Below are 72,089 nucleotides of genomic sequence, written 5' to 3'. Positions count from 1 at the left end.
TCATCATCATTCCCCAAAATGTCTGTTGCATAGGAAGAGCCTGTCCACTTCCTGACTTCTTGCATAATGTAATGCATTACCCCTAATGCTTTGTATGATAAGAGATGTTTAGTCAAAACTCATAACAGTCCTGCAAAAAAGTGGGTCAGTCTGTCCTGAGACTGGGCAGGAGGGAGATGACAGCTGAGGAGCTCATCTACACAATCAGGGGAGACTGACTGCATTGTACAGACACATTTATAAAACCAGTATGCATCCCTATAACCTAAATCAGAGCTAGTAAAATCCTACCTGCCAAAAGGGGAAATAAGGTAAGAATGTATTGAATAAAGATCCAAGTTAGGTGTAGCACTGATTAGCTAATTTAACTGGCACGTTGTCAAGCTTACTGCCCCATCCTTTTTTACAACTCAGAGATTTACTTTTTGGTTTTACCAAGCTGTAGCGTAGAGCCCTGCTGCCCAGATTAATCTGCTTCTAGAAGGTATCAGGCGATACATGAAAACTAAAAATAATTACTGCCCATCTGTGAAATTACAGGGGAAAAGTAAAAGAGAAAATATTCATTTTCACACTAGTGAAGTGCTGTATATTTTCCATTCATTGCTTATAGGAAAAAAGGCTAGCACGTTTTATTTTGCGAGGGGGAAGGGAAAAAAAACCATGAAGCCAAGTGAAAGGGTTACTGATGGGCAGAAATCATCATCCTCTTCATTTTTGAATGAGTAATAATTGTAAATGACATTGGATTAAACGTGAGGTCACTTTTATTCACTGAAAGCTTCAGAGAATCCTGAAGTTATAAACTCCCGTTAAATTAAATTGGCTCTCTATTGAAGCAGACTTTCTACATGACTTTAAGTGAAACTTAAAACAGTCATCCTGAACTTGAAATTTGACCTGGAATATTTCAGAATATTGCAAGTGATGAGTGTTTGCGTATGAAAAGTGGGCAGCCCCATCTCCAAATGCTCCTCGTGTCGCACAAGTTCACGAAGTGCAGGGTCCTGCATGGAAGTAGGATCAGTTGGCTGCAACTGTATGGAACAGGGATGAAAACTTATGAAGGATGCCATTATTTTAGACAGTTTCACTGAGATTTTCTGCTTGGATGAAAGTACAAGGAAACTCTCTTGCTTGGTGTTTTGCACAGCCAAGTGTTAAATCACTTCATATCAGAGCTGAACCTCAACCTCATCACTGTTAATCTTCTTGATTGGTTAAGTCTTTGCTTTCTGTCAGAAGAGCTAAAATCTGAGTGTCAGCGATCAGCACATGAAGATTTTTCTAGCAGAGAAGAATACCTCCCCTTTCCCACCCCCTTTCCTCTATTGCTGAGGGAAGGGAACATCCTCTTGACCCCTTCTTCCCAACAAATCTGTTGTTTGCACTCCGCTGTTTTCTGACTGTACAGTAAACCCAAGCTGAAGTTATATCCTTGTGATGTTTACCCCACCACTCAACAAGGCTTTTTACTCAGGTAACGCTTGTCATTAACCCAGAACAAGTAGGAGGAAAAAGGACTTTCTTGGGTGTGTGAAGGTATCAACCTTGAGATTTGGACATCTTTCTCAAATGAAAATGGTATAAAGAAAAAACATCTTTAATCCTAGAAGCCAAGGGCAATTTCTACTGTTACTTATGTATCACTGACTTAACTGGCTTTCTTTGCCAAAGGCTAAATCCTGACCCTTAGTGGGCAGGACCTTGCCTAGGTTCCTATGTGACTGGTCACCCCTGTGGGAGAGAGATCTCCTCTCTGGGCTGCAGAGCCATCACTACTGCTGTCTTAGGAGCTACTTCATGGGTCTGCAAGCTGAAAGGCCTCTCATTGCCTACCCTGCCATACTACTGTTTTTCCTATCCTTAAAGCAATTCAGATGGACTCCCAGAGGACAGAAGTACTGCAGACATTATTCATGTTGGTCTTGCTTTCCAACAACAGAGGAAGACATGATATTCAAGGAAGCACAAGGGTGTCTTCTTCTTAATTCTGACTTCTTGCCTTCTTGTCCATCAAATATTTTAGCCAGCCACTGCATACCAATCTGGTACCTTAATCACAAGGTATTATTTCTGTTTACTGATTGAATGATTGAAAGATTTATAAAATGAATGAGGCAAAACGAGAAAGGTATTGTGATGCATGAACAAGCTAATGAGTGTAGGCATGAGGATGATTAATAGATATGTCTGAAACACAGATATCAGCAAAACTTTGGTGGTGCAAACAGACCATTAGCAAATAAAGGCAAGGGTGCAAAGAAGGTTGAAGAGGACAGCTGCTCAAGAATCAAATGAATGTATGTGAGCAAGATTTTTGTGAACAGACTCCAGAAAAGAAACACCAACTCCAACATGCAGCAAGACTTTCTGGGGCCACTTTTGTGATGGGAGGCTCACTGGATGGAGAAGATCATCTCTGCCATTACCATGACTAATGATGATCCTGCTGTCAATCACAGCCACTACACTGGATGCCTAACTGAATAAAGCAGCCAAAAGCCTTGCTCACAATCTGTGGAGTACCATTTCTCGCTGTGTGAGCTTTCTTGTAGCTTACCCTCACAGATATGACAAAATCACAGCAGAGCTTTTGCAGAGCAGCTTCAGATGCATTTGGAAGGCATGCTTCTGGTTAGGGATGAGGTATTTCACACAGAGGATAATGTTTGCACTGAATGTCAATGCACATTTTGGTTTGGTCAGTATAATGCCTAGCCAGTGACCTTATACAGCCCCTATTAGCAGATAACTGCTGGGGAGTCCCATTCCTTATTGTTAGGAGTGAACAAGGCAATCATGGAAGGAAGGCAGTAATAATAACAACAGCTAATTAGACAGCAAGTGGTGCACAAGACAAAGAAAAGAGAGTTTCTATATGGTGTGGCTGCCAACTGAAGGTGAAGTAAAGACTTGGAGCTCAGGATGTAAGCATATGGCTCAAGTCAAGGTTCAATTCCTTCTGCCTCTGCAGTCCTCTCTTTGGGCTCACTGACACTTTGCAATACGGCATCTTTGCAGCAATGCTTGGATAGGCACAATCTTTGTGGTGCAGCATGGCATAAAGTAGAGGTGCCTGGACTGATCCTGACAAAATAGTGACCAGATGCCTGCAGCATCCTGCCCAACCCCACTGCTCCACTTCTGGAGAGGGCAGTGGTCCTCTTCTTCTGTCTGTGGCCTGCTGCTCTCCCACAAAGAAGCAGTAGCACCCTTTTCCTTGTGCACCGGTGACATGTGATAATCATTACAACAGGGAGAGCTTGATTTTGGGATGTAGTGGGAAAAATTATATGTTCTGGGAGAGCCCACTCCAACACCTTCAAAGGATGTGCAATCCACCTAGGGTTTTTGTGTTCTATTTCACATTAATATCAGCCTCACTGATAGTCCTCAGAACAGGAAAAGATCTCTTTCTGAAATACAATTTTGAGGGTTGGTTTTGTGGTTTTTTTTTTTTCTTTTCTTTTTTTATTTTTGTGTGTGTGTGTGTTAAATATATAGATCTGCAGAGAAAAGCATCAACTGGGGATCCTGAGGGAACTGTTGATACTTCCAAGATTAGTAGATGAAAGGAAATATTTTGGACTGATCCTACTGCCACAGTCAGATCTCAGACTTCCTTTATGGTTACTCCAATTCTAGTCTGTTGTATGTAACACAAGAGATAAATTTAGACTTACTCCAGCCTACTCATTCCTACAGGAATGCCCAGTTACAGTAGTATAATTCTGCTGGAACTGAGAGGTTACTGACATAATTCTTCTGCAACTCCTATACTTACTCTCTTTTTTTGTATGTCTGTAGGAAAGTCACTAGTGTGGCTTTTTTTTTTTTTTTTTCAAAATGTTTGCTGTGGGCTATATCACTAACCCTCATAAAATTCAGTAATTTCCATTAACGTTGATGGAGCTGACCTGGACTTGCACCTAGCCTGGATAATGGAATTTGACCTTAGGTATCTATAGGAAATGTAATCCTCTACGTAGTGCTTCAGATGAACCATATTTCCTGAACTGGACTGTGGCTGCAGTTGGAGGGGCTCCTGATTTTAACAGAGAACTCTGGGCATTACTGTGAGACAGATACAATTAGGTGTAACTCGTTAGGCAGAAAAGATAAAGTGGCACTTAAGGGACCCTCTGACAGATGCGAGTGTGTCTGCAACTCTGAGCGGGGAGAGGGTTGGGTGCTTGTCCCTTCTGCTGCTAAACCTCCTCACAGAGCCTACAGAATAAAAGCCTCATGGCATAATGGTGGTGGTGATGACAAGGGTAATAAGGCTCATGATAATAAGGACAAGCAGGGCTTCCATTTCCATTACCAGCGCAATCGATTGGGCTTTAACTTTTTTCTTTTTTTTTCTTTTTTTCTTCCATCTAAAGCAAGTTCTGCAAGGGTCACGAGATAAAACCCTGAAAAAAGGGCTTTAAAAAGGTCTTTGGAAGCAGTGTGGAATTTTAAAATCGAATCTGTAATTTAAAAAATGAAAAGTAATATAATTGGTACGCGGTCCATTTCCATTAGAAGTAGAATGCCACTCAGTCATTTCATCTCAGTGTAGGCTAGGTTAAGCATACAGGTGAACTGCTTTCTTTTTTGTAATTCCCCTCCCTAAGGAATATGCATTTGCAGAGTAGCAGATGCAGGTTTTGGCTTGTTATGTACACACACCCGGATATTTCACTTTCTGGGATGAAAGGTTGCTCATTTAGTGGGCGTAAGAAGTTGCTATGGTCTGAAAGTTACCTGCCTGTTGAGTGGTAGCACCTTGGTTCTCCCACTAGATGTGGGCTCCAGCCCAGGCTGGCACCCAACACAGCTGGTTGGCACACCAACCAAGGTAAAATGATGGCTTTCCTCTCCAGGAACTGGGAGCCAGTGCTGAAACTGGAGCGCTACGGGAATAATCCTTGCCCAGAGAAGCTGGCTCTATTTCAGGGTAGCAACTGTGAATCAAAAATGCTTTTGTGTCAAGACTTACTGTGGTCCATTTGTTTTAGCCTGTGGCTGGGAGGAGTGCTGTTCAGATGGGTAATGATATTTGGGAGCTTGAGGATGAACTTGGCTTCCAGAAAAGTGTTCTCTGTACTCTGCTGCCCATTGCATGTAGCAATGAGGTGTCTCAGGCAATGTTTGTGTTTGCCGTGATATCCACATTCATCAGACAGGTTTCCATGCGGATAGCATTGCATCTGCAGGAGAGAAATAACAACCACTCCTTCTTCCTCCCTCCATACTACTTGCTGACCAGATTGTGTTTGGAAGAGCAAAACTAAAGCAGATGAAACAAAGGACAGGGAGGGATTTATCTGCTGTGTGAGTGACACATTAAAATAAACATATTTCCTCACTGCTGTGGACAAAAGCCAACCTTTTTCAAGATCTAAAGTGTAAACAGGACAGAGCAGAATTAACAAAAAATTTAGTAGCATGGGATTTTTCCAAGGCTCATAGAACAATAGAGGGAGGAAAGCTGAAAGCCAAAGGGATATGGTGCGGATCATACATGGACAAACGGAGATGTTGTCCTGAAAAATGATCTTAAATGAAAAAATAAAATGGTTCTGGAAGAAGCTTGGACTCTGAAGCATTGGGTGTAAAACTCAAGGCACTTATACAGAAAGAAGGGCTTAGAAATGAGGGGTATGTTAGGGGAAGAGCTATGTGTCGTACTGTAGATACAAACTCCCTTTAAGCACACATTCAACCTCACAACCCCCCTTACACGTACAGAGAACCGCCCAGCTGCGTTCCAGTAGACTGGGAAGAAAATACACGGCAGCTTAAATGGGTAGGTTAGAAGCTGGGATTTTGGAAGAGTCTGGGAAAACAGGAAGTGGAACGCCCATGAAAATCTCAATCCAAGGCATTTTATTGAAACCCCTGCCACAAATCAATGACATTTTTGCAATGCTCGTTATGCTCATGCTTGTGCAACATGTTATTTTTCCCCCTCTCTGAAACTGTGACTTAATGCATAGTAATAGCATGTCAAAGGCAGCATTACAGCCCTGGTCCTGAATGCAGCGCTGAGTCTCCTGTCATGCGTGGAATGTAATTACCATTAAGGCTGAAAAATGAGGGAGATGAACAGTAGTGGCAGTTTTTCTCAAGTTTACATAAACACTGGCTGCAAGAAGAGGGCAGGAACATTAAAATCAAAGAGTTCCTGTCACATCAGCTCTTTAAATCTCTAAGCGGCTCCTTGAAAATCATCTGGCCTTGGTGAACACAAACAGCCGATAAAACCTTCAGCTAAGGTCTGCTCTTATCTGCTAATTTCAGGACAGTCCTGCCCTTTACTCACCGTACCTAGGAAAGCAGCGATTTTGGTGCTTTTCTGTTGTTTCACTAAGCTTCCTAGCTGGAAAAGAAGTGGGGATGAAGGTGTCTGGGGTCTTTGAACTGCTGATAGGGTACTATGGGGAAACACTCCCGAGGCTTTGCTTCAGCATCCTCATGGTTAAAGGCTGGGTGACAGGAAGCACCATGTCCTTCTGTGCCTCTTGGGCACAGTGTACCTAAGTCAGACCCCAAAACTCTCTGTAATGAGGGCAGCACCTCTCTACCCCCTACTCCCCACTGCAGGTTCATTGCCTGCTGAAAGCACTGGAATATAACCTTGCCTTGGGGAGGAAGAAGTGGCAGAGATGATGTTTTAAGCTGTTTTGTTAATTTTTTTTCCTGAGTCACTGGAGTGATGTTTCCCTATAGCTGTTCCTAGCTAACAGCCAACGTGTAAGCCCACAGGTTTCAGGTTTTGTTGTGAACGTGAAACTCTGAGCAGACTTGCCAGAGGATGTTTCAAAGGTAAATATTCTGCATGAAATAGAGCTGATTTATTATCTCTGTGGTTTTATGGAGAATTTTTGGCTTCTGTTCCCTCCTTTCTTTTTTCTTTTTTTTTTTCTTTTTTTTTTTTTTCCTTAAATGTGAAACCTGATGGCTTAAGCTGGGATTTGTTTTGTGGCTTTGATGAACTGAAGTCTGCTCCTCCTGCCACTTTTAATGGGCCAGTGTTGTAAAGCACTTTAGGTTCAAACCTCCCACAAAATCTGCTGTTGCTAGATGTCGATCACTTCTTCTAGGTCTTCCACATTGTTTTTCCTCTCCAAAGTTCTATAAGGGTTTCACAGAAAGACACAAAATGCTGATCTTCTCACTGACTGCCATTTCACACGCTTGTTTCAGTGCTCACTTGACCTTCTAGGTGAATGGTTTCCTTGGGTCAAAACGTGTTCTTCTCATTCAAACTGCTTAAGGTTAGTTTAATCTGTGTGGAGATTATATCCAGCTACTAATGGTTTAGCTGTCCAGTAACAGTTAAACAAGGAATGTAAAAGTTTTATTTAATTTCATGTGCAGGTCATAAAAGCATAATCTTCTGTTTTTATCCATGCCTTCTTTTTCATAAGACCATTGCCTTCTGTGGTGCAAGCATTTTTCATGACAAGAACTTTTACCCATTCAGCATTTGTTTCTGATAGAAATCTCTTTCTGGTAGAAATCTGTAAGGCTTAAATATTTTGTGGAGGAAAGATTTTCCATGTGAAGGTTCTAGATGAAGTAAAAATGAAGGCTTTTATAATGCAGTCTTTAAATAATATTTTAATTCTCTTTTTGTTTATTAGAATTTGGATCTCCAAATGGGCTGAAATGCAGAACTTTTCTTCACACTGATTCTCACTCTAAAAATGCATCTAGGCCCTTAATGGATAAACTTTCTGAGATCTGTCCCAAGAGCCTGAGCTGAGAGCCCAGGTTGCTAGAGTCCATGATGATGAGGCCTGTCCTCAGCTGAGTGAGGACTTCAGGTCTTGTGCTCAAGCACAGGGTTCATAAGACCAAGCACTGGATCAGGAAAGCAAAGGCACAGATGGAACTAAACTTGGCAAAGGATGTGAAAGATAACAAGAGATTCTATGGGTACATTGGTCAGAAAAAGCAGGCAAAGGAAAGTGTAGTCCTTCTGATAATCGAGAAAGGAGGATTGACGTCAACAGACATGGAGAAGACTATGCCCCTCACATCCCTGAACCTCTAGTTGAGGGTTGGGGAAGCAATATCCTTTACCCTGTAAGAGCAGAACAAGTCTGAGATCACCTCACAAGACTGCAGATGTACAAGTCTATGGGACCAGGTGATGTGCATCCCATGTTTTGAAGGAATTGGATGATGTGTTTGCATAGTCACATTCCATCATGTCTGAAAAGTCATGGCAGTTAGATGAAGTCTTTGATGACAGGAAAAAGGGAAACATCACTCCCATGTTTGAGAAAGAGAGAAAGGAAGACATGAGGAACTACAAGCCAGTGAGCTTCACCTCTGTGCCTAGGAAAACTATGGATCAAATTCTTATGGGTGATATGTTAAGGCACATTAGAGGAAGTAATCTGAGACAGCCAGCATGGCTTCACTGAAGACAGATTATACCTGACCAATCTGGTGGCCTTCTGTCATGAAGTGACAGAATCAGTACACAAAGGAAGGGCAATTGATGTCATCAACATGGACTTGTGGAAAGCCTTTGATATGGATTCACATCACATCCTTATCTCTAAATTGGAGAAATATGGATTTGAAGGGAGGACTAGTATGTGGATGAAGAATGATTCGGAGGGCTGCAGTCAGAGGGTCGTAGTGAACAGATTCATGTCCAGGTGAAGGCTGATCATGGGTAGAGTCCCCCAGGAGTCCATCTTGGGACTGATGCTCTTCAGCATATTTTTCAGTATCATAAACATTCAAATGAAGTGCACATACCCTCAACAAGTTTTCTGATGACACCAAGCTGAGTGGTACAGTTGATATGACAGAAGGAAAGGATAACATCTGAACTTGAAAAGTGGTCCCATGGGAACATAATGAGGTTGAACAAGACCAAGTGCAAGGTGTTGCATTTGGGTCAAATCAGTCCCAAATTTCTGTACAGACTGAAAGAAGAACTCACTGAGAGCAGCCCTGATGAGAAGAACATGGGGATTCTGATAGAAAAAAGCTGGACATGATCCAGCAGTGTGTGTTTGCACCCCTGAAGGCCAACTGTGTCCTGGGCTGCTTCAAAAGAGGAATGATCAGCAAGGAGGGGGAGGGGATTGTCTATTCTGTTCTTGTAAGGCCACTTCTGGAGTACTGTGTACAAGCTGGGCCCCCAGCACAAGAAAGATGCAGAGCTGTTGGAGCAGGTCTAGAGGAGGGCCACAAAAGGCTGGGGCACTTCTCCTATGAAGAAAAACTGGGGAGCTGAGCTTATTAACTTGGAGAAGAGAAGGTTCTGGGGAGACCCCTTACAGCCTTCCAGTACTTAAGGAGAGCTTGTAAGCAGGAGGGCGATCTGTTTATTATACAGTCTGATTGTGACAGGACAAGGAAGAATGGTTTTTAACTAAGAGGGGAGATTCAGGTTAGATGTTAGGTGGAAATTCTTTACTCAGAAGATGCTGAGGAACTGGAACCCACTGTCCAGAGAGCTTGTGGATTCTCCATCCCTGGAGATGCTTAAGGCCAGGTTGGATGGGGCTCTGGGCAACCTAATTTAGTAGATGGCTACCCTCCCCATAGCAGGAAGGTTGGAACTTGGCAGCTTTAAGGTTCCCTTCCAACCTAAGTCATTCTATATTTATATGATAAATATGAATATATCAGTAGTGTGGCTCAGGCAGAGACAAGGGGTGGGAGCTTGAGCCTCAGTGCAGCTCAGCAATGTAGGGGAAGTTTGTGTAGGCTTCTCAGGGCCAGACCACCAGTATGGGGCAGTACACCTAGGGCACCATCAAAGGTATATTCACTCTAAATCTACAGGAGGGTGTTTGCAATCCTAAACCCCAGAGATACTCTAAATACTGTAAATCATTCAGATATTTATGTTCTTTGAAGATAGTAATCAATATGAACAACTTTCATTACTTGGTACTCAGTCAGGACCTCATCTAACCTTAACCCCAGGTAGATGATGAAAAATGCCATCCATTAAATATTAACTTAAAGACATAGTTGGGATAAATGTATAAATGTAAAAATCACAGCACTCAAGTGGATTAAAAAACACCCTGGAGGACAAGTATTCTTCAGTACAAGTGAGACAAAAATTGGATACCTCAGAAATGGTGAGAATGTTTTTGAGTGTATTACCCTTTTTGCAGTGTCACACAACTAAGCTAGACTTTTATCAATCCACTCTGGTGATAAAAGCCTGGAATTGAGAAAATCAAATGGAAGAACTGAAAGTGGGAGGCGGGTGTTAATAAAGCCTAACGTGTTATGTATTTGTTTTTAAGCAAGTTCTATATGTGACTGCAGTAAAAAAAATATGACAAGCTTCTTCCATTAATACTTCATATTCTTATTAGAGGTATAATTTATTCATGCTGTGTTTTCTGAATAAAACAGCTGGGGGTGGGTGAGAGGAGGTGGGAAAAGCAGAGAGAAGAAAGTAAAGACCACTTTGGAAAACAAAATATTCCTCTGAGTATTCATCCTTTATTCTGTTTTTCATTCCATGTGTGAAAACCGAAAAACAACTGCAGTTCTCCTGTTCCCTAAAGTAACAGAGGACAAAATGGGGTTGACTCCTTTAAACATAATGTCTGGTTTTTATTCTTTCATCACATTTTTCACTTGTACCCGGGTTAATTTTTGCCTCTGTTTAGTTTTAGACCATTTGATCGTTCACATTTGATCATGAAATAAACCTTCGATTCTTGAGTCTGATTCAGTACACTTGGAAATGACATGGTTTAGCTGCTAGATGTTATTTTAATTAACAAATATAAATGTTAATTAAAAATGCACACAGATATATATACATGTTAATTAAAATAGCACCTATATAAAGTTCTGAACTTTGCTAGCATAAGCAGTGTCAGGATCTGGATCACTGCTTTGCCGTTAGCTCTGCTAGCTGGAGTGAAATGCAAACAGAAGGATGCATTTCAGGAGCTAGCTCAAGCAGAAAGGGATAAGCTCCAAACGAAGAGGAAATCGTGATGCTGGCAACAACTTTTGCAGTCTTAAGGGTAGCAGATGAGAAAAGTTCCTTGTAGTATTTCAAAAGTATAGGCTTTGCAGTTAACAACCAGGGAGAGAGCAAGCAAAAAAGAGAGGCTGTGAACTTTTGTGTCTTTCTTTGAGTGAGTTATCTCCTACCATGTTAATTCCTTTCTGGATAGCATCTTGCAAATGTTTGTGTGGTGGAGCTTTATTGGTATGTGTATTTAAAGAGGGCAATCTATGAATGACTTTGACATGATGAGAAGGAAAATCCCTTACATGTGAATTGTATGGATTGCTTGCATATTTGTTTTTTCAATAAGAGATAGTGCTGGGTGGCTTGTCTGAACAGATGAACCCAAAAGCTTGTTTCTTCCACTTTTTTGGGTCTTATAATGTATCATACCTCCTCTTATGAAGGCTGCCAGGTCAGTAGAGTTCAGACACTGAATGTTAAACAGTGGCTGTGGACTTTGTGTTAATCTTCTGGATATAAAGACAGCAACATAGAAGACTGTTAGATTTTCAAAAGAACATATATTATGAATGGAATTATAAATTGCAGGCAACATTAGGTTCTTTGTTCCTTGTTTGTTTCATTGGGATTTATTTCTCTGTTAATCTGTACGATGTTTTAAGGACAGAACATTGAAGAATATAGTGGTCTATAATACCACCTATAGATAAAAGCACAGAACAGCCCTTTTGCTGCTCTGTGACCTTCTTCACTGTTGCCTCACATGTTATATGCCATGCCATGTGCAGGAGATTGTTTGTGGCACAGGGCACTCAGATACAGCAATTTTTTTTTGCTTATACTATCCTGACACTGCACAGGTAAGGTAATTCATCACTCACAAGCAGCTGAAAGTTATTATTAAAAGGTTTTTACCCTCATATACACGATTTGTCACTTTATCAGAGGGTGAGTGAAACATAAATTACACAGAAACTTAGTGATGATTCCCTCTCTCCCTGAAAGTAATTTGCATGGACTTATGTCTCCTTAATTCCCTCGGCAGTCATCCCTATCTCACCGTTTGGAGAGGTGAAATAAGTGCAGATCCTTTAGAAGGAAGAAATAAAGCATGATTTTTCAGTTCCACAGACAAGTGTCCTCAATTAACACTGACAGCTGTTTAATTTCATTTAAAATAAGGTGGTTTAAAATATGATTCTTATCTCTCCTCCGCAGGATGGACTAAATCTTTCTTTTAGAGTCACCCAGCAGTGGATATTAGGGGAAGTTGGTTATATTTCTTTCTACGGAAACCTGAGCTCCATTAGCAAAATATAGATTTGAGCAGATATGAGCCCAGCATCTGGCCTTTTAGAAACAAGATAAAACTGTGAGGAGGGAATTAGAGAAGTTCCAAAGCTCACTTAAATCAATAGAGAGGCTTCATAACCTTCAGCAGGTTTTGGATCCTGCTCAACAGAATGGAAGAACTTGTTTACAATAAAGTAAAACATTGTCGGTTCATTAAGACTTTTGATTATTATTATTTTTTCTGGAAAAATCTCTTACTTCTCTCTACACCCGTAAATTGCCGTTTGAAAGAAAACAAACCACAAGTGATGCCACAGTTAAGTTAATATTCACAGAGAAGTGAATATTGTCCCCTATGAAAGAGACATGTCTGATAGTGTGAAGTACTGGATCCCACCCCCAAATGCTTCTAAACTTTTCAAATTCATGGATTCTTATATGCAGTCTCATGGTTAGCCCAATTCTGGGGTGCGGAGGGGGGGGGCAGTGTTAATTTCTCAAGCAAAACTGCTTATTTAAGTATCTTCAAAAATACACTGATGCTATTGGGAAGACTTCTCAGAAAAATCACAAAAAACATCTGCTGAAGCATAGAGTGGAAATACCTTTCACAGCCGTCTCTAGATAACTCTTTTAGAAGCTTTAATTTAATGAAGTGAGAACAGCTGGTGTTGAACTGGTTGCTAAGAAGGTGTCACATAGTGTATTGGCTTATATAAACTCTTTCTTTGTGGTGCTTACAAAATAGTTTATTTCTGTGGATGTGCAACTTCTGAAGTGTAAGTCCTTTCCAACCTTGTGATTCTATGATTTCTAAGTGTAAATCTTGAAGATGCAATTACTAAACTAACACCTAATGAAGACTCACAATCAGTTTTACTGAGCTGTACTCAGCTGAAAGAAGTACCCAGGTCCCAGGCCCTAATCATTGCACATTGATGGCTTCAAAACACAACTGTCAGGGAGCTATATAAGCTCACCTGAGCAGATTTTCTATAAAAGGCTGACCCAGGTGATCTTTTCAGATCATTTCTCAGTGGAGGTTGTTACATGATTAATGGCTGCCTGCTAAGAGACCGGAAAAGCTATGGGAAACAGCCTTCATTTCTACTGAGATGTAGACACCACTGGTGAGGCTTCCAGCTAGTAAGATGCACCAAGCAGTCAGCATCTTGATCAGTTTACCATTCACTAGGTGACAAACAGCTTTCTCCTTTGCCATTAGTGAAAATACTGAACACCTGCAGTGCTGCTGCAGCTCTTCTAGATAAGGGAATGTGGTAAAGACCTCTTTGTGTAGGAGAGTTCTCTGAGGGTGAGTAGCCTTCTTCTGGACCACAGGTACTCCTGGTTTACACCTGGTTTCCTTCTAGGGCAGGTGTTAGCTTCCCTAGAAATGACAGGGAATGCTATGTTTATTCTTCTTTTGTGCAACCTGTACATACAAATGTCTGTGACAATACAAATGTCTGTGCAAAGCATCTCCAGGGATGACAGTGAGCACATAACCAGTCTATAGTATGTGTTTTTTCTAGCTGGTGTTGTGTTGTCCTTTTATCATGCAGGGTGCCTGCAGGCAGTTAATTTTATAGCTATTATGGCCGGAGTTATCAGGCTATCCTGCACTCCTGAGAAATGTGGTAAAAACTGAGGTTGATGCTGTATGTTTTAACATAAGCTCCCATTAATTACAGTGAATTGAGCGTAGCAGTGAGGTTTAAGAAGAGTTTGCTGTTAACTGGAAGATTGTGTTTTTGGTTTTTTTTTTCTGGACCTTTTAGTCAGAACTTTAATATGATGATAAAATGTGTTCCTTTTGATGCACCTCTGCCTTGTAGTCAGGTTGTTGATGGCAGCAAGCCTTCTTCTTTTCCACATTCTTTGTTATGTATATTTTTAGATATGTTTTTCTAGCTGAAAGAAACACTACTGAAGATACTCTTAAAATATGTTATTCTTGGGTTTGGGTCTTGTTTATGGTTGTTGAGGCTTAAATTAAAACATATATGTTAATAATTAAATTCTAAAGCTACTAATAAGATTAAATTATTCTCAGACAGGATTACCAGAATAGACAATGACAAACAAAAACTCTAAAGGACAGTGGCTGAATTTATATGAAGGGGATAGATTTATACTGTGAACCTAGTTTTGAATGATGATGGCTTTCTTCACTATCAGTTTCATGTCTACTATTTGCATGTTCAATAACTGCAAATATTACAGCAAACACTATCAACAGGCCTTTACAACTTTATGTTTGAACAGCAAGGAGACAGTAAAGAAGAGGGGGAAAATATATTTATGAATAAGAGGTATGAAAAATATTTGGGGGCTCCCAAAAACATGAGATCTGCTATAGTGTATCAGACCGGAATGCAGATGTAGACTTGTATGCAGCAGCTACAACTAGTTGGACAAAGAGAGAGGAATCATTTTTAAGGTATCCTTTCCCAAATTATGAACATGAATGTTTTAACGGTCACCGCTTCTTTGACATGAGTAGGAAATGTCCTGTGTGGATTTTCCTAATTCTTTTCTGAACATGTTTTCTTACTCACAGCCTTCTGTGGCAACCGGTCTCAGAATTTATCTATCTGTATGGAAAGTGCTTCCTTGGGTAATTTACTTGGGTGTCTCAAGGACTGCTTTGTAAGTGACGCTATTTTTTTTTCTCGCTTGTTTTTGTTATATCAGCTGGTATTTTTAGGTTATTTTTGAATTCTATTTAAATTTCCTCTTTACAGAAGGGTGGGTTTTTTTTTTTTTTAGTACATCTCCAATATTATTAAAAATAAAGAGCAACATCTTAGTTTTATCTGTTATAGATACTTAAAGTCAAACGGCAACTAAATTTGCAATTGCATTCTGCTTCTTTTCTGCCTAACAATTTTGCTACTTCTTTTTTTAAACTTGGTTTTCTTCTGTTATTCTGCTCTTCATCTTTACCTCCGCTTTTGAAACTTGTTTTTTGTATGTCCTTTGTCTTGGGATGTCCTCTTATATCCATGAGAGGGCAGACTCAATGAGGTTGAAGATAAAATTATTGTAGATTACACATGGGTTGATCCAAATGTCTTAGGCCTTCTTTTTATTTCTGTGGAAACTACAACAGATACAAGGAGCGCAATAACACTGTTTGATAGAGCAGTTCCTTAACCAGAAAACACTATTTTTCAACATTGTCACTGCCATTAGCTGTGCATTTTCACCAGCAATGGACAAGGGCCTGCATGCTGCTTTCATAAGTATCTGCACCAGCAGAGGTGAACCACTGTTGCTGTCGTCGCTGCTGAAACGCACTGCCTCACTGTGCTCACATCCACTGTTTGGTCTCCATCAACATTTGGGAAGCACTAGTGACCGTCATTGGGTACCATTTTTTCTGCACTGAGGAATTCAATTCCGTACCTTTGCTTCATACACACCTCCAAGTCAGACACCGTTTTGTCAGACTGCCCTTCTGCTGCTATTCATCACGTGGCAACCACGTATAATGAAGTACTTACAGGAAGGTTCAATTCCTACTGCCATACAGCCAACATCCACCTCTGACATCATGGACCAACATAATAAAATAGGAGGCATTATTTTCAGCCGCACTTATACTAAAAAGTAATCTGGTTCCCAGCACTCTATCTTTGGAAGAAAGATTATTTAAAAGCTACTGAAATTTAGCTCTAGTGCTAATGAAAATGAAATATTTCACCTACCTGTATAAACAAATCTGCTTTTTTTTTCTTATGTGGGACCTGCCATAAATAATACTTAATTAATACTTTTTGTCAGTCTGTTCCTTCTGTGGGGCAGCAATGTATGTAAGGGATGTGTGGCAAGATGTACCTCAATTAAGTTTTGTTTTGTTTTTTTTAAGAGAGTTCATTTGGACTCTTTGATTCATTTGGTCTTTGTCATGCAGAAACTCACAAACTGTAATGCTGGGTCTGAGAGTGAACAAATCTTTACCTCTCTGAGACTCCTTCACTAGCTCAGTGTTTCAGCAGAGGCCACGACTGGGAAGCCTAATACTCTCTTCCTTCTTGTGTAGTCAACCCAAAAATAAGACACCGAGGAGATAAATCTTGTTCTCCTTTCCTGCAGGGGTGCCCCTCTACCACCACAATCTCCAGTCATTTGTAATCTACTTGAGTTGGCTGTGGAAAGGTTGAGGGAAGGAAACAAATAGCAAGCTGATTGAAAAAGTAGCCAAAAATATAAATCGGTTTAATATCATCCAGCACTGTTTTCAATTTAATTATTAATTATTCTTTGATACAGTATAGTCAAACTTTAAGAGCAAATTGTTAAAAGAAATATTAACCTTCAGGAAATGTTCTTTGTTAAGATTCTTACATGAGACCACCTACAGGCTTTTGCATCGTTTTGAAATAATGTAATTATAAAAATCCATTCACAGCCCAGATTTCAATTTGCAGTTACCATGATTGGGTGGGGGAAAGGTTAACCTCCTTAAATATGAGAGACTTTTCATCTTAAATCATCTCTAATTTTACATAGAAAATATTATGGTACTGCTGCTTGATTTTCCATACACAGCTTCCTTAACTGATTATCTCAAAAGTTAAATACATGCTTTCCAATGTTTTCTATGTAGTATATGTGAATTATTTTTCATCATGCTCTACTACAAAATTTAAAGTGAAATTATATTATCTTCTAATTATGATTACTTCAAATCCCTCTATGGCCTCTCCGAAAATTGTGCTCATTTATTAGCAGCAATTTTACTGCTGTGATCTGGCTTTGGATGCTTCCAAGAAACAGCATTTTACTGCTGCATCATGCTTGTATTTGGGACTGCCAAATAAGCCAAAATATCTGAGAAGTAGCTAAGACTAATTGGTGTGGAGGGGAGAATGCATAAATTGAGCCGGGTGGATTTGTGTCTTTCCTTAGATTTTTGCAAGCTGTTGTTTTGCTATGGCTGAAGCATGTGCATCATCTGAGTTAGTGTTAGAATTTTTTGGATAACAGGGAAAAAGAGACTAGAAAGGCCAGGATATTTCCAGCTTATTAGAGTGAGTGCCCTAACAGTCCAAAGCAAGAAAAAAATTGAACAATTCTGTGTGTCCTGGACTCCTAATGAGGGTCTGCTTATGTCTAGCTAAAGATAATCCCATCTCCTCCTGACTTAACATGAGAATCTGGATGATGGGAACTCATAATATTTCACTTCTTAACCCTCCTGTCCTAGAGTTCAAGGACTTCCCCAGTACTTCTGACTTCTGACACTTTTCCAACACATCACACCCATTCTTCAAGTTCCTTCCCCAAACAGTTCCTATTCAGAGCTTTCTGTTCCTTTGCTCTGAACTAAAATTTTTCGTCACCATCTACCCAAAGTACCCACAGTCCTCCCAGCTCGCTTTCTTGGCCTTGCTCTATACGTGTTGCAATAACCTTTCATTAATAGTTTCAGTAGCGGTCTGCTTGGCCAGCTCTCCTTGTCTCCTTCCCTCCCTCCCCAGCGATTACATCTGATGATTAGATTTTCAAGTATTCACTCCCAGCTGTCTACAATGGGAGCTGTTATATGTTGAAATGTTCCTATAAACCTCATCCAAATAGGACCGTGTTCTAATGAACAAAGGGAAATGACACAAATTCCTTCCAGCAGACAAGAGTTTGAGAGTTTGGGTGTGTATACTTGTGAACATCTGGTAAAAAGCAATCTGGTGATGAAAGTTTCCTTCACGTGGTCAAGTGTCAACAATATCACCTACTATGTAGTCTAAACTTCTATTTCACCAAGTGGTATGTTTTTCCTTTCAATGACCTTGTACCTCGGTCAGAAGCTATGCCACACACTGCTGTCTCCTCCCCGCATGGGCAGGCTGATAGTGAAAAATGAAGGTTGGAGACTTTACCTCCCTAATGTTTTGTTCCTGTTGCTGTGCTTAAATTTGTTGTTGTCACTTTGAGAAACCAACTGTTTGGACATGATGATCTCTGAAATACCAAGAACATATTTTCATGAGATCTCTTTAAATAGGTGTTTGCAAACGTCCTCTAATTGCAGCTGAGATGCTCTACTCTTTTTTGTTTTAGATGGTCTGCTTCTCATGTAACACATTAAAACATTTCTTCTGCAGTTATCTTCAAGAAACTGTGTTTGATGAATTCATTCTGATGCAGCCCTAATGATAGGCACTAAACAGTGCATCATAAATTTGCATCAGAATTGTATTTTATTTTCCCTTTGCCTGGTTTTGTTTTTGATGCCCGTGAACAAGGAAGAGGACAAAAAATAAAATACCGCACTATCTCTGTATAGAGAATTGTTATTACAGATATAGGAACGTTACACTAGAAAGACAGTAGCATCTGGCATTCTGTTTTTGTGTGTGTGTTTCTGAGTGCTTGATGCAACAGGAGCTTTTACAACCACACAACGGCAGCTGTACTGAAGTCAGCTTTACTTCTCAATACTCAGTGCTGCCGTCTGAACGTTTTCCAAACATATGGGAATGGGATGCAAATAACTATTATTTCACAGATGGGTAGAACTTTACCACCGACTCTTAAAACTGCTTCAGGAAACTGGGAAAAGAAAACAAACAGCAACAACAAAAATGCTTCCTTCTGTATTCAAACAGAAAAGGAGAGCCACCTAATTTAAGTCTGCATAAAGGCTCTCTGCAACAGACTTTAGAGTGAGCACTTTGACTCCAATGCAAACTTGTATTCTTTCACTATTTGTTAGTTCCAGACTAGGCAGCCATCTACAACAGAGCTAGTGATGTTAGATGAAGAAAGAATGGTCTATTAATTGGCAGCCCTTAATCTAAGTGCTTTTAGTAAGGCTGGATGAGCCTATAGTTCAAGAGAACCTGCAAAAGTTGGAAGACTGAGGAGATCTTATCTTGTAACATCAATAAATGTAATGTCATCTTTTTCCTCTCTTCTTCATGACGCTTTAAGTTTTACTAAAAGATGGACTGGAGTAGATAGTCATCTTCTTACCCACACTGGTAGATGCTTTTGAATTGTTCTGGAAAAGTATTAAGAAAACCTGTTTATATATTTTTTCAGTATATGTTAACCTCTACCTCTGTCATAATTCTAAAATCAGATTGGACCCATGACTGTATTTTGCTTGCCTGAACTCTCTCACTTTTCTCTGTTTTCACCTTTCTCTGATATCTCCTGACTATTTGTGGAGTGCATTCTTACTTGAAAGTCTCACTGAAGATGGGAGCATAACCTAAGTCTGAATATTTTTTAAATGACATATCTTGAAAGACAATCTGAAAATCACATGGAGTGCAGTGTAAAGCCCAAAACGCTTACAATTTAGTAGTGACTTTTATCAGAAAGCTGACATTGACCATGCCGTACTGATTAGTACATGTTCCCTGCATATCTGAAAGACATTTCAAAGGCTGGAATTTCACAGATCTTTGGTAATTGCCTAGCTCTTGTCCAATTCAGTGTCTGCAGATTTGGGTTTGTTTTTTTTTTTCAGAGTTTGAAATATTTAATCTATATCCCTCCTACTTTCTTCTATTTCGATGCACCGAAGTGGACAGAAATATTCTCTGTGCTGTCTTCAGAAATAAACTTTTCAGTTGTCCAAATTCTGTGCTGCAAAATAAGAACTGGGAGATATATGGTTGTATACATATGTGCTTGTGTAGAACATATTTAACCAGTGAACACTGGATAAAAAAGTGAGAGCTGGGCAGATCTTACTTAGTGTTTCCTTTGGAGTTCATTGCTTGGTTGTTAGGTTGTTGTTGATAACATCACAAATTTGGGTCTTGTTTACTCTTTCTTTACCTCCAAGATACACTGGATTGCTGAAGTCTGAGTGAGGACTGCATGCAGCATGGAGGGAAGCCTGTTTGCATTGCACAATGCCGACTTTTTCAAGTCATGTTCTGAGGATATTCTCATGCATACAGTAATTTCCAAGCTGTCTTCCACTGAAATCAGAAAGCTACGACCTTGCACTCCTGAACTCTTTTACTGCAATTAAAAGCATCAGAAAGACAGGATAAAAGCCCAAACATTGGTTCAAATCTTTTTCTCCCCTCTTTTGTGGAGTTGTCATGCCTCAGTTGTAAATTAAAATTTTAGGACTTTCGATGAGAATGGAGCATTTGGCTGCCTCATTTCATGCTAGATCAGGAACAGCACAGGAGAGTACTTACTTTGCATGGATCGGGATAGGGACTGCAGCCCAGAAATCTGCCAGTTCTCCCCTGCCTGTGCAGCCCAGCTCTTGGGCCCCTTTCATCTCAGCCTCTGCTGCATGGTAACACCTGCTCTGGAGCTGCACGGGGAGCAGAGCCGATAAAGGTAGTGTTTTGCAGACCTGTGTGCGCCGGAGTGCCTTAGCTTTTTGGATAGCCCTGCTTTCCCTGGCCCAGATCCAATACACCACTTAGACATCTGCTTAACTTTAAGCATGTGAGTATCTCCTTTGAAGTCCTATGTATATTGTTTTGGTGGACTGAGGTCAATGAGCTCAGTACCTTGCAGGATTGAGCTCCTGAATGTCAGATTTGATTAAATGCTCCCCCTCTACCCCCTCCTCTCCTACCATGAAAGCCTGATCAGAACTGAAACAGTCTCAGAAATAAAAAGGCAGCTGGTGGGAAGTGACTCTGGTTCAACTGTGGTAGCTTGATCTTAAATTGTTGCAGATCTAGCTAAAGAAAAAGCAGAGTAAAAAGTCAGAGCAGAGATCTGGTCAAAAATGAAACCATCTCCACTTCTACGAGGGGGCTGTGAGGTCTCAAACAGGAGCAGCTGCTCATCCATCATGCTGCCTCTTTCTCTTCAAATCCTTCTTTTTGTCGCATCAGGGTCCAGCCGCCACTTTATTTGAGTGGTGACTACTCCCTGCTAATTGTGCTCCTGTTTCCTCCTGTGACTTGGCTCCAAAATGTGCACTCTGTGAGTGGAATGAGCTGCATGCTCTCCCAGTCTGCTGCTTGTCAACTCGCATCAGTTTCAGGTCAGGAAAGCTAACCGGGAACAAGGCGCTGCAGCATTTGAACTCAACCTTGCTTTCCCGAGGAACAAACTGACAATTAGTACAGGGATCAGCATCAAAAAAGAGCAACCCAGCATGAAGCCTGTCTAATTAGTCATATGAACGGAGGGCTTCCCCTCCACTTCCTCAAGAACACATGCCTGTCAGATCTTATACCAAGAGACTTCTCTCCCTAACATAATACCGAAATTAGGTTGAGAACAGGTAGTTCATCTGAACAGCTTGTGTAAGCAATGGGAGCTCAGCTGCAGTCTTTAGTTTCGTGTGCGTGTCCATTCCTGCAGCATCTTCATAATCGCTTGCTTTGCAAGTGATTGTGGGGTGCTTCTTTCCTTGCAAAAACACACCAAAAAACAGCATTGATCTTGTTGCTAATCCTCTCGATTTAATAACACTTCTTGTTTAGATGGAAAAATGAGCAGAGGGAAAAATGAGAGATGAAAGCTGAGTGACAGTCTCCTAATCCCAGAGAATTGTGCTGTTTGAGAGACTCTGTGCATCTGACTTTTTCCTTTTTCTTTTTCTTTTTTAAGTTTGCTTTATGAACCAAAATGTCCGTGTGTCTCCAGCAGTCTGCAAGACAAAATATGTATCAAGAAAGCTTTGATTGCTTTTAGTTTTGCCATAATGTTTGAGTAATGGCTCAAACTTGAGATGAAGTTGAGACCATGGTAGATACAATCTGTGGATGGAAAAGCTTGTTAAAACTAGTGGCTTGTCTACACAGGGACAGATAGAAAAAGCAGCCGAACAAATGAAAACTGCCTGTTTTATTAACTAAGCCCCATTTCAGTTCTTGAGTCAAACTCCTCATTCAATTTGTCTTTTATTATGGTTCTGTTGAATTTACTTTGGAAATAAAGCAACTGAGATCGAATAAAAGCAACCTTGGTTTTAACGAGAGTTCACACGGAGATTGAATGTGGTTTAACTAGTCTGTGTGAAAATTTAATTCAGATCAATATTTCTGAGTATATCCTCAATCCCAATTTCTCAGAAAGATCTTTGGGACCAATACTGTGGTGGTTCTTGTCTATACGCCAAAGATATTTTAGTAGTGCAAACACAGTTTGGGTGCTGGAATGGATGCTTAGCTCTGTTTGTTTAAGCACTCAGCTATATCCTTGTTTGCTGGTAAACTTTAAACCTGCACTGGAAAGTGAGCTGTGAAATACTCTGCATAGGGTTTGTATTTGTGTAGTAAGTCTGAGCCTCGTGAGAGGTAAGCACACATCTTACCATGGTATCCTTCCTCTAGAAGGCAATACTGTAATCTAACCCATAGAATACTGGATCTAACCCATGTAGTTTTTTTCCAGACTATCACAGTAATTTTCCTTATTTCCTAAGCTAACAAGTTGTACCACTGGGAAGTAGTATGACAGGCCTTTTCATCATTATTTATTGTTATTACGGTTAGTGCAGAAGCATTCCTTCTGCAACTTAAGCTAAGGACGTGCTCTTGAGAAACACTATTGCACCCAGGCAGAGTGTCCAGGAACTGAGATTGCAATCAAGCTTTTTGTTTCTCACATACTAGAGAGAGAAGGGCAGTGATTTCTCCAATATTCAGAGTGATGTGGATGCAATGCCACATGCTTGCTCAGTCTCTCTAGTAATTAAATGAGCACTCTCTGCTTCATTCATGCAGATTCTCTATGCATTAATTAACTGAAACTGAATGTGAGGTACTTTCAGCAGCTGGTGTGTTAGCAGACACTTGGTGGCACACTTTCTCTGAAGAGGGCTGTGGGATAAAGTACATGCTTTGCTACAGTCCCTTTTCCCTATTTCACCTTGTCCCTATGGTGTGTGCTTGTAGGCGCTCAGCTTTGTACTCTGGCTCTTGCAGCTTACCTGCTGAGTATGGGGAGATGCTTTTAACAAACAAATAAAGCCCCTCCCCACAAATCTGTCCCAAGAAAGAGATTTGGCAGCTGCAGCATTCTGCAGATGTCAGCGGCCAGCTGTGTGGTCTGAGCTCAGCTGAATTTCACTGTGTTCTGCTGGTGCTAGAAATCCCCAGATCCTTCTCTCATGGACTCCTCAGAAATGCCTACCTACTCCTGTATGGCTGCTTTCATTATTTGTGTGCCCTCAACCAAGCTATGTTCAGCGTTTGCATCCTGAGGATATGTATTTTGGTTATGCTCAGACCTAGGGTAGAACCTTATTTAATAAGCAGTAGGAAGATGAGCTTTGTTACTCCTCAGGCTCATGAATGGTATTTACCCTGCTGCCCTTTTTACGTGAACACTTGCCTAATACCCTTGCTCAACCATAAAGCTTACATTTGCTTCCAGCAGAGTTCAGTGGAATGACCTGGCTAATACCAGCACCATCTCTCAGAATCTGTATTAATGAGTCATTAAAAGAAGAATTGTGTGAAAGTTGTACTATTGGCCCCATGCACTCTGATGCCTACTTGAGCTGACTGAAGATACTGGTTGATATGCAGTCAGAGTATGTGCAGTACTAAATGTCGAGTTGGTCTGCAGCTCTAATCACCTTTTCTACTCACTTTTCTCCTGGCTGGTGCTTTGTCAGTGCAGTGAAGTTGTCAGGGCTGGGCACAGGGCTACTTCTAACACAAATGAAATCTCTCTTCTAAAATCCACTGCCATGAAAGTACGGTGGTATAGAGATAGCCTCAGTGCCAGATCTTTTACATAGTTAGCCCTGGACAAGAGCGGAGGAATGGGGAAAGTGGGATAGTTGTATGTTACATGTCAAAGAAGTGTTTCATATGATGATGAACTCATACCTGGTTCCCTGGTGCTTTTCCTACAGTTCCCCTTGTCCTGCAAGTAGTACTTAAATTAACAGACCAGTAGTCCCAAGCCATCTTTACTTCTCTGCTCCCTCCTCCCATATTACAGCATTTGCTGCTCCACAAAACTCTGAGGACTTCTTTGAGGAGAAAAAGAGCAGATCTCATTCCCAAATAATCTAAATCTTTCTATGAAAACAGAGGGCAAATAAAGCCTTCCTGACATTCGCATGGGAAGGTTTCATATGCTATAATAGCTTATTTCCAGCCTTCGCAGCTTTGGTTCAGATCTGTTAGCCATTTCTTCAGTGTCCCTCTGAGGGAACACTGGTGCTGCTGCTGCTGACTCACAAAAGGCTCCACTTCCTTGACACATAGCAGCGACTGCAAAGAAAGCTTTTCTCCATGTGAGCCATGCTGCAGCTTGGCCTGGTTCTCATTATGTTCCTCTCCGTACCATTATACTTCTGCATAGATGCGGTACCCACCCAACCGGGGTCATGTTGGCTCCTAACAATCTGCTGACATATTAGATAAGTTATATGGGTTTCTTCACTGTTGCCAAGGGCAAAATATTCCCACATCCACAGTATTTCATTATCTTTTTTTTTTTTTTCCTTCTTCTTCTTTTTTCTTTTTTATTTAACCAGATGCTGGTCAAGCTGCAAAAAGCAGGACAAGCTCCTGGAGTATTACATTCTTACCTCATTAACACTGTCCTTTTTCCTTCCTAGAACTATAGGACATGAAACGACAGGGAAATGGCAGTCAGAATTTCTCCACTCAATCTGCCCAAGGGGCCTTTTGCTTTTTACTGTTTTCTGCATCCGTCAGACATGGACATTATGCAATTTGCTTTCAGTACCTCTTTTATTTGGGGAGGTCTATCCCAATGAGTCACCTGCGGGATCTTCATCTTCTATGCTGAGCATATGGGCTGTTAGGAAAACATCTTCATGCCTCTCCCGGGGTTTGTGACCCCAAAACCCGTATTTGTTTATATAACACAAAGCAGATATGCTTGGTGGCTGTGATATTACCACGCAGGAAATATGTTTTTTGCCTGTTTTTTTTTTTTTTTTGTTTGTTTTTTTAAAGCTGGCTTACTAAGGAAACAGGGCTGAAACTATTCTGCCTGTCTTCCCCTCTTCCAGAAATCTCTGAACTACATGTCTGTTTTCAAATAAATGTGAAGTAAGGGCAGGATGTTAATGATAGTAAATGATTGTGTGTTTTGTGAATACAGGAAGCCTAATACAGGAGGTAGAGATTCTTTATGGAAGAATTATTGATACAGAAAAGTTTATCGTGAGGCATAAATCCATGGGTGACTTGCTTTCACTGATCCTGCTGCTTAGGTGAGGTATTTCTTTTTTATGCCCCTTCAAGACATGCTCTGAAGAAGTTGTTCTGAAATTCACTCACTCTGCGTGCATCGTTGTGTCATGGGGCAGCAGCCCGCTCCTCAGTACAGCCGGTGCAGGATGCATGCATGTATCAGCAGGCTTGTTCCTTGAGCTCAGGAAGTGAAGCTAATCTCCCTACACAGAAAATTCTGTGAGATCTGGCATGTTCTTCTTTGCTTTGATTACAGGGGTTTATGCAATGATTTCATCTGTCATAAGCTGCAGTTTAAAAAAAAAAAAAAAAAAGAAAAAGAAGTGAGTCATATCAGAGAAGGAGAAATTGATAGTAGCTGCATTGCATGTGTTACTATCTATCTCATCTAACAGTAATAGTTTAAAGCTCTTTCAGACCCTGGCTGTTGGATGACCACAGCCCGCTAGGAGCTCCTCATCATCCTTTTGCACAGGACCACACCTAGCCATGTTCGAGGTGTTGTGGTGTCCTTGTGGCACACTGATAGTCTGCTCAACAGACCGTAAGTCTGGTTTCTGTCTTTCTTCTGAAGAAGGGAACCCAGCTTTTGTAAAATCTGGGTTCCATATGCAGAACCAACTATGAAGTCTTTCCTTTCACAGGAAAAGCCTGCATCAGTGTCCTCAAGCTTTGAGCTATGAATTCTGGTATGCCTCACATGTCCCCTCCTCCCCTAGGAGCAGTACCCACGCTTTGTCATGCTGCCTCCTCTTCACCAGGGACAGACAATAACATGAAACTTCCACAGACACTCTACCTGTTAACAGAGGGTCTCAGAGGCAGAAGCAATAGGAGCAGCTAATAACCACAGCTTCTGGTGTCAGCTGTATGGGTCTGTGAAAAAAAATGTGATGGAGTTATGGACAGCTTATTTGTGTAATTCACTTTCCATTTGGCTGCAAAAGCGTTGCAGTCCTTTCCACTTGATTTATAGCTCTGAAAGATGATCAACTATTAGTAAGATCTCTGGAGATGAGGCTGAAAGTGGGGATGTTTCAGCTTTGTCCCAGAGATTACATGCTCCAAGAGAGACCCGAAATGTCACAGAAGAGATAATTATTTCTCTTTTCAAAAATAAGGTAAATTTAAGTAGGAAAATGAGAAGCAAAAGTAAGCTATGGACATCAAGAACTGCAGGCTTCCAGTGATGGCTCTGAAGTAGCGCTCAGATGATCCAGTCATTTTAGATGATCTATGCAGTCATTTTAAGTCAATTGAAGACTATTTTGTTTAGAGAAAGACGAGAATGAGAAAGATGGCTTTCACAAGGGCTAACCCTTCCTTTCCACAGCTGCACGTATCACCTCTCGTCTCCATCCCTGTACCCATTTATGTCTCAGATACACTCCAAGGTTCTGTCTTTTTGTTCCCAATTTGCTGTCAAAGCTCTCCAATTCCCATGACAGTTGGTTCTCCAGCATTCAGTGTGGTGCAGGTTTTACAGCATGCATTCTTCCGAAATAAGAGGTGGGGGGGAAAAAGGGTAGGAGAGGGGTACAGAAGAGATCCTGCTCTGCACTGTCTGCTTCTTCAGCTCCCATCTTCACTATCAACACTGCTATCAATGGGGCATATGTGCACCACTATCATAATTCCACTATCATTGATATTTGAAAGCACCAGCCCATAACAGACACAAATTTTTAGATAAAGGAGTATATTTTAGAGATGAGAAATACCAAGGCTATGTGTTATCCAAAGCTGAATATATTCAGGTTCTAGCAGAGATGCTCAGTAAAGCGAAGGTGACCATTGTGTTGCATGTGAGCACAGGCTGTTCCCATTCGGTCTCCCGGTGCTGAGGTCACACATTAGAGAGGGATCAGTCAGTGTAGATTAGCACATGTCATCCATTTTCGTGACAGCAGAACTAAGTAATACTCCCTTTCCTGCAGCAGTCAGTGGCTTCTCTAAAGACATTTCCAAATTCAATTGCCATTCAGTTAATTTCTCTCCTCTTATATCATGCTGCAAACTGGACAGCTGCCTCAGCTGGTGTCTGAATCTTCAATGGAGAAGAGGTCAGAAAAACTATTTTTCAGCGTTTAGCAGAAATCCACTGAAACTGTCAATTTCAGAAAGCTGATGGCAAGCTGTTTGACAGATGCCACGTGGTAAGAGCCCAAATATACTATTGGGAATGTTTATTTGTGGGCATAATCTTCCCTGTCAAACTGAAGAAAAGGCTGCCACGCAGGTTGCAAATATTAAGTGACTGATTTCATATGGCATTTCTTTTGCTGAAAAGCTGAGTGCATGTTAAAAGTATAAATGCACTTCCCAGTCTTCAGAAACACATCAGTGCAGAAGGCTCAGTGCCTTGTGAAATGAACTCAGAAAGGGTTCAAGTTTTGGCTGCTTTGATAACAAAAATATTTTAAAAGCTCTCTTAAATCTGACCTGATTGAATACAAGAGTGTCATCGGCTTGTAGGGAGCACCCACACCAGGTTTAGGAAGAGACTCTATCTTCTTTGTGAAAGCTCAGACAGAGCCCACAGATCATTTGTCTTCTGAAGGTTCCAGTTAGTGAGCAGTGCTAATTCCAGCTCTCTGTATGGCACTTCCGATACAAAGCCCTCATTCATCAGGCTGGTGGCACTGCACACATTTTTGGCAATGAGCAGAAGCACAGGAGCAGTTACATTCCTGGTATTCAACCAAAGGCTAAATCCCACTCATGTTCTGGTCTCATCTTGCATGGATCAAAAGCAGGCACAGCACTGCCAATGAGGGGTGGAAACACAAAACCTCTGGGTTGGCCATAAAAGCTCACAGCATCAAGACACTGTTCTCCCAGCACCTGGTTCCAGCTCAGGGACCTAGCACCAAGCCTCCTCTCTCTTAATCACTGGTCTTAATTATTTTTCCATTGTGAAGTCCAAGTATATCTTACGCTCTTCTTCTCTTCTCTTCTCTTCTCTTCTCTTCTCTTCTCTTCTCTTCTCTTCTCTTCTCTTCTCTTCTCTTCTCTTCTCTTCTCTTCTCTTCTCTTCTCTTCTTCTCCTCTTTTCATTTTTATTTTTTCAGGATTAATCCTTTATTTCCCTTCTTGATATAACATACCTGTTCCAAAATGTGTAATGAATTCAGCTCCAGCTCTCCCCTACTGTTGCAGCCTAGTTTATGCTGTTATCTTTCTTCTAGTGCCAGTCTCAGTTTTGCTCTCTGCTCAGTAAATCCTCCTAATTTATTCTGGTATGTTAAAGGGAATTTTCCTTTCAAGTCTCATTTATTCTGAGCGTTTTTAGGCTATCCATGCTAATCATGGAGAACAGCTCCAGTATTTTGTGTACTACATAAATAGTGCTTTCCATAGACTCACTTATGTCCAAGTGTTTCAATCCTGGGAGAGCAGCTTTGCCTTTGTGCCTGCACTCGTGCTCCCATTTCCAAAAAGAAAGAGATGCCAAAGTAGTTTTTCTTGCATTATGCTTTGGCTGCTGCAGTGCACACTGATAAATGTAAAACAAAGTTCTGTGCTCCATACCTGCTCAAGGACTTCTTCAAAAGAAGGAGGAATGTGAGCATTTGTATATAAGAGAGGTTGTGCAATGGTTTTTTGAACAACACTTGGTCATGCCAGCTTGTGCTAGATCTTAGTTCTTGATCCCATCTTTATCTTGCTGAAAAGCAACAACATAAAATAAGTTTTAAACTGGAGATGTATTATATTATTTATATTTTAAACAATAATTTCCATTAAAGGAAAACAATGAAGGAGGTCTATGATGTGACAAATACTTTTCACCTTGATTTGCACATACAGGTGGCTTTGTACAGATTTTCATCAATCCCTCCATCATAGAAAGATTTCTTCAAGAGTAGAGAAAAGATAAAATAAAAGCATGAGAAAGTACCTGACCCTACATTTCAGGGGATACTGTGGTGTCAAAGCTGTGAGTCCCTGTGCCACATTTAGCACAGGTGTGAGCAGTGGGTGGTGGTAAAAGTACACTCTGTGCTCTCTTGACTGGCAGACAGAGAATGTAACTGACAGTGAGTGGAGGTCAGGGCTGCTCTTGCTGCTACTGACCACCAGCTCTGTGGTGCTGGGATTTGGGTGGTACAGGTGATTATGAGAGCACAGGAATGCTTGCAGTTTGCTTGGAGGTAGGGATATCAATGCAGGCTTGGTGACAGTCTTTGTCCCTGATATTGCCTTGCACGGGAGGAATTCCTTCTGCTCCACAGTTCTAAAAGAGAGTGCTGGGAAGATAATGCAGTGCCATCCCTGTGCTATAAGAGACTCAAAGTCAGTCCAGCAATGCTGATTTCTTTCATATCTCTGATTTGTGATAAACGATCTCTTTGTTTTGGTGGAAAAGAGCTATTTTCACATCTTTATGCTTCCTGTTGATTTGGTCCCTAAAATATCCAACCTACATACACTTCCATAAATTATGGTTGTATATATTGGTTATGTCCAATAAGCCATTGTTCTAACCACTGAGTTACTTTTGTTTCATTCATGTATTATGTAGATGCAACATCGGTCACGATTTGTCAAATGTGGCAAATCTCTCTGTCTCTCAGCAAAAACCAAGCCTCGACTTTGCTTTCCATGAGAAGACTTGAGGCCAGTGCTTCCACATTGATTAGACAGACTTCCAACTAACAAGTTCAGGCACCACAGGGCTATACATATCCCTCCTTAACAAAAACCGCATTCATATGTATACAAACCATTATAGTTGTTGTGTTAGTTTCAGTGTCACCCAGAAGTCTCATTTTCGTTCTTGCTAAGAGCTTTTGTGCAGACCACAAATATTGCGTTACCACCACCAAGTCTCAAAAACCCATTGGAGTAGTGGTTTGTGTTCCTCCTCTATCCACACTAAGCGAACTGTTAATGTGAGCAGGGCTGGATTTTCACCTCTGAACGCCAGCAGTGACCAGCGTGGCTTTTGGGAATGTGTTACGGCTGTGGTTCCAGGTGGCCTGGTTTCCGTGCTCTGATGGAAGCAATAGGAGCAGGCTGGGTTATGTTGTAGAGCCAACAGCCGGGGCAGGAAGCACACAGCTTGTACACTTGTCTTCACACCGCTGAAATGAAAACGGTGTGGGTGCCAAGCTGCCAGCAGAGCTTGTGCAGAGAGCTGCACGAACTTAGGAACTGCTTTCCCCCAGCGTTATTTATGACCAGCTTATTCCAAATAAGCCCTGTTTCACCCAACAAGCTCAGCCATTGCCAGGTAAATCAGCAGTATGTTATGGGTACTGAAATATGTTTTCCAAGCCCTAATCCCGAATACTTTTGAAACAGCAGGCCTTAGCACTGCACACTTTAAACAAAATCATTTTCATTCCAGAACACCCCATTGGAGCTCCCCATACTGTTAACAGAGCAGCAGTGCTGCCTCTCGTTACGCTGCAGGAATGCTCTCCTCATGTCCCCACGTGGAATCACGCCAGCTGTGCCTGGCCGTGTGCTCTGGCCGTGCCCTCTGCGCTGGGGCTGCAGTCACCACCGTGGTGCATCGGGCAGCAGATGGGGCTGCTCCCTGCATCTCTATGCTTTCTCACTCTGAACGTTTTGGAAACCAACAGACATTTTCTTTTGCCTCTCCCAGATGAGATCTGGGACACACAGTGAGCGTAGTGCATCACTGCGCTAAAACCAGAAAGTTTTCAAGAAACGGTCGATAGTCTTTTCTTAATTCTTTCTACTGCCAGCCCTCGAAGCAAAACCCGTTGTCTTTGGGTGTGCTCCTGCTGCTGTGCGTTTACAGAGGGAAAATGTGCAGGGGTCAGCAGTTTCAGAGGCAGGCTCTAATTTTAGGTTCTCGGCTTTAGATATTTTGGGACGGAACTTGGGACACAGCAAAAGAAGTGTTGAGGAGTCATAAATCTGGATGAAGTAAGCAACATCCAACACCTCGCGAGCTGAAGACCTAAAACCAGAGACGCTTCTATTTAGAAGGGGGGAGGAGGGGGGGGGGGAAGTCTTAGCATCGGCCAGATGCTGTTTTTCTTAGTTCTTGAGGTTTCTGTCCTTCCCCACACTTCCCGCTATTCCTATTTTCGTATCTCCGTCACTCTGAGCACTGACATTCACCGACTAATCCGTGGCCTGCAGAAGCCAGGGGAGAAAAACTGCCTCTTCTCTGAGTGTGTACGGGACCGTCGCAAGAGTGGTTCTGAGCGAAGGTTTTCTAAAGAAAACACGCTCCTTGAGATGGCACAATGCTTTTAAATGGCAACGTGTTGCCTTTTAATGGGTCTTCAATATGCAGTTTATTAAGCAAACAAACAAACAAACAAAACCCCAACAAAGTAAACAAAATTTGTATCTGTCCATCGTGTAATACAGTTTTAAAGTGTTGATTAAATAATTATTTAGTTTAAAATGAAATATGAAGATAGGAAGATACAAACACAGGAAGATATGAAGACATGAAGACACGAAGATATGAAAATACCGAAATGCGAAAATGTGGCATTATGAAAATACGAAATAGCCAAGGAAGCTTGAAAAGCATAATTCCGAAGTTTCCCATCAAATATATGTTGCTGTTAGCAGCAAACTTGAGCAAGCCCAAAGAACCGGTCGCTGCTGGGAGCACAGTTCAGGCAGCCCAGCTTCCCTCCACGGCGCTCAGCCCGGTGCCGGCTCGCCCCAGCTCCGCCTCAGGATCCAGACACTGCCGGGGCAGGGGGAGCTGCCCCATTTTTACGTCTTTAAGATGAGCTGTGAAATGCAGGAGTGCTGTTTGTTTTACGGGAAAACGATGGTGTGAAGGGGCGGTTTCAGTGTGCAGGGACACTCGGGCTGCGCTCCGCGGAACGTAACTAAAAGAGGGAGTATCGTCGGGCGAGTTCGGCTGTAGGGAGCAGCTATGTGCATATAGATGAACGGATGGATATATCCGTAGACGGACGGGTAGATGTATCTATAGTTATGTATATAGTTGGGGTGGTTTGTTTGTTTTTTTCCACGTTGAATACTATTCCCATCCTCTAAGTGAGCGAGCCCTGTTTGGTGATTTTGAAAGACATTTCTCAGTGCTTTTTTTGTGTGTCAATAAATGGAAAACGCTTTATTCTGTGCAAAGAAATCACTCGACCATCATCCTGGAAAACACCAAAGCCCGCTCCCTGTCCCCGAAGCAGCTGGGATCGCGCACATAAAATGTAGCACACCGAGTTCATTTGGAGCCCTTCGCCGGGTTCCGCCGGGGGGGCGGGAGCGATGCGGGGCCGGGGGAAATGCGGATCCCGCGGGCACAGCGTGGGTGCTGCCGAGTTCGGGCCGGGAAAAGGGGTTTGCAGCCGTTTCTCTCGGCTCACGCAACGCGAAGCTATCCCGGAGTGCCCGAATTGAATTAAACGAGGGTGCCAGTGCCCCCGCGCCGGCCGCTGCTCTTCCAGGTTACGACGACGGAGCACTGCGAGGGCAAAGCCGGGAGCGCGTCCGCTCGGTGCGCAGAGACTGCTTCACCCCGACCTGAAACCGACGGGAGCTGCGCACGGACGGAGGTTTAACTCTTAGATAAAGTGTTGTCTTTCTCGTTAGGAGCAAGCTCTGCGCGACCGCGGGCTGCACGGAGCGCTTCCACGCCTGGGGCTGCCCCTGGAGCGGGTCTGCTGCGTGGGTCGGGGTCGGGATGAGGGGCGTTTAGGAGACCTCGGGTGTGTGTGTGTCCCCGTGCTCGCTCCACGCGCACTAAAGCCGCTCCTGTCCGCCGCCTGCGATGTGAGGATAATTTTCGTCGGGGAGTCACACTGTGCGGGAAAGCTTTTAGCACATTATCCGCCGGCAATTGGGCTCTAATCTCATTGCCAGCCCTCGGGTATTAATAGAGCCTTTTTCTTTGCAGCATTGGATTTGCATCGGGGAGTTACCGAATTGGCCGCCTGTGTTGGTGGCGGCCGTGTTTTCCACGGCAAAAGGCAGCGAGGGGTGTTCGTGTAATGGAGGGGGGGAGGTAGAAGAGTTTTTAAAGCTCGGGAGGGAAGTATAATGAAATGGCTCTGCCGTGCCCGAGGGACGCCAGCGGCAGACCCCTGGGTGCGCCAGACAGAAAGAGCTGCGATGCGCGTTTCGTGCTCTTTGCAGCACTGACGGATTTCGTTCAAACGGGTTCGCAGGAGACGAAACGCTCCGTCCCGCTCGGGCGAAGCGGCGTTGCGAGAGGGGCAGCGGCAACGAGCGGTGACATCCCCGGGGCGCGGCGGGCAGCCCAACCCCGACACCCCCGGCCCCAGCCCCAGGGGTCCCGCTCCACGCGCGTCTCTGCCAGGCCCGGGTGGGGCGGCCGGAGCCGGACCCCTGTTCGTTGCCCCGGGGAGTGGGGAGTCAGACGGGCCTCGTTCCCTCATCCTCATCAAAACCGAGAAATTAAAGGTTCTCGCCGGACGGGGCGAAACTTTGCTCAGCTCGCAGAGCCGCTTCCTCTCTCTCAGGGACGGATCCCGTTTGAAACAAAACGAAGCCCCACTCTGCGCACGCCGCGCATTGTACTGGCGGGGTCCCGGCCCCGGCTCCGCAGGAAGGCGCGGGTCGGACCCGGTCAGCCCCACACCGGACAGCGCCGCACCTGCACGGCAGCCCCCGTCGGGCCGGGCGCGTTATTGCCCCGCCGCCCCGGACGGAACGGAGAGGACAGGCGGCAGTGACACTGCTGCCGTGCGGCGGGCGCTGGGCTCTCCGTTCGCCCCATTCGTGCGGGCGGCGGCCCAGATTGTAGTCGGATCTTCTTCGAAGCAAAGCGAGATCTCCTTTGTACATTTCTTTGGTACTGAATACGCATTAGTCACATAGCGCGTATGTATGCATTGGGGAAGTTCCGCTGATGCAAGGGCAGTTCCGCGGCTGCTCTTTAGTGATCCCAGCAGCTCGCTGCCGCCCCTGCAACACTCCCGGACCCCGTTTTGAATTTAGAAGGTGGCACTTAGCGACAAATTCGCGCCTGCCCTTGGGTCGTTTCAGGGAGCAAATCCGTTCGGTTTCTTTTATTCGAAGGACTTCAGTTACATTCCCACTTCTTTATTTACGGACAAGCGCTCACACGGTGGTGTGGTGCTGTGAGGAGCTGGGAGTTGGACTCCACGGTCCTTGTGGGCCCTTTTCCAACCCGGGATATTCTGTGTCTCTGTGACTGAGAGCTGAAGGGATCACAGGGCACCGTCCGTTCCCGTCGCTGCCCCGGAGCAGCCCTAAGCTGTGACTCTCCTGGATCTCCGCGCTCTGCGCGCTCCACCGGCAGCACTCGGTGCGACAAGGGCTGCGGCTGCGCTGGGACTCCGCGGGGCAGGCACGAAGCACGCGGTGTTCCGCTGCGGGAAAACCAACGCCGAGCGCGGGGCTGCCCGGGGGAGCTCAGCGCCCGCGGAAGGAGAGCGGGGGCGGCCGCCCCCTGCCCACCCCTCCTCCTTCTCCTCCTCCTTCTCCTCCCGCATCCTCCTTCGGCTCCATCCTCCTCCTCCCGCCTCCGCCCCCTCCTCCGCGGCCGCGCCGAGCCCGGGGCCCTTGACGTGTCCCGCCGCCGATTGGCCGCCGGCCGATAGCATCTCGGCGGCCGCGCGTTAAGGCGGGGGAGAGCACGGGCCCGGCCGCAGAAAGCCGCCGCGACGGGACGGAACGAGACGGGACGGGAAGGAAAGGAGCGGAGCAGAGCCGAGTCGAGCCGCCCCGGCGGGGCTCGCCATGGAGTACACACCGCCCCCGAAGCCGCAGCTCTCGTCGCGGGCCAACGCCTTCTCCATCGCCGCCCTCATGTCGAGCGGCAGCTCCAAGGACAAGGAGGCCGCCGAGAGCACCATCAAGCCTCTGGGTGAGCGCAGCTCGGCGGGCGCAGGTGGGCGGCGGGGGCGGTGGGGGGACGGGACCTGGCCCACGCTCTGGCCCAGCTCTGCCTCTGCCCGGCTCTGCCTCTCCCCGACTCCCCGCGCAGAATCGCTCCGCTAGAGCCGCTTCGGTCTTTTTTTCGTCGCTTTCGGCAGAGGCTGCCCAGAGCGCAACCCCTTTCGTCGGTCCCTCCGGGTTACATTCCGCTGTTTCTTTATCGGGCTTCTCAGTTCGTAGAATAATCTCACGCCCCGAGGTAGCCGCGTTTCTCTCTTCTGCTGCGACATAAAGAGCTTAAATATGCAAAGCGAATCACCCATAGCTCTCAAAGTCAAAGAAAAGAAGCCCCGGAGTACACAGGGGAGGACATAACTGCCCGCAGCCCCAAAGCCCCTCGCTCCCAGCGCTCGCTGCGGGTTCCGAGCGGCAGCGTCAGCCTGCGGCATCCGGCCCGGCGGCTGGGGGGCATTTCTGGCGATTCCGTGTGACTTTCGGGTGAGCGATTTGGCTTCTTTTCGATCGCTTACATTCCCGTTCCTGAAGGATATTAAAAAGACGCCTGCACCCCCCTCTCCAATCTGTGTGCCTTGCGTTCCTTGCATGTATTCAAGAGAGTGCTACAAGAAATCATCACCGAGCTCACAGGGCCACTGCCCGATGTGACCCTCGGCTGGGGGGGGGGAGGGGGGGCGGGAAGAGCCCATCTCCGCGCTTTCCCTCCAAGCCCCCTGTCCGGGTATTCCGGGGATCCATTGCGGACTTTATTTCTTTGCTGAGGCACGGTGCAGGCCGGCTGTGTCACAGTGAGCCTGTCGGGCACATTTACGCAGGCTAAGTTTGGCTATATCTCTCTTTTTCTTTGTGAATATTATTATTTTATTTTATTTATATTTAGAATCGCTGCTTAATCGATTTTCAAGTTTTTTAAACCCGTTTCCTCACGCCATTCACTTAGAAATCCAAGCGAAACGACTATCTGTACCCCGGCTTCTATTAGCTGGAGATTTGGGGGAAATCTCCTTTCCAGTCTCTCCCCGAAGCCGCCCACAGCCGCCGCGCCTCGCAGCCAGGGTCGGCTCCGGGCATCCCTCCCCTCTTTTGGGGGTGGATGAAGGGCTGGAGCCAAGCTCCCCATATTCTCGCTCATATCACCGGTCGGAGGAGCAGCGCGGCTCTGCGGGAGCGCTGGAAGGAAGGGGCCGATCGAGCGAGAAATGCCTCGTTTTTGGAAAGCGCTTTTTGCCGGCAGCCCGCCCCGGCTCAGCGTCCCCTCTCTGTCTCCTCTCCCCCGAACCCCGCAGAGCAATTCGTTGAGAAGTCCTCCTGCGCGCAGCCTCTGAGCGATCTGTCCGGCCTGGAACCTCACGGAGACTTCAGCGGCAGCCCCTCGGCCCTGTGCACCGAGCCCCTCATCCCCACCACCCCCATCATCCCCAGCGAGGAGATGGCCAAAATCTCCTGCAGTCTGGAGACCAAGGAACTGTGGGACAAGTTTCACGAGCTGGGCACCGAGATGATCATCACCAAGTCCGGCAGGTACGGCTGGAGGCGGCCCGAGAGCAGCGCCGGGGAAAGGGGAGGGTTCAAGAGGGGAAAACAAGAAAAAGAGAGAGATTTTAAAACTAAAAGGGGTGGGAGGAAATAGAGACGCAAAAAGTTCCAGCTCCCGGCTGTGACCCGGGAGCGCAGCGCGGACAGGGGTGGGAGCAGTCCGCGTACGGTGCGCGCTGCGCTGCGCGGGGCGTACGGGGGAGAGCCGTATGGTGGAGCTGTGCTTGTGCCCGGAGCTGCCCGCACGCAGCGGCTCCGGGCTGTGAGCGCGGAGCTGTGTCGGCACGGACACGGTGTGGAAAGCAGGGATTATTCCCGCTCTCGTTTGTAAATACCGCGCAGAAGGACTCCAGGCTTTGCTGTCGCTTTCAAAACGTTCCGTTTTTCCAGAGACGTTTTTGGTTTGGGGTCGGTAACGCGCAGCCCGAAGGAGCCGAGCGTCTGCTCGGGGTTTGTCCCGAAGTGTCTGGTTCGGAAAGCAGTTTGCTGACTGTTTCTCTTAAGGAACAGCTCTGCCAGTATCTGTTAAAAATTAACTCCAAAGGATGTATAAAATCTGGAGCTTGTAGCTCAATAATAACAATAACAATAATAACAAAGTGTTTAAAGCTAGTTCAGGTCTACTATATAAAGCTTACACTTCAGAACTGTGAACTTTGTCAAAATCTTAACGCCTCTTAGAAATATTATAGGAATGCATGTGAGATCGGTGAGCGTGTCTGCTGAATTAACTGCTGCATTGTTGCTCCAGCACGTGTCCCATTACAAATAGATTTATATCTGTTGCTTCGGCACCGCGATTTGCTGGAAACACCGCGTGCTGTTAAAAAAAAACGGGCATAAAAAAATCGTTTTCTCCTTTGCTTTTTCACTTTTGCCATTTCTCTTTTTGCTTCAAAGAAATCGTTTGAACTTCAAGCAGCACTTGTGTGTATATTGTAGAGGTGCACAGGGTGCAGGTTCTGTCGCATTGAAGCAGCGCTGGTAGATGCTTTTATTCTATTATTATTATTATTGTTGTTATTTTTCAGGAGGTTTGGATAGAAATTTCCTTTGTAGCAGCTTTTCTGAAGCTCTCCTTTCTGTCTCCCGTCCCCACGTTTATTTCCTGCTTTCCTCTGTTCCAGGAGGATGTTTCCCACCATTAGGGTTTCTTTCTCGGGAGTGGATCCTGAAGCCAAGTACATCGTGCTAATGGATATCGTTCCGGTGGACAATAAGAGATACAGATATGCCTACCACCGCTCCTCCTGGCTGGTGGCTGGGAAAGCCGACCCCCCACTCCCAGCAAGGTTTGTGGGCTTCTGCAGTTGTATTTCTTCCTTCTCTTTGCCTTTATTTATTTATTCCCCCCCTTTTCCTGAAATACCTGCTATCAATCTTTGATGCCGTTTGCAAACAGCGCTCTGAGAACTCGAGTCTGTGCCCGACCAACTCGATCTCAGAACTATGATTAATTTCTGCGGTGCTGAGTGGGGCCTCAGATCTCCCCGTGAGGGCTGATTTATGCAGAGTGTTCTAGGGCGAACGGGGTTTGGCCAAAGGCTCTTGTGTATGAGCGTGCGTTTCTAAAGGAAGCTGCTGGCTGAAGGCTCTTTTATGTCTGTATGTGTTTTTAAATGAAGTTTACCTCCATTCAGATCAGAAAAAAATTGTGAAAACCCGTTGCTTTGACCCTGGGTTTGTTCTGCCCTCCTCCCTACGTCTGACCTTATAATTTAACGCAATCCAAATCCGGCAGGAATGCCACAGTGCAGTGCTGCTTATACTTACCATTATAATTATTTCTTCAAAACACGTCCAGTGCTTACTGACCGATACTTTGATTCTTGCCTTTAGTTGTCCCTTAAGCAACGAGTGAAGTGGGGGGTCAGTTTTATAGCACAGAGGGTTTCTTGTTGAGGAACTGTAGCAGATCTTGAGACTTCTGGGGGAAAAGAAATAACACAAAAACCACCGAAAAGCAAAACTATTTCCTCTGCAGCATCACCTCTTCTGTACAGAAGCGAATTGCTGTAGGTAACGAACCTCTATGAGCATTCCCTTACGGCTGTTGATGAGCATGGCTCCTCCCGGCACGAGGAAGCCGCGGCCCCCGTACGGCATTGCAATGCGCTGCGCGCTGCTGTCCCCGAACCCGGGACCGCAACGCGGCCGGCTCTGCTCAGCCAGAGCTGCGGGTGTACGGGGTTAGCGCCGGCGGAGGGTTCCGCGCAGGCATCGCGGGCAGCGCCAGGTGCCTTAGCCCTGGGCTGAGATCTTGCTTATTAAGAGAGAGAGACGTTAGGAGTGAAGCAAGGAGTGGCAGCGCTTTGTTTTGATGGGTTTGTTTGGGGACCGAACGCTGAGAGATTTCCCCGTCGGAGTAGCTCCGTTGAAATCCTGCTGACTGTTCATCTCCGAAGGCGGCTCGGGGAAGTACGCAGGAGGCGTGCACACGGAGAAGCTGTTATTAAAGCAGCAACCCAGGAGTTATGGCAGCTTTGTTTTCGTGGCCAAAAGCTCCTTCCTGCAGCGTGGTTGGCGTCAGAGGGCTTCATTTGGGATACTGTAATGGGCAGCGATCAAACCCCACGGAAAATAGATGGGTGTCCTGCTCCAAAGGACTCAGCACCAAGAAAAAAAAAAAAAAAAAAAAAAAAAAAAAAGGGGAAGGACAGAAATAGTTTCAGGGCAGGCTTCTCCCTTTAGCATTCGTTTATGCGCCCTTTAGGGTACACTTAGGTAGGCTGCTGATCTGCACATCAACTAGCTCAATGGGAATATTCACAAGAATATAAGATAAGAGAGCGATCCTTTGAAATAATGAGCAGCTCCTCTCCTGCTAGCTGCTATAGGGCTGGGGTCAAACCTTGCTGGAATTTAGCATTAATTGTCACTGTCTGGTGGCAGCTCTGTAAGGTTCCTGTTGGATCAGTGCTCCTCTGTGCAAACGTGTACCTCTGCTGCACGTCTCATTTCCCTTTCGGGATGTTCAGCCAACAGACTGATGGCAGATACAGGTTACTTCTCCTTTGTATGCATGGTGCCATGTACATGCGCTTTCTTCTTTACTTACTCAGTAAGGGAAGCTTGGCAAGAGGTGGAGCGTGCTGCTGTTTGCATTACCGATGCTGTTGGCAGAGTCTTGGTACAACTTTTGAGGTAGGAGGCCTCCATCCTGCTCATGCAGAAAGCAGCACCATTCCCACCCTGAATGGATCTGCTACTGCTCTGGTGAGAGGAGCTCTTCCAGCAGCATTCTTTCACACCCCCTCCTCCCCAGGCACACAGCTGTATCTCTTCTCACTTGAGCAGGTCCTGAGGTGCTGCCTCCCCATGCACCTCTCTGCCCATATCCGTGTGGGTACCACTACAACCTGAGGATTGCTCAGGAGTCCCCTTATGCCTACATATAAGGCTTTGCAGAATCCAACCTGTGGGTTTCTCTGCTCCTTCTTATTGTAAAACTAACTTTCAGCACTAAGCCAATCTTCCTCAGAATTGAACAGAACGCTGTGATTCCCTCTGAAAGACGAGCCCTTCAGGGAACTTGCTGTGAGAAGCACTCATATCCCTTGTCTTCCTGCTGTCAGACAAGTTAGTGCTGCAACGAATGCTTGAGTAAGATTACTTTTCAGAGAGTCTTTTGTCAGTCTGCTAGGGTACTAACTGGAAATAGAATTCCTGTGTGATGCTTCATGTTTGCTCTTCCAAATTGCTGAGGCTGTGAGAAAGAATCATCAGTTTCATAAGTTTCAGCATGTGCGTTTGTTTGCCCCTCTTCTTTTTCGTCTCCTTTCTTCCACTCATAAAGTTCTTTTCTGCCCCCCTCGCCTCCGCGTACATGCACGCTCCCCTCCACATACACATTCTATTTGGCTGCAGTAAGCTGCCCATCATCATTTATTTAATGGAACTGTAGTGTTTGCACACTTGTGGAGGAAACTTTTTAAAGGAACTATACTTTGAAAATTATCTGTTTGGGGCACAAAGGTAATTAAAAGCAGCATGTGTAGAATTAAGGCTTGTAGGACCAGAACAGCTGCTAAACTAAACAGAAGCAGAGCACTGCAGCGCTCCCAACTATGCAAGAAGGAAATTGTACCCAAACCTGGGCTGTATCATAAAACACCGTAGAGCAAATTCACAACCAAATAAGGCTCCTGAAGCTGCAGTGAGCTCGGGAGAACGATCCCCGCATCCGGCCGTGGGCAGCAGAGCTCGTGCTGCTCTGGGGCTGTTTCGTGTGCAGTGCAGGAATGCGCGCGTTTATTTCTCTAATCCACTCACATCAGCTTTCCCTGCCTCAGAGGGCAATGCATTTAGCTCTGAGCCTTCTGCTGCATGGTCAGGCTGCAGGAGAAGCGTGCAAGGAGGTGCAGTCAGCCAGGTGGAGCCATGCGTGCGGCGGGGTTGGAGGCATGCGGTTCATCAGCATGGAAAAGCCAGGTTTATTTACACATGTGCCTAACCACTATTCGGGTGCCAATCCTTCTGTGTCTTCCCTGCTAACTCGTTCTCAGCATGAGTGCTGTGCCAGCCATTAACTACATATGGCACAAAACAATGGTGCTCGGCTTGTAGGCACACTAAGATCCTAACGTACTCCCCAAGTGCATATTTGAAATAGTTTGGCTTTTTGGTCCCAATTAGCCAAACCTTGCTGAGCCTGATGCTCTGTGATCACAGTAAACAGCATTAGCTATCCAGACATGAAAAATTAGGAGGCAGACTCCAAAAAAATCATGAGACTGGCTGCAAAGATGCAGGGCTGGAAGTGATATGGTCAGGGTTGTTTTTTCTTTGCCTTCTGTAATTTGAGGCTCCGAAAATTCACATTTTTACTGTTTTATACAGGAAAGCAAAGTGGATTTTCATAAAAGATCTCAGGTTTTCAGGCGCGCTGTTATTTCCTCACAAGCCTCGCTCTACAGCTGAGAGCAGGGAGGACCCTGTGTGCTGGTCTCACTGGCACAGCATCCCTCCCATGGGTGCAGCTGAACCAGCCAAGTGGTGCTGCAGATCAAGAGAAGAAAAACATCCTGCCCGCCTGGAGCAAGCCATGCCAGTAAAGCTTCAGTTTCACCAGCAGGACTGTGCCTTGTGGATTCCGCTGGCAAAACAGAGAGCCCACGATCACATCTCTTTCCTCTTGGAGAAGCAGAGTGGTGCCTCAGGGGGCTTTAGCTCAGCTATTCGTTGACTGGGGATCTGCGTGGTCCGGCAGGCAGTTACACCTCATAGTTTTGTGGGTTTTCCATTCTCCTTTTGCTTAACTAGAACCATGGCTCAATGGAGGAAAAAAAGCAAACAAATTCTCTCTCTCGGCCAGCATTTCAGCCCTGTGTGATAGAGGGAATCTCTTGGTGTGGCAAAAAACAGAGTCTGTAGAGAGCCAGGACCTCTGCAAGTGATAACGTGCACTGACAGCAACAAAACCAGCCTGGCTTGCACTGGCTGAAGCTCTAATTCAGACCTTAATTTGCTGCCTCAAAAGCACTTTCAAGTTAAATCATTTTTATCAATGTATTATTCATATAAAATCATTGTTTTTAAATAGCCCGGCACTTGAGCCGAGTCTAGTCATAATGTATATATCATTCTATCTGCATGTCTTCCTTACTTCCTTTTCTTCTGCTTAATTTCCTAGGTTGTGGGCTGTTAATTACAGAGTTGCAATTAATTTCTTTCATGTCAGACCACTGTCCTAGACTGCAGCCCTCAACCTCTTTATAAACACACATCACCACAGCCAACGTGTGATTGAATGCAGGTTAAAATCATTATCACGGCTTAATGTTACATATAAAGAAAAATGCATTTTTATCTGCATTCCCCCATTATCTCTCTAATGACACTGTGTTTTTTCTCTTGGAGCTGCAGTCATTGTTATTTTAAGTGCTTGTTAGTACAGCTGTGGGGAAAGACGATCAATTTTTCACTCGGGAAAAGAAGCAACAGTGACCGTTAGTTAATGTCTCCATTTCAGATAACCAGATAAAACAATAGCTATGGCCAGGGAGCAATCTAGCACTTGGTCACAGAATTCTTCATTATGTTCCCGTGAACTAAACAACTTCAGGCATCTGCCTTACTGGCTTTCATTAATGGCATTCATTCATTTGGGCAGATTGCGTGCTTCTTGCTCTACTAGCAGATCTGTATTGCCCAGAGCTTTCAGGAAACCTACTGCTGTGAAACCGTGCCACATCTTGAAAGCAAAATTTTGCTTTGCATTTTCCTATGGGGATGGTACCTATTTGAGTCAAGTTTTCATGCAGAGGCCTTTTCCCTGTGTCTTTTAGGCTGTACGTGCACCCCGACTCCCCGTTCACAGGTGAGCAGTTGCTGAAGCAGATGGTGTCGTTTGAGAAGGTGAAGCTGACGAACAATGAGCTGGATCAGCATGGCCACGTGAGTTGCCCTTCTTGGGGGAAAGCACCAGGAGAAACCACACTCTGCCACCACATCCATTGGGGAAGGAAACACTTGGGGTGGAGCTGAGCATTTCAGTGAGGGAGAGAAGGGAAGACTGAGCTTGCGCTGTGCTCCCGCCTTTGCCTTGCTGTGACTTGGCAGCAGGCTTAGCCACCCACACTGGCTTTCAGGCTTGCATGCTTGGCCCCTGTGTGCTTGGAAGATGCGCCACATTGCAAGCCATCTCTTAGGGTTGGTTTCTTCCACAAGAACTCTTTTACCTCCAGACGCAACACAAGTTGGGTGTGGAGTTAGCAGAAAAGACACCACAAGAAGAGATATGGGATTGTGAAATGTGTCTCAACAGCTCTTGAAATAACTATGGGATGACTGAAAGTCAGCATACCACGGCATTCATTTGGTGCTCTGGAGAAAACCGGCCCCAAAAGAAATTTGGGCTTGTTGATATCAGCCTGATGTCATAAGACCTATCTGGAACCCGGTGGATGGGCTTATTGGCTGAGAATGGGGGAGTTAAAAGGAAAGAGCCTAAATGCAGGGTCAGTAAATGAGGTGTCAGGATGAGGGGGCTCATTATGAGCTCTGACACGTGCCAGGGGGTAACTGACCGATAAAGCAGAGCAACAGTGGTGTCCGTGGTGTCAGCAAGGCCCCACAAAGTGCTGCTTGTTGCTTTTGCAGGCTGGCTGAGGTGGCAGCTGACTGCCTGAGCTGCACTTGGTGCTAATACTTCTCATTTGAGACAGGATTTGTGATCATTTCAAGACCTAAAAATTGAACCACTGTCATTTGCATTTAAAAATTTTCTTAGAAACAAACAATCAAAACATGGTTTCCTTAAAAAAAGGCTCAGCTAGATGCCTATGTGTTGTTCTTTGTTAAGCTCTGTGTGTTGATATGTTTTTCTTGAATCCAGTTCCCAGCACTGCTCCCTTCCTAGCAGAGGGACTAGCAGAGGCTGTCTTCTTTTTTTTCCCCCCTCTTATTTCATAGTCTGTAGAAGGGCAAAGCTGAAGATTTGTGGGCTCTTTCACCGAGTGATGATAGAGCAGTATACGTGCGCATTTAAAAAGAAGCATTTTTCATCATAACAGGGGCCATGTGTGCCTCTAATAAAGGGCTTGCAGCAGTATATCGCACACTAGTTAGGAGCAGTGCAGTTCCCAGAAGCCCAGATGAGTATAAAAAAGAAGTCGGGCTGCGAAGCTGTCGGGAATAGGGACACATAACAGAGCAAGATGTCAGTGTTTTGCAGGCAGGCAGCGGGGGAACATGGCCTGCAGCGGGTGAGGTGTGGCCGGTGGTTCACTTTCCAAGTGGTGGAGGTGGAACGCTTTCTTTACACGAAGGCTTTGGATGGCTGAAGTTGATGGAAAGTTTTGCACAGTTGGTTAAGAATAAGCCTGGAAGGCTTGATCCTGTGTTGAGATTTGTGTGACAGATATTATGCTATCGTGGAGAACTCCCTTCTTAGTGTTTTGCCATCTTCTGTGTTCCAAATGAGGGTGTCAGGTTTTATGTGCTGCCTTATGAAGCTGTGTAAATATCGTGTCCGGATGCTCTATAGAATGAAGAAGTGAATTCTTCCTCTGAAGCCTCTAAAGGATGTTTGCTGTGGCATGGCCAGTGCAGCTGATGAGGTCCAACAGAGGGGAGGAATGGAAATGCCTTTCAAAATTTCCCTTTCTGTTTGAAAGAGCTGTGCTTTGCTGATGAGATCTTTTTAATTGTTCTACTAAAATGTTAATTACGTTTGATAAAGCATGTTACTTCCTGAGGAAGCTTTAATGACCTAAAACCTGTCTTTTAATACTAGTTATGGGTACAGCAGTTAGAGCCAGTTTGTTCTAGTGGCTTGCTTTCTCCATCATCCAGAAGACAGTTTTGGTTATAAAGGTAATTATGGTGTTTTATTTGTAGAGTGGTTTGTTTCCTGAAAAGGAATCTGAAGAAAAGAAAGGCATTTGTTTGCCTTACCATTTGTTTGCTTTTTCTTATTCTGAGACTTCTGGAGTTGGCAAGCGTTGCTACTGTGTATCTTCAGCAGCGCACATAACCCCATAGCTATGAACATTTTCTCCCCAAGCATCAAGCAGAAGTCTTATCTCTGTGTGCATGACATACAGTTTGCACCATGGAAACCCTTGCAGATATCTTTACCAGAGAAAGGAAATGGCTCTTGCCTCTGGATTTCTGCAGCACAGCAAGTAATTCCTCTTTTATTTCTTTTCTTTTTTTCTTTTCCCCCTGTTTGAGATACACTGATGAGCACGTTATTTGTCAGATTTCTGGTGATGTTTTTCACATTGGCTGTCCTTCCCTGGGACTTTTGGTTGCACTCGGTTGTGGTGGCATTATTTTTGGCTTAGGGTGAGGTGAATCATGAGTGTATACATTATCATAATTGCTTTTCTGGCATTTATGATAGCAAAACTTAAACAGATGAACGTTTGCAAAAGCAAACATGGAGGTGTGAACACAGGCAACTGTGAAAGCTGGGATTTCAGAATAGCCACAGGCAGTTACGCCCAGGTGTTTCTTAAAGTTAACCTGGCAGAAGTTAGGAACCTACAGGCTTTTAAAAAGCAAACCTTGCCCAGCAACTCTCTTCCTGAGCTAATGCGGAAGCCAAATTCCCAGCACAGTTCCCAAATTCTAAGCCACCTTGGGGATTTTGCATCTGGCATCCAGATTGCCTGTGGTGACTGGCCTGCCATTGGTGGGAGCCAGTTGCCCACAGGGCCCATCTGGCCCCTGCTAATCCTGGAAGGACCTGTTCTGACCACCTCCCTGCTTGAGGTGTCAGCTGTGGGGCATATGGGATGGCTGGAGGCCTGTGGTCATTCTGAATGACTAGTAAGCACCTGATGTAGCCAGCTCTTCCAGGTTGTTTCCATAGATCTAATAGTGCATTAAGGGCTTGTGCAGTCCCCAGCGAGTGCAGCCTGGGTGGGGATGCAGGTGGAGCACCGCATGCAGAGACTCTAACAAGGGCTCTTCTCTTTGGACACAGGCGTCCTGTCACTTTCTGGCTGCATTCAGTTGTTTTGGGCCCAATTTGCTTCTGGGAGGAATGTGTGGTGTAGAAAAGGGCAGCAGAGGTTGTTACTTGTATGCTTTTGGATTTGGAAAGCTCTCATAAAGAATTGCATGGTGTTATTTGGGATACAGAGTTTCTTTGTCATGACTGATGGTCTCAGAGAAATGAGGGAACGGGGAATGTGTGGGGCTGCTGTGTCACAGCCTGCTCCTCCTCCTGCTCGGCTGATACTCAAATGCAGTGCTGGATATCACAGTCATGATAGATCATAGTCCATGGGCTGAGCCCTTGGTAAGCTCACACCATCTCCACAATGTCCTTTCAAATGTCTCTTCTGGCTGCCTAGAACAGTCTGAGACTAGGCTGGTATGACAAAATCTTACAGAGAGACAAAAATGTGCTGAGTATATTAGCAGCAAAGTCAATGGCCATTGTGTGTGCATGATAAAATGGTGAAGTGATCTGAAAAAGGGTCTTACTTGCTAGGGGCTGACGTGACAGACAATGGCTCCTGTAGTGACTTCTGCGATGTGCATCCCTCACCCCTGAAGTCACAGTACTTGTCATAGTAATATTTGTCCCCAGAGGAAAAACAAAGACATGCAACCTTTCCTATTTACTGAACTAACACAAAGTACTGCCTTGCTTCTGCTGTGTTTCAGCTGAAGTTAACGCTTCTCAAGGAATGCACATTAGCTATTCCAGATGTACAGAGCTGGCTGCAGTGTAGTTATGGCCCCTGTAAAATAGAACCACCCACTCCTTTGCCAATTTAGTCTTGTGACTGTGATTATATCCAAAACAAGGACTGGTGCAAGCCGAACTCTGTATTTAATTCTTATATTGTAATGCTGTGGTTAGAGGCAGCCAAAAAGGCCTCCATCCCATGGTAATTCAAGCAAATGGGAATCGCTGCTTGACGCCAGTGAACACTGGAATTGGTTAGATGGTACGTTAAGTTCAGAATTATTTTGGGGGCCCACAAACAAGAATTAATGAGACAAAATGGAAAAACTGGGTCATTTGGGGTTTCTGTACTAGTTTAACTTCTTTCATTTTTGGTAGTTTATGGCGAAGAGCATCTATCACGTAGGTTGCTTTAAAGGCTTGCTATGATAGAGATAAGATCTGGAAAGTTTTATTTTTTGGTCAGACAGTTTTTGCAGGCATTGTTTGTTTGTTTGGAGGGGGGTGATTCTTGGCTTTCTATATTTTGCACCTGCACGATTAAGTCTTGGTCATACACTTTCAAGAATAAAATACCCACATTTGCAGGTGAAACCTGCAAACTAGGTCACATACAAGCAATAATGTCATGTAGGCTACACACCATGTCTGTAGGAATAGGTACTTATGCTCCAAAAAATGGATGCTTACTGGTAACATAGGAGGCAGAGGAAACCAGCTTTTGAACTGACTCCTTCTATGGCTTCATTTTCTGAAGTCAGGATCTTCTCAAAAAATCTGAAGAGCTCATTGCCAGAATCAGCCCCTGACCAGTTTTATAGTCTTTCAGGGTCTTGCTAATCTTCTTCTCAGTACAGTGTCTTGTAACTCTTTCTTGCAGATCATTTTAAACTCCATGCACAAGTACCAGCCAAGAGTCCACATCATTAAGAAGAAAGATCACACAGCTTCCTTGTTAAATCTGAAATCTGAAGAGTTCAGGACATTTATCTTTCCAGAGACAGTTTTTACTGCTGTCACAGCCTACCAGAATCAATTGGTGAGTATGGCTGCTAATTTGCACAAATACAGTTAAATTCTACCCTGCCAAAAATTCATTTTCCCCCAGTCTTGCCTAGGAAAGTTTCTGATACAACCTACCTTTCCATTCTAATGTTTGTAGTGGCTTTGGCTGGCTTCATTCATATTCAGAAGTCATTCTTATGTATACAGATAGTTCAGCTAACTTCAAAGGACATAAGAATTATTCACAGGAATAAAGATGACATGAAAGTAGCTTTCATTTTTCTTCCCTTCTATCTATACAAGGCAGTTTGCATATTATCATTTTGTCCTTTTCTAATTATAGCTCATTAAGGAACCATTCTTATTTGAAGTGATCTTTAATGCCATGAGCAATTAGCTGTGCAATACTCTAGTTTGCACGTTATGATTTCATGGGTTTAAAAAGTTGACTGATTAAGCTGTAAGCCTCAAATGTGAGGGAAATCAGTCTGAGATAGGCTTTTCAGAGGTTGCCCAGATTACATCCAGATGTTTGAATGTCAATTTGCATGCCAGTGAATAATGTATACAAAATGGAGGAGATCAAAACAATGGATTGCTAATGAGTAATTTTAGGAAGTATATAAACAATTGGAAAGCAGAGGCTTTGCTTTACAGTGGGTAGAGCTTTAATATTTAAGTCAGTAGAAATATGTCGTTGGCTTCAGTGCTACTCAAAATGTATTTAAAAGGATTAATGTCTTCTGCATTTCAAAAAGACAACCCTTTCCATCTCTAATTCCCCCAAGTTATGAAAAATTTAAGAAGCACTGTCCAAACATGTGGGCAGGCAGCATCCTAGAGTCAAAGAACCTACTGTTTTCTTAAAAGAAAGCTGTGCTTTTTAATGTAAAGCAAAACAAACTCATTTCCAAATGCCATGGACAAAATGAAACTACAGCATGAGGGTTCAAACAAGCTGTGGATGCAGCAGCGGCAGTGTTAAGTTAGTCCTTGTGACAGATCCCACATCCAGCTTTAAGGCTCCAACGTCTAATGTCTTGACTGTAGACTCAGATTCAGCACATGACTATTTCAAAAAATATACAGTTTGAACATTTGGTTACATTTTTCCTTTTAAGTTTCAGTAGAAACCAGTAGAACACAGGAGGCACCAAACTAGCTAAACCTGGCATTTATCTCTATAGGACTGATTTATGTTTACCAATGATATTTATATCAGAGATGTTTCCAAACCAACCTTCCCAAAGCACATGCAACGAGTCCTGGAAAATTTCTCAATGGAACATCTCCGGAACCCCTAGAGGTTGATGCTGTCATTTTATTTATGACTAATGAAAATGGAGCCTTTTTTCATTTTTGCCATTTCTTTCAGAACTGTTTTAAGGAGGGGTTGATTACATTTCTGGAGGTTATTAGATAAAAGCTAAATACATTACACTTTCAACAAACTATCTCATAATTTAAGATTTAAAGGGCATGCATTTATTTAAACAGTCAAACCACTGCCACAGAGTTGAATTGTAGGTCAAATTTCATTTTAAAATGCTTTCTAGCAGATGTTCTCTGATTGTTTGTGAGACAGTCTCTCAGGAAAAATATGGCCATAAATGATTGTGAGTCTCATCTGGCTTTGGTGAATACAAAAAGTTTCTCTTGTGATGTCATACCAAATCTTTAATATTAGGAAAATGGAAGTTTGATTGGTGAAAATACACTCAAGAGATGAATAGAAACCCTCATGATTCTGCAGTACATTTGGCTCAGTGTGCTGGTGATCTAAGTCAATTGAACTAGTTAGAGCTTGTCTTTTTGCAAGGTAGCTTTCAAGTGCTGCCACAAAAATGTTCCCCATACGTGAGGCACCAACCTGCTGCTCTTCCCAGCATTGCTGCAAATCTGGCACATAGACTTCTCAGGAGGTGGAAGACATTGCATCTGGCTTTCTGAGCTGTTGCAAAGCTAGTGTTGAGGTTAGTTGTCACTGTGTGTATTTGCAGGGCAGGACAGCCCCAGAACCTCAGCCAATGACAGACCCCATGTTGTCCCCCTGTTCTAAGAAAAACTCTTAACTCCCCCTTGTTGTTTAGCGTAATTGGTAAATCCAAATATTGTTTTGATTGTCTCAGGTGTTACTTACCAAACTTTATTTAACTGGACAGCTAGAAACCTGCTAAGGGTGATGGTGTGTTTTCCTGTTCCCAGAAACACAGTGGAAGCCCCCATCCCTTCCAGGGAAGTTTCACTGCAAAGTTCAGCACACCCTTGGTGCCACAGGGTGTCCTGGTCTGTGGTTACTCTGGCAAAAAGTAAAGGCTTCCCTTCCCTTCCCTTCCCTTCCCTTCCCTTCCCTTCCCTTCCCTTCCCTTCCCTTCCCTTCCCTTCCCTTCCCTTCCCTTCCCTTCCCTTCCCTTCCCTTCCCTTCCCTTCCCTTCCCTTCCCTTCCCTTCCCTTCCCTTCCCTTCCCTTCCCTTCCCTTCCCTTCCATGGGAAAAGCAGCTAAACTTCCCCTGTGTGACAGGAGATAATTCTGTCTGAGAATATTTCCATGACAGTTAAAAAAAAATATATAGAAAAAAATTGGTCTGAAGTTTGCAGGCAGCCATCCACTGTTTGGATATAGCTGATGTACAGCTCCACTGGAGAGGCTCAGATGTTCACATGATGCAGTGCTTTCTCATGGAAGAAAACTACCTGATTTGTTTTGTCTGGAAGCAATAATGACTCATGCGGGTGGGTTACTCCTGGCTCTGGGTAATACAAAGTCTGGGCCCGCTGTACCCTTTTGTCTTTTTGCTCCCGTATAGATAGTATACATGGCTTTGCAGCACCTCAAGAATTGTGCACACACATAAAGAATGTGGATACAATTAGTGGTGAAGTCAGGAGAATGGATAGGCAAACACTTTGTACACTGCCATACTTTAACACTATTTTCATGTTGCATTGCTTTTTTCTATGTTTCCAGATAACCAAGTTGAAAATTGACAGCAACCCTTTTGCCAAAGGATTCCGTGACTCTTCCAGACTCACTGATATCGAGAGGTAATGGGGACTTTCTGTTTACTTTCCATGCAGATAAGATAAAGAGAAGGGAGAGTTTGTAGGAAAAGCATCCTTTCAACTCCTGAGAAGCTGTGCATTTTAAAGTTATCTTGTTGCATATAGTAAGCCTCCTGCACCTCCTTTAAAAATGCTTACAAACTTTACAAAGAAAGAGTTGTTTTGAGTTTTGACATCTGTTCCAATTGGGGCTGATATATTCATCTTCCTGATGGGGCTTCTTGAAGGGTGAGACAGTTGGTCTTAAAACTTTAGAATGAAAAGCTTTTTTCTTATCATGCCATTTAATCCTATTGAGGGCTGTGAATTGGGTCACTGGGAAACAAGGGCAGTGGTCCTGTGAAAAACATCTTTATAGCTCCTCACTCCTTCACTCAGTGGAAAAGAGAGAGGGGAGCTTCCCAAAATACACTTCAGCAGTCCCAGACACTGAAGTCAGCAATTATTGCCATCAGGACAAATCCCATAACTCCCACTCTTACGACAAAGATGCCATTTTTGTTTCACCAAAATTGTACTGCAGGCTTCATCATGGAAAAGCTTTATCTGCAAACTGTGGAGTTTTGTGTGTACAGCTCATTATAAGCAACTGCTGCCATAGGGACGGAAGCATTAACCCACAGCTGAGTAGGAAATAAACTTAGATCTCTTGGTAGCTCTCCAGTGCATCTCATTTTTATGATATTGTGTTGAATGGCTTGGCAAATGAAGTAAATTAAGCAGCCTGCGTCCTTTAGGCTGGAAGAGAACTTGATGGAGATGGATATAGCACATCCAGTTTTTCCTATAAGAATATGATCATGAAAGTAAACTGGAAGAGGCCAAAACCCTCCAGGCTTTTACATGGGGATATCCAGATGTATCTGTGATTCATTTTCCATGGGTGCATATAGGGGACAAAACGGAATATGACTTTATTGAGCATATAGCTAGAAAATCTCTTTACAGTACTGTGAAAACAAATGAATCCCAACAAATATATGGCTGGAAAGTGTTGATACAACTTATACCTTACTATTACTGGATCATCAGTGATCCGATAAGTAGCTGAGTGAAAGAACAGTAATTCTGAGGAAAAATAATAAGAAAAGCATAAACAATAATGCATGCTTGCAAAGCTGTTAAAAATTTCTTTCTAGATGAAGGTCTTAGATGAAAAAGGGGGAAAGCAACATAAGTGTAACAAAAATAGCATAGCTTGGTTTCTGGACAGAGCGCTAGAAAATAAACAACTTGCAAAGCTCAGGCAGGAATGCGGTAAATCATCAAGAAAGGACATGCAGGAAGAGAAGAGACCTTGTTCTTCACATTTCAGTTTTCTTGCTTTACAGACAGGCAACATCTAATGACACAGCTTTGCAAGGGCTGAGAGAGTCTGAATAGATAAGCGGGAAGAAAAACTGAGTTACCTCTGTGCTGATGAACTGACTATCGTGGTGCTGGGTATGAAGGGAATTTTTCCAGAGGACATCTTATTATAACAGCACATGGCACGAAGTCAGAAATGCTGAGCATAAACCACAGTGCCCTTTTGTTTATTGATAAGAATAGAGCCTGAGACAGGCAGCCTAGCCCAGGCATGAATGTTGCCATGAAAGATAAGGTATCCAAATGTGAAACCTACAATAAATACAAAAACAGTCAGTGGAAAAGTATTGAAATCCCATTAAAACTCTGCATTTGAGGACCTGGGTCTGGATACAATCTTATTTTCACTTAAATTGGAACATTTAGCTCTGATTAGGGCACAACGGTGTTTAAGAAAAAAGGTCTGCTGCACTGTTTATCAAGTAATAGGAGAGTGAGTGTGTGATAGACAAGGGGGCTAGCTAACAGGAGATTGAGAATTTCCTAAGTTATCAGATATAGTCCAGACATACCAAAGGTTTTATTCATTTCCAGCATTAAATAATCAGGCACATAAGAATGTCATTTTCAAAGTGCCCACTGTTCAACAGCTTTCATCTTAGCACCAGCAATATTACTTAAATAAATCTGATGTGAAGCAGGAGAGATAGCAATGCAAGGTATGACACAGGAAGGGTTTCCGGGCTTATGTCCAATGAGGTGAGCATTACAAGATGCAGGGGATACACAGGATAGAGCAGTGTGACTCTCACTTGGTCAAGATGGAAATGTAGTATGCTTGGTTAGACAACTGTCTGATAAAAATGCTTATATATACATACCGTACATATCTATGCCAGGGGAAAGACTGTGTAGTAGAGCTGCTCTTTTGCCCAGATCTTGAAAAATGAATACTCACCTAGAAGCTGTGCACATATCTTCTATATGATTCTTCCTAAGACAGCTTGTGTACAGCATGTGCATGCATAATCTGCAGTGTAGGGTGCTGATCTTAACGGTGTCCTGTAAAGCTGCCTGTGATGTTAGGGCCAAGAGAGCGCTAATTTATCACAAGTTCCAGCTTTTCAGAATGACCTAAGTAGTGTGAAAGTGTACAGAGCTTTGTATTTCATTTCCAGGTATTTAAGCCTGCTTTTTTCCTAAACAGCCTTTGGGGAGGGAAACAAATCAGATCAATTGATCTTTAGAGACCTAAAGAAATTAAATTAGTCTGGAGTCAGTTACTGCACTAAACCATCCGGTAATTGGATTGCTCCTTGTAACTGATTGAAAACAGCCCCTATCTGTAACAATATAGGGAGCTTTTCTTTATAGTAGATCTGAGAGAAAAACACATCTTTTTATGACATGATGACAGAAATTGCACTTTTTTAACCTAATTGAATATGATTTTATAAATATGTGACTTTAACGATTTCAAGCTTCCCATTCTAGATTTACGATCTCTGTGTAGGACATTCAAGCTGCAAATGCCTTTAGGATTAAATTTGTTTGCATTATATGTGTTGGAGTTATAATATATGTAAAGGTAGTCAGGTTTACAAAATGATAAAGGAGCTCGACAAACACAAAGCTTTTCAAGTTCCTACGTTTTCTTTTGTTGTTGTCTAACTTCCTTGCCTTACCACCATTTGCTAGTACTTATAGCTATCTATACAAAGCTTTTAACTGTTTAAAAAGATCTTACGTTAGTTTGGCATATATTGAATTTTCAGTAGGATGTGAGATTCCTTCCTTCCACAATCAACTCTTTCCATACGTTACTTGTGCTAATCTATTTATGGCAACGAGACTGGCTTTATCTATGGCTACTGTGATTTAGATAAGTTCTGACTCACCTTTTGATCTTTTTATGTGGTATTTACTTTACTATTGTTATTATTATTAGTATAAAGAAGGCTTCTGCAGTGGTTGTGATTGAAAAAACAGACATTTAGCTGCAATTACCAGACTGTGGAACTTGATGTTCTGTGGTGTTGACTACAAGATGCCAAACACAGTAATGTGGATGATGAGAAATCTTTTTGAATGGCAACATTTGTTTAATAATAATAGTTAAAAAAAACACTCTGCGTATAAAATTTAGGGAATGTCTTTATGCTTCTGCTTAAGTAAAACTGCCAAACTCAGACAAGATGCAATATTAACATTCAAACAGAGTTGATTCGGCATTAGTCTTTTGAGTTATGGGTAAGAAGGTGGCCTTTCAAGAATGGGTAAATAATTAAATAAAACCATTACAGTTAAGTGTCATACAAACAATCCAGTGAAATGGGTGATCGTTTGAAGGTGGACTAAACTACTGAATTGTAACCTAATGATCAAACAAGAGCTGACACAGCATAATTATGACTTGAACACTGCCATTCTGATTTCTCCAGCATGTGATAGGCAAGTTCAGATTGTGACCTTGAGACTATTAAAGATAACCAAGGCAGTATACCTGCACATACAATCCTTTCTGAGAGAGAGACGTGCTTTAAGGAGCTAATGGGAAAGTCTGGCTGCACAACCAAGTGATTTCTAGGCAGAGAAAGCAAGGTCTGGGGGCTGGGGGAAGTAAGAGAGCCACAAGCCAGCGTACCAGCTAGATTTGCATAATAATCAGATTCTGAATTTTCCCCTGAGGAGCTTCATGTCTGAAATTAGAGATACATTGTACTGTCTTACAAGGCTGCAAGTGAAATGGATGCTAATACCCAGATATAGGTACTGTCTTGCTGAAGTAGCAGTCAAACCATGTACTTAATGTGCTGTCAGCAGCTGTCTCTGCTCCCATTTCTTCCTTGTTTACCCCACAGAGGCTACCTTCCTCCCTGCTCCTACTGCTTACTGCTAGTCTAGAAGAAAGGTCCCAGTCTGCTGCCAGAAATGTGTACTCTCTGTCCACGCTCAAGTAGGGCTTTCCCATAGCTGTTGTTTAGGTGGGAAGAAGTGACGTTCTGAACTCAAGGAGAGACACTGGGTACAGCAGTACCTAAACACCTGGTGACTCATACTGCTGCAGGTGTGCTGAGGTTATTCCAGCTCTACTTACTGCTAGCAGTCAACTCTTCCTTTTCTCCAGCATAAACCTTTCCTTGCCAGCTAAAACCTCTTCAGTTCCCAAGATTTTAAGCACTCATAGCCTAGCTTATTTTCTAGTTAGGCCTGCTTTTCTGTTATCTCCGTCTTGTGCAAAGTTTATTTAGCAGAGATATAGAGTGGGCATATTTAATATCCTCATGCTCCTCCTTCAGACATTACTTTTCCCATGTCATGTCTTCAACCAAGCTAAATCACCTCCATGTTATAGCTATTCCATAACTGTCTTTGGTAATCAGGTGCTTACTGTGAGGGTGCCTCACACTTGGAGAGGCGCCCATTCTTTCTCCTTAAATCATCTAGAATTGGTGTTCCATAACTTAATTTTCCTTTCACTTCTTTTTTAAAATTGCATGTATTCTTGCATTCATCCAACGCTTGCCTGATGGTTTTGACTTTCAGTGATAACATGTGGTGCTTCTGTGCTACATTTTGGGCCAAATTATACTTCAGTTCATGTGAGCCGGTGTAGTTTGATGAGCCCTCGTTCTTGGCTGTTTAGAGCTGGTTTAGCTGACACAAGCAGTGTCACAGTGTTGCTCTGTTCTGGTTGAGGATTTGGTCCATACCCTGTTGGAGTTGAGTAAGGTGGTAAGGTCAGCTTGCAATATTAATCTAGCAGTAGAACAAGCAGATTAATCACAGAATCACAGAACTGTAGGGGTTGGAAGGGACCTCCAGAGACCATCGAGTCCAGTCCCCCTGCCAAAGCAGGTTCCCTACACCAGGTCGCACAGGTAGGCGTCAAAGCAGGACTTGAATATCTCCAGAGAAGTAGACTCCACAACCACCCTGGGCAGCCTGTTCCAGTGCTCTGTCTGTGTCTGTGTGTTTGTACATGCATAAGGTAACACCTATAAGCCATGGAAACATAAAGGCTGAGTGTTAACTGAACAGTGCTTCTGACAGTTTTTATTGTTCATTCCTAGCTGCTGTTATAGAAATGTATTTGTTCCTCCTGCTGTTTTCCTTTCTTTCTTCCCCCCCCCCCGTTTTGTTTATTTTTTTAGCGCTTGTTTTTAGCACTTGCATCTTGGACAAATTAGTCATATTTTCCCTTAAAAAAAAAGAAGTCTACTACGGTGCGACTTCCGACAAGTTTATTTTTATGCCTCCTCAGCCCGTTTATCCCATCTGTCTTCACCTCACCTCACTTCTGATGTCTTCTGTTATCTGGGCTTTCTTCCAAACATACTAACTGGCAGCTACAAAAAACAAAAAGGAAACCTTTGAAATGCAGAACTAAAGAAGTCATTCAGGCCGCAAACTGATAATTCATACACTTTATATCCTGTTCTGTATTTTGCTTTGCGTTGAATGGAATGGCCAAGCAAAACATAGTTGTCAGGTTTTATTTTATGTTATTTTTTTATAAATTTTCTTTAGCGTTGCTTTTCTCATAAAGAAAAAACCACGACACCAGGAATAGGGAGTGGATTCTGAGGATATGCTTTTATTTTGCTTCCCTATCACTTGGCTAGTAAGGGCAAATAGAGAAAATGCTAATAGGTTGCTGTACTTTGCTCTGAAATGTGATGCCTACATAACTGAGACAGTGACTTCTGTAGAGGATACGAGTCTGCAGTCTCTGGATCTAAGACTTGCACTTTGTCTTCAGTCGGTTTTGAACCTGGCTCATGGTAAAATGGTACCTGAATATTATATCAACTCCATCCTCTTTGAATCCATGGTATAGATTTAAGATGTATACCAACCCTGGCCTGGCTCCAGCAAACTCATTCTGGATTAGATTTTCTAACACCTTCTGCCAAAACCAAATATATTGCCCTTAGCTTCCTCATCCCAAAAGGAAAAGGTAGACTTCCTGTCTCCATCTCCTTGGTGCTCTCTGTGCTGAACTGAGGAAAATCCATAGCTTCAGGCGTATGTGGCAATTGTTTATGGGGGGCGTTGTGTTTATGAGGCATTGTGGCCAAGTGAGCCCTCACTGATAACAGCAGGGCTCATGATCACACATCTCAGAATCAAGGTCATGGTAATGAGCAGCTTGTTGTGAATGCTCAGCTGAAGCAGAGTAACAACAAAAGCAACTAAAAAAAAACCACAAAACACAATGTTAAAAAAGCAGTAAAGAAATGGTTGTTTCCATCTACAAAGAAGAAGTGTTCTTTTATCTTGATTAAAGATCCTTCTTAATGTGATCTGGGTCTCTATGGGCTCCAGAGAGAACTTCTGTGATCTGGATTTGCTAGCATTAGAGACTGAGCATCCTTACACAGGGCCTTGCTTCTCAGCTGTTCCCCAAGTATGCTTCCTGCAGCCTCTCTGTGAGTGTCCATGTGCCATGGCAAGATCTTGGGTTTAATTTGTGAAGTGCTAGTGAATTATCTATCAGGCAGATCAAGGTCTACTTTTGACCCTTTCAGAGTACTCTGTATATAAAGTGCAATGCTGACTAAATGTAGGCAAAGACTCAGCGTGTATTTACAAGGCATAAAATGTCCTGCCAATGTACCTTAAAACCATGTGAACTGATCATTTCTCCCAGTCCTTTACTTCCTTAGATTTCTGCTCCAGGACTCTCTGGTTTCTTTCTTGCTTTGTTCCTAATAAGCAGAACCTTGTTAAAAGGACTGGGCTTGAGGTGTGCTTCTATCAGAAAGCAGGTCATTTAGATTATCCTGAACTCTTTTTCCTTATTAACTCCTCTTACATTTGTTGTGCCTCAGTATTCCCTGGGATGGTGCGCTAGTCAATAAGTGCTTCTTCTTTTCCTCTCCATTTGGCCTGTAGTTTTCTTCTTTTTTCTTCACCTTCAGCTCCTAACTTGCTCTTCTCCAGCTTGTCATCTGTTATTATCCAAAAATCAAGGTTATTGATTTTATATAATAGAATAGATAATAGAATTTTCTATTTCTATTTCTATTTCTTCTTTTCTAATAGAAGAAAACGTAGCATTTCAAGTTACATTAAAAGATGCAAATTGTCAGGTCTAAGTAGTAGATAACAGGATCGCAAACTGAATAGCTCAGGTAAAAAAAATGGAGCACTAAGCAACTGGAAATCACTTTCCTCTTCAGGCAGATAAATATGGACCATGTCTGAAGAAACCAAAGGAGAGCTCTAAAATCACCAAAACTCATTTTTTTCCCCCCATTTTTGTTCATAATTTCACTTATCTTTTTCCATAAATCCTTTGAAATGTGCTGAAATACATGAAGATGTTGCGTAGGGAACTATAAAACTGAAGGTTTAGATAAACGAGTGTTTTCGTATTACTATTATTATTATTATACTGTGAGACTTCTAAGAAAATGTTTCTTTTATTGTCCCACCCTATAGGGCATCATATTCTATACATTCTAAGAAGGACAAACTTTCATTAAAAGAAGTAGGAACCTGTAGTCCACATTGTCAGGTTTTTCGTTTATTTGTTTGTTTTTGTGCATTCTGAAGAAGATTTCACAGCCACTTAAATCCTGTTGTATACGTTTTGCTTTCTCTTACACATCTACTTCAGCGCAAGTAGTACCTCTGTCTTAAATGAGTTGAAAGGTTGACCTCCTCTTTCCAGCCTCTGTGGGAAACTTTACATGTTCCAATCACTTTCTTTTCTGAGAAGACTTGATCTCTGAGTGGTGGTCTCTGAGTGGGAAATAGTTGAGCCTCATGCAAATGTCACCACCTCTTTCCTCTGAAACACTGAGAGAAGCAAAGATTATCCCTTCATCTGGTTGTTAGGTCACTTGTGCAAGATGGGGAAAACCTGAGTGCAGATTTCAGCTCTTGTATTGCTAGATTGGAGAACTCAGAGATAAGCTTCATGTATGGAAAAAATACACCACTTCTTGCTTCTCCTTGTTTCTATTTGCATCCCTAGGTGTACTCCTGCTCATATTTTTGTATGTTGTTACGTCTGTTTAGAGTTGTAAACGTAGCGGGTGTGTCTGCAAAGAATGTCCACTTGAAGGCTGTGTGGTACCTAAATCCTGGTGTGAATCTCATGCACCCATGTTGTAAATCAAAGTTTCAATGTCCAAAATGAAAAATTACTAGGTATGATGAGGTTATAGTTTAAATCTCCAGCATAGTTAGGCTAGATAAGTGCATTAAATGTTGAGCTTTAAATCCCAGATGCACAAAAGGAACTGCTTTTGCAAAGTGAATTCCCTTATCCAGTATGTTCAAACCATTCCTTCTGCCATAAAAATCCTGACTTCTTGTGCCAGTTAATGAGATTAATCTTCAAAAACATTCAGAATATTACCTGCAATATTACAACATTAAAAATAAATAAGCAAACAAACCACAAACTTCTTTGTTTTCAGACTTCAGTGATACAGGGTTCACTAAGAAGTCATCTCTTTCCTTTAAATGTAGACAACCATATAGAATAATAGAATTCTCTGTCTAGCATACAGACCCATCTGGAAAGAATTTAGTCTGCAGTAATCATGGGCATTTGATTTAACTCTAAATCCCTGTAGGTAATTCAAACATAAATTTATTGGGGTGAATTTATCCCCCAACTGCTTTTGGATCCAGTGAGGCCTGAGAAGAGCTCGGCCCACTGCACTTAAACAAGAGTACGTAGTCTTTCCATTGCATCCAAATACTGTGGGAATGCCTGTCATTATAAGCAGACCCTTACTAGAAATAAAGTCAGTAGAGACAATACAGGCAATCACCTGAATTTTCCATGTCTTTAAAGATCAGTAATTATTAGCTTCTGAATATGGTTATAGACAACTATCTAAATCAATTAAAAAGCACTGGCCTAATTTGTTATTCATTAATTCTGTATTCGTCTGAGATGATCTTTTTTGTACTGAAAAAAAAAAAAGAAAAAAAAAAAAAAGGAAAAAGAAGTTTCAAGAGGCATTTGGTACATAATGTAAACAATACCATCTGTCTTTTTCTTTGTAAAATCTTCTTTGAGATAGCCCCGATATGCCTACTGTTTTCAATCACTTAAAAGGCAGTAATTTAATTATACCATTCTCTATGTAGGAACTGCCATTGCTTTCAGTCCCCTTCCAGTCCTGACACAAGTAAATCACTTTGATAAGATCCACTTTTTATTTATATTTTTTCTGAGGAGACTGGCATAAGTAATGATACCAGTGATAGACCAAGGACAAAATGACTATAATGGGCTTTTTGCAGGAGAGAAAAACATGTGCCATTGTGATTTACCCTGTTACTTAGAAAATGTTTTTTCCTTGGAATTTCTGCAACAGCCACTCTCTCATAGTGAAGGGAATTAGGAAATATGAACAAATAAATGGTGAGTTCAACAAAATCTTCATGGAGCAGCAGTTTTAAGCAGCTGTCACTACTTAAATTTCTTAAGTGGGAATAGAAGTCAGACACGTTTTGAAAGTGTGCCTAGGTTAGATTCATCTTTGGTAGAATGCCACCTACTTACACGGAAACACGCTGGGTATGTGGTTGGATCTTCCCTACAAACTGCTTATCAGGCAGATATGCCTTCCTTCTATTTAAAAAATTGTGTGGGTGACTTCAGTGTGTTGTGCCATTGGCAAGGCATGGGCCTGGCAGACACTTCTACCCTCCCAGAATAGATGCTGCACGAGATCTGTAGTGTCTGTAGACTTCCTGCTGCAAATTGGCCTGGGCCCTGATGTGGAGAGAATGTGTTCAGTGGCAAACTGTCTCTGGATACATCTTTTTTGTGCCCCTAATTTCAGAAAAACAGAGGATGCCAGGTGAAGTGGCTATGTGTGATACAAAAACTTGTTTGAAAGGAACCGAGTCATGTGTGCTTGAACCTGGGACAGGTCACTGAGCATTAACACTTCCAAAGCACAGGTTCTATTGCTTGCATTTTCAAATTGGTAAAGAGTTTCAGTCTTGTATTTGCTGTCTGAGACCTTCCTCATGCATTGTAGCAAGAAGTTTTCTCCAGTTTGGCTGCTGAAGAAGCAGTACCATGCAGTAAGATGTGATCAGCAATGTTAAAACACCACAGGTCAAGTATGGTGTTTCTAGCAACATGCTGTGAGGTAACCTTTTTGGTAAATTATTTTGGACATTTTGTGTGAAAAAGGTGTGATTTAGGCAGGAAAAAGGCAGCACGTTCACTGTTTTTAACCTAATTAATTATTTTCATATTCCAAGGGTTAAACTTCTGCTGCCAAACAAAGGCTGGCAACTCGGGTTATCCTGTGAAACAGGTAAGAAGCTGTTTAGAATGTAATTGATATAGTATGTTGTTTCCTTTCACAGAGAAAGTGTGGAGAGCCTTATCCAAAAGCATTCCTATGCCCGATCCCCGATTCGAACCTATGGAGGAGAAGATGATCTGGGAGATGACAGCCAGGCTACGCAAAGCAGAGGTAGGAAAATCTGCTCAGGAGGTAAACTGTGCTTAAGAAAAGGAGTATCACAGCCGGTACTGTGGTACTCTGAAGCATTACTCTGGTATCTGTCTCTGCTATAAATCCACAAAGAAGAATACTTATTCACCTATTGCTCTATTGGATATTAGATGTGCCTATGGCATTGGAGTGGGTGGCTCACTAAGAATACAGCTTTAGCAGTCACGAAAGCAGTAGTAACACAAAGTTGCTCTTTGTGGGGTTACTTGCTGGACAAATTGCATTTTCCATAATTTGCCACTGGAAATAGATCCATACTGTGAGATTGCTGACTAGCATAAACTTGGGCTACAATGTGCTTTGCATGTTGACTTTTTGACCTGTCTGATATGCAACAGCCACTTGAGGTAAAGCAGTTCTATTTGCCTTCTGACTGGCAGTGCCCTTGTCTTGTCCTCTAACTTCATACAGCACTGCTAAGATAAGAACATTATTTCTGGGCATAAACTATTTAGACTTGTGCAGGGAAAACACACTTATTTTTAACTACAACTCACTCTTCAACAAAATGTGATTAGTTGGGTGTGTTCACACGCATCTATTCTGAGAGTAGTTCCATAGATTATGGAGTTTCTACAGTAACTCCTTAGGTGGTACAATGCCATCCTTGCAAATTCTTCTAGGGGAATTCTTTGTGTTACATTTCCTTAGATCCTAGGGCAGTTAATGTTGAGAACAGCATACGTTTTTCACTTGATGAAAGTGCTGAGGAAGGCACCTTCCCTCCAAGATCAATGTTTCTTTGACACTGACAGAGTGGGAAAGGTGAGTATTAGCGTGAAAAATATATGCAGGGCACACTTCTGCATTTGCTTGCAACAGGACGTATATGTGAGGAAGACGATGAGTTGTAGCAACCAACATTCAACTAATTGGGAGCCATATGCTAGGAACCAACTCTTCTGGGGCAACCAGAACAATTCTACAAATTAACTAACAATTAACTTGTGCTGCCTTCACTCTTTGTTTAGGTCTGGTATCCTTAAAAAGTAAAAAGTCCTCCAAGATATAGAGAGAAATAGTTATTTCATTGAAACTCCTCAGACATTTTTGTCTCTTCTGATGCAGTTTAAAACTACCTGGCACACAAAATGGAGGTGTGTCCTTCCAGATATGTGAGAACTGACAGCTAAATACATGCGTGCTGCTGGGTGGTATGTGTAAGAAGCTCATTGTAGAGGCACTGTAAAACATTTCTTTGGTGACTGAGGATGTGGTATGTTAGACTTTTTGGAATACTAAACTGCAATTGGGGACCATTGTAGTTGGAGGAGGAAAGGACGTTTCTGGATGTTTGTCAGGAGTAGTAATCATATACTTCATTTCGTGTAGAAAGAAGAAAGTTTATCACTGCCATATATTTCTAATAACTTTGACACTCATTCAGAGCTTTCTCATCTCAGTCCATTTCAGCTGCCTAAAGACAGGAAAGGCTAGCCTTCAGTAGCATATTTATCACAAGAAGTCTGCTTCCAAAGGAATTAACAGATATGAAATAAATCAAATTAAAACACTTCAGTGAGCAGTGTCTGAGTGCCTGCACTCCCGCGTTCACACTCAGAGTTGATGGTAGCCACCTGAACCAGAGCCAAATGTACAACTTCTGCTGAAATCCAGATTTGCAGCTAGCTTTCCCTATAGTGCAATAAAGCTTGGATACTCCTTGATTTGTAAAGGGTTTTGCTCTGGCCTGCGAGTGTGTTGTTATCTGTACAGTTTGGCTCTGGATCCTCATTTCCCAGCAGCTACGATTTGGTTCTGTGGTGGGTTCAGGATCTGGTTCAAGTCCATTCCTACTGCTGAATTGACACAATTTCTGCTTCCTGTAACTGCGCCGTTTCACTTGTTCCATTAGGCAGAGAAGGAATTAATCAAAAGCAGCACTCCTTCTGAGTTGAGAATCTATCTCTGAAGAGATTTATCTTCTTGAGTTCTTTCCATAATAGTATTACGTCTTTTCTTTCTATTGTTCTTTGCTATGGTTTTGAGTATATGGCCATGATTGCAGGACAGACATCTTAAAAATGGATGTCTTCATATTCTTGCGTTTTACTATTTGGATGAACCTGTCTTCTAAAAACCAGATTTATGAAAATAATACCTGTAATAACAACTGCAAAAATTCTTCTCTGGACCTTTTGCATTACTGGCTTGAAATTATGTCTTGGCAAAAATAAATAATAATTATTATAAAAATTGCCAGTCCACTTATTTTTAAGGTAAGAACCGTTTTCTCAATGGATGCAGTTGGACAAGAAATAAAATACAGAAGGGACATAAGCTGAACTTTTGTTTGAATAGGAATAAAATTAAGAGTGTATTTATAGGATTTTGTTTTATCCCCCCATCTCTAGAAGCCAGACATCTGATGATAACCAGATGCTCAGAAGAACTGCAGAAGTGAGGGGCAATATCTTCATCAGATTATTTGAAAATGGCTGTGTATAATTATCAAAACAAATTATCCATTGATTCTCCTCCCTTACCACCCAGCCCCCCAAGAAAAAAAAATACTGTCAAAAAAAATAAGATTCTGCCACCTTTGGAGAAAAAGTTTACGAGGAGGAAAATTTGGAACTTTTCAGACGGAAAAAAATATCAAAGAAACCACATTCGCTGGATCAAAAGTAGATATTGGGAATAAATTGATCATATTCTTATGTACTTCCCTTAGAAAACAGCGTCTCAATATAATTCAGGACCACTGCTGTTCCTTGGGGCACTATACGCAGCTGGAAAAATAAGGAGAATGTTTTGACATTTTAGGGTTCTTTGGACAATGTAAATTTGAGTGAAAAGATGCAGTGTTGCCGTGCTTTCCTGGTGTTAAAGGAATAAAAACAGAGCCATTAAAACTAATGAAACAAAACCTGAAATCTTGTAATGCAAGGGATATTTTCTTATGCTTTTGCCAGGCTGAAATTTTAGAAAAATTCAATCAGTTCTACTGAATGCCTGTTGTAAAAAGCTACAAGCATGTTTTCACCACAGGGATCTGATGCAGAGTGATTCCACGTCAGAGTAGGTGTGTCAGCGTTTGTTCACACCAGCACTGCAAGGTGTCTCATACAAAAGATGTCCAATGTATAAAAATGGTTTTACTGTTCAAGCCAACTGCAACCAGCTTCCTGTAAGTTAAGTTTATCTAAGATTCAGGGTTAAAGGAGACCAAATGGCAAGTAATTATATAAAGAAAGATGCGATGAAGAGATAGAAGTATTTGGGAAGTATTTCCAATGGCAACTCATAATTAAATTCAGCTTTACTGTGAAAAATCATTTTCCTCTTTTTGCTGTTCTACCTGTTTTGTATGTTACAGTGCAAGTGTCAGACATTCTTTCTCTTCACTTGCAGGATCAGCTTTTACAACATCTGATAACCTGTCCCTCAGTTCCTGGGTATCCTCTTCAACGAGTTTTCCTGGATTTCAGCATCCCCAGTCCTTGAGTGCCCTGGGTACCAGCACTGCATCCATTGCTACACCTATTCCCCATCCAATCCAAGGATCCTTGCCTCCATACAGCCGCTTGGGAATGCCTCTTACGCCCTCTGCAATAGCCAGCTCCATGCAAGGTACTGGCCCCACTTTCCCTTCCTTCCACATGCCAAGGTACCACCATTATTTTCAGCAGGGTCCTTATGCAGCCATCCAGGGACTGCGTCACTCCTCTGCAGTGATGACACCATTTGTATGACTGATGTAAGATGACAGAAACATAAGATTTTACATGTGCAAGCTTGGTATGAAAAGAATACAAGGGACCTTCTAAAAAGGCCTGTGGTGGGAGACTGCTGAACTCTAACCAGCTAAGAAAATACGTTGTGGAGAATGATTCCTCCATTGAGGGATCACAAGAAGAAAGCATGCAGCTTGGAGCTGCTCACAGACCTATGTGTAACACAGTCAAAACAAATCCCAGAGTTCCCAGGATTTCTGGTCATGTGCAGGTTGTTCCAAAGGTTCATTATGCCTAGTGGAAAGAGACTATGTTCATGCAGCAGTGTACAAATGAATTGTGTATGAGTCTTTTTCTGTATGCTAGAAGGATTCTGAAAAAGGCAATTCTCTTATTCATTCTCACCTCTTCTTGTGATTAATGAGCATCTAAACAGAGAAATGTATCACTGTAACTTTGAGCATGTTTTAGGCTATCTCAGCATGAGGTTGCTGGGGATGGGACAAAGTGGAGAAGGCCACTGTCCATTTTAAAAGTCTGGCTTATACTCACCAAGAGCAGTATTTCATAATTGCTACTATAATCTCATAGAGAAAAATCATTAGCAAGTATTTATTTCTTCCTTTTATCTTTCTTTGTTTCTTTCACAAAACACTTAACAGTTCCAAGAACTGTGTTACAGGATGGTAGCAGTAATGATGTATTCTGTTCTGCTTGTCTCATATCCTAGGAGGAGCAATTTAGAAGTCCATTAAGATATGATGAAGGAAAACATTGAGTTTAAAATCCATTGCTTTTAAACTTAGAAACTGAAGACACTAAAATTTTAAGCCAAAGCTACTGTTTGCTGCTGTGCTTGCCATCTGTGTCCGGCCGCAAATGGGTGCCATTATTTAACAGAATTTCAGGTTAGATCAGTCTATATCTAGACTCTAGATAAAACTATAATCAATAGATTCACATAAAAATAGCAGTATCTTGGAGTATCTTTCTACTTACTCTGTTTTCTTGGGTATGGTCACAGGTGTTACTAGACAAGCTGTTTGACCAGGACACAAGAGCTGTACTGTTGAGTTTTTCAAGTCCCAGTTTGCTTGGGGAAATATTGATGAGATTTGCCTATAATTTTATTATTATTATTCATATCTGCCTTATTTTAGTTAGTAAGAAGTGTTCTCATTGAAAATACTGTTCACTTTTTCTAGTATATTGTGTCTGATGCAACAAAGGATCTGTGGATTCATAGGGAAGAATGACCTCTGCAGTGAGCTAGCATGAATCCTTTGCACTGTTGAAAAGAGAACTGGTGTGATGCCAGTTTACTGCCTGGTGGGAACTACGATTTCACTGTAAAGAAGAAGTCAACACAGATTTGCTGTGTGTTGTTGCATCCAAGTTATAGATGGTAAAACTTCTATTTGTAAAAAAAAGAACCTGCAGTCCAATCTTATATATTAAAAGATTTGCGTAGAGCTGGAACAGATGAAAAAACATACATTTTTGGCACTATACTTCTCTACTCTTGACCAGTGGGTGTTGGTGACATAAAATGAAAAGTACAGTGCAGTGCACTGAGTGAAGTGCAGGGCAAGTCACCAGCTTTTGTTGTTGTCCCAGTGCTTCATCATACCAGCTCAATCACAGACAGCGCTGACAACATCCAAGAGTTTTCCCAGCTTCTGTTATAGGGCCAATGCATACATTCAAAGATAAGAACCATCTGTGTATTTTCCAGTAGCTGAATTTAAGATATTTCAAATTAGCCATTACCTTATGGCCTTAGTCATTTGCAGTATCATCCTAATTTCCCTTTACTCATTGTTGGCAATGCTAATAAAAAATGACCTGGGAAAATCCGCAGCTTGCACGTGAATGAAACCAACTTCTATTTGTAGTCTCTGAGTTTAGCATTAATACAAGCAGTTCTGTAAAAACATGTAACGAGTCAAACTCTGTAGTTTTTAAATGATGTAGAATCAGACACTGACTAAATTGTCTTGATATATCTAAACATTAAATTTTGCTCTAGTTTATAGATTCACCTGGAAAGTGCATACTGTAGGGTTGTGCATGTTCATGACCTGTTCTAACATAAAAATACTATTTTTCATGAAGTTATATGATACTAGAAAAATCTAGACTATACTAGAAAAGAGCTGCAAGAAAATACCTCTTTAAATACATACCCAATTCTACATACATGAGAATTTCAGGGTAGATTTGGAAGGAAACTTTAATGTCTCTCCTTCAACTGCTTGACTTCTGTAAAATAATGTGGAATCATAGAATCACAAGTTTGGAAATGACTTACAAGATCATCTAGTCCAACCGTAAATATGTGCAGCTGTATGAAGGTTCACCACAGTCTGTGGGAAAGATCTGTTTTTCATATCTATTTCCTTCTGCGACTCCATTAACTTACAGTGAATATGTCTAGGTCCAGAAATCAAGCCAGTAGCTTTAGTCCTGATACTTACGCTAGAAAGTGGTCAAGTAGGAAGGCAGCTTTTACATGGCTTCAGAAATAAGTTTGCAACAGGTGGGTTAGTTTAGACAAGCTGTTCAGGTTATGTAAAGACTACCCATACATTGACCTGTCCTTCCTTTGTGACTACAAATTTTCTGTGATGAGATTTACATTAAATATGATCAAGTAAGGTTTCTGCAGAACTATCAGTCAAATCCACAGCCTGATATTTCCAGTCAGGTCAAGGCTCTCTCCACTCAGCTTCTTCTCACCCTTCTATGGGCAACAAGAGAGTGATTCCAAGATGAAATTACTGCTGCTCTTAAGACAGTGGTAAATTTCTTGACTGTAAGCGAGACAGGATTTCATTCAAATTTGCATTCTTTCCTAAAAATAAAGTCTATCTGCATGGATGGTGGTTATGACAGCAGCATTATAGGATCTTTGCAAAGCAAACTAAAAAACAGCTATTAATCAGCTTTGGCATTGACTGCGTAACTGGAAGAACTTAATGTAAATGTGTGATTAATTGGTTAAAGGACAAAATTGTTTTGCTTAAAATTGCACTACTTTGCAAACAACTCAGTAATTTATTTAAGGAGTTGCTGTGCTGCTGTCACAATTCTATCACTTTCGGGACAGAACATCTGTTTGCTGGTAGATGTTCTAGGAATGCCAAATGTAACGTAGAGTTTATTTTCCAATATAATGCACATTTTATATCCCATGAGAAGTGCTCTTCACCTTTATGAGCTATCTTGGCTGAGCAAACCCATGCTGCTTAGTGGGGTTTTTTATTATTGTTGTTTTATTGAAGAAGGGTGGAGAGAACATGCCTGAATATGCTTTTCAAAAAGAATGATAAGATTATCTTCCAAGGTGTTAAAAGTACTTTCGGGTGTTTTCAGGATTACCCTTTTATCCTTAGACAGTTAACAGCCTTAGGTCTTTTATCCAACAAAAGCATCTCAGGCCTAACAAAACTGACATAAATACATTTGTATATATATTTTTTTCTTCTAGTTTTGGAGCCCTGAGACAAGCTAGAATCAAAAACATTTCACATTTGGCTGTCGGCTTCATGGTGTTGGTTTACATGGCCCGAGGAACTCTTAAAGATAAAAATTCAGTCTCGTAGGTTTCAGGGTACTCTCCAGACAGAAACAGGCAAACAGGCATACACTAAGTGGATAAAGGTGCAGTTTTTAATGGAAATGCTTCTTTGTGAGTTCAACTATAGTGGGCTGTATGATAACTAATGTCCTTATAGTGGGCTATAACTAATGTCCTTGTAGTGGAGCCTAAAAAATGCAATGGAAAATTTTCCCCCAGAAGGGTTTATTCTTGCATAAAGGATACACACATGCAGTGTGTATCATCCACAACCTATCCAGGAAGGTTGTGACACTGTCCGAACATGTGCACGTATGAAGATGGTGCAGCTTCCAACATCCAACAAACACTAACTGGTATTTGAAAATGAACCTCTTTTAAATTGAAAAAAGTCTGGGCTGTCAACTTGACTATGTGCCACATCCTTTGTATGCACTCTGTGTGCGTTATAAAGAATCAGGAATATCATTGACAATGATTGCAAATACACGGGGAGCTTTCCAAAACTGGAAGGTAACGAAGCTGTGGTCATTCCTTCCTGGATAAGAGGAAGAGAGACAGCGAGGTCAGTGTTAATACTTTGAGCTCCTTCTCTGGACAAAAATTTTGGTCTCAGAGCTTATGCAGAGAGGTGATGTCCACTCACTGCAAGATTACGTTTCATTTTGCTGAGATGTTTTTCTCGCCATTCCTTACAGAGTGTGTTCTGCTGCAGAAGATGTGGTTTCTGTACTATTTACTTGCTGGCCAGAGGATTTATGTATTACTCTGTGATACACTGTCTCCAAGTATAGTCTTTACTTTATGAAACAACAACTTATTTTCCTTTATTTTTTCCCTCTAAAAGAAACTAAGCAGTGATTTAAGTAAACTTTGAATTAACTTTTTATAATACTTTAAGGACAAAAAATACAGTTTGCTGTATTTTACCTTTAGCACATTTAAACAGCTTTTTTTTGTTGTTGTTGTTGTTCTTTTTCTTTTTCAATTGTATCTTCGGAAACACAAAGAAAGATTTGGTTTAAGAATAAGGAAGGTAAAAACTGGATGTAATCTCTTTAACAGAATGTACCGCAGTTCTGCTGTTTGCTGTGTTGACTGTTGTTTATAATGCATTGCGTGAGCACATTCACCATGTACTGAAGTGTGTGTTTGTGTGTACGGGGTGGGGTAGGGGGAAATCTTTTTATGGAAAAAGAAGTTATGAACATAAACTATGAAGCAACATCTAATGAAAAGTTTCTTTTTAAGTGCAATATATTTATTTCTGCTAGAAATATAATATCAACATTATGTAATATTTGAAGCATTATATGTTATTTGTAAACAGCTTAAAATTATATATATATATCACAAAATTGTACAGAAGTGCAAATGTGTGGATATTCAGTTTCTTTCATTAAAACGTTGGGTGTTTTCATATTATCATTCTTATTTAGCCAAAGCTTTCTGCCTTTGTTGGTTTCCTCTCACTGAGACACTAAGCTCAGTGGAACAAACAGATTTTTCACACTACATTCAGAAGGTTCCAAAAGGTTGTTTAAATCATAAATCCAACACGTGGCGTATTAGCTCTACAGTAGTTAGCTATATTTGTAGTTTGCATGTAATTATATAAATAGTTCTTTCGAAGTGCTCTGTGATTACATTCAGAGAAACTGCTATTTTGGCCACTGGAGTATAACTAAATAGCTGAAATATGGGGTTCCCAGGATTCCCAAGATAATAGAAAGAGACCTAGAAAACACACTCTAAGAAGAAAATTGAAAAGAATTTGGTCTCTTTAGCCTGGAAAAGTTAAGATAATGGGAAGATGTAATAAAGTTTTCATCTGTACCTAGAATGTAAAGAAGGAAGGAAAGAATTCTCCATATCTACTGAAGGTTTTAAATAGGCTTTTATTCAGCAGGATTTTATTTCTATTTAAATAACCTACTAAAGCATGGGAGAACCACTTGAGATATCTCAGATATTCAAAGAAGAGGGATAATGAAACACAGCATCATACTGCCTAGAGTAGATAAGGAACTGGAAGTCTTTAAGAACAGGTTGAACATACACTACTGGAGAAGGGTGTGAATAAAGCCAATTTTGCCTTAGGACAACCACACGATGTCTTGAGGTGCCTTCAAGCTTTTTGCAAGAGCCATATCTTAAAGAGGTTCTAACACAATCCTTGTGTTGCTCCAAAGGTTTCCATTACACACCTACAGTTCAGATTTATCCTCAAATTGAGGTCAGCTGTAGAGACCTTTTTATTTATGCAGCTAGTTCACAGGAGTTGATGACTTACAGGGAAACCTGACGTGGTAGAAGAGTTGTGAGGTTCTAATGAACAGCTGTAGTGCTGCCTTAATTTGGTTTCTGCCTGAACGTAAGCAAGGAGAGAACAGCCTGAGGTAAGCCAGATGTATCCATTTTCCTTTTGGAATATTTGCAAATGAGAACAGCTCATTGAGTTGGTAACTGTGTATGATGTCTTGTATGTGTCGTATTTTTATGACTTCTTGGTAGCTACAAAGCATCTGTTCCCATGGATATTCAGTGCTATAAAAGTCTTTTGCTTAAGCTCAGGCTAGGGGGCTTTTTGCTTACGTGTAATGTTGAATATGTGCATTGGCGCTTTTCCTGGGTCAGAAATAGGGATGGTGTGCTTGTTCAGGATACAGTTATGCCAAAGGTCTTGCTGAAATCAGTAGACTTAATTATTTACAGTTAAATGAACACTTAAGTATTTCACTGTCTTTGTAACTGAACACTCCTTGTGTTTTGTAGAATCAATTTGTCCATGCGACATCTTGTTGGAGCTTTTATTTACTATTGTCAAGAAAGAAACTAGAGGATTAGATACAGCGAAGAATTTGAGCTTGACAGTTGTCTAATGCCTAAGATCCTTATTAAAGCTAGGCACAGATATTAGCTCTGGTCAATAAGGCTTTTAGAGAACTTTAAGAAAACTGCAGTAACTGCTCTTTGCTCTCCACAGTAATTACTAGAGGGCCTAAAAACTATTCCATGGGGATGCT

General features: G+C 42.5%; 1 protein-coding gene across 2 annotated transcripts; it reads left to right on the top strand.

Annotated features, from left to right (window-relative positions):
* Positions 1-34,993: 34,993 nt before the first annotated feature.
* On the top strand, positions 34,994-70,483 carry TBX20 (T-box transcription factor 20). 2 transcript variants are annotated; one of them, XM_015855074.3, is made up of 9 exons: positions 34,994-35,212; positions 36,528-36,762; positions 37,905-38,069; positions 43,065-43,173; positions 47,805-47,963; positions 50,898-50,974; positions 61,655-61,764; positions 65,161-65,379; positions 66,689-70,483. In XM_015855074.3, the coding sequence occupies exons 1-9, from the start codon at positions 35,086-35,088 to the stop codon at positions 66,700-66,702; spliced, it is 1,215 nt and encodes a 404-aa protein (XP_015710560.1). In that variant the 5' UTR covers positions 34,994-35,085; the 3' UTR covers positions 66,703-70,483. The 2 variants fall into 2 exon arrangements, with proteins under 2 accessions (XP_015710560.1, XP_015710558.1); XM_015855072.3 differs by having other exon boundaries at positions 65,161-70,483.
* The last annotated feature ends 1,606 nt before the right edge of the window (positions 70,484-72,089 follow it).

The sequence above is a fragment of the Coturnix japonica genome, chromosome 2 (assembly GCF_054131305.1).
Source record: "Coturnix japonica strain WE chromosome 2, WE-NBRP24, whole genome shotgun sequence".
Taxonomy (NCBI): domain Eukaryota; kingdom Metazoa; phylum Chordata; class Aves; order Galliformes; family Phasianidae; genus Coturnix; species Coturnix japonica.
Note: the sequence above shows the minus strand (reverse complement) of the source record. Positions and strands in the feature narration are given on the sequence as shown.

Excerpts from the sequence above, each read along its gene's own strand:
- TBX20 (XM_015855072.3), top strand. The coding sequence starts at position 35,086 with ATGGAGTACACACCGCCCCCGAAGCCGCAGCTCTCGTCGCGGGCCAAC. Across the intron at positions 36,763-37,904 it reads ATCATCACCAAGTCCGGCAG|GAGGATGTTTCCCACCATTA; the intron begins GTACGGCTGGAG and ends CCTCTGTTCCAG. Across the intron at positions 47,964-50,897 it reads CAGCCTACCAGAATCAATTG|ATAACCAAGTTGAAAATTGA; the intron begins GTGAGTATGGCT and ends CTATGTTTCCAG.